The 70998-nt window shown below is 40.5% G+C and overlaps 3 protein-coding genes across 10 annotated transcripts; 1 reads left to right on the forward strand and 2 right to left on the reverse strand.

The window, feature by feature from the left end:
• Positions 1-1832: 1832 nt before the first annotated feature.
• Positions 1833-32733, forward strand: bcl9 (BCL9 transcription coactivator). Of its 2 annotated transcripts, none has more exons than XM_067603729.1 (10): positions 1833-2000; positions 3971-4136; positions 21906-22416; positions 24917-25230; positions 25712-25819; positions 25971-26157; positions 26896-26992; positions 27101-29288; positions 29903-30175; positions 30300-32733. In XM_067603729.1, the coding sequence occupies exons 3-10, from the start codon at positions 22130-22132 to the stop codon at positions 31337-31339; spliced, it is 4494 nt and encodes a 1497-aa protein (XP_067459830.1). In that variant the 5' UTR covers positions 1833-2000; positions 3971-4136; positions 21906-22129; the 3' UTR covers positions 31340-32733. The 2 variants fall into 2 exon arrangements, with proteins under 2 accessions (XP_067459830.1, XP_067459831.1); XM_067603730.1 differs by lacking the exon at positions 1833-2000 and adding an exon at positions 2013-2383.
• A 336-nt stretch (positions 32734-33069) lies between these two features.
• acp6 (acid phosphatase 6, lysophosphatidic) lies at positions 33070-39327 on the reverse strand. 6 transcript variants are annotated; one of them, XM_067603735.1, is made up of 12 exons: positions 39184-39309; positions 38237-38264; positions 38039-38150; positions 37802-37930; positions 36806-36936; positions 36567-36646; positions 36388-36475; positions 36077-36209; positions 35204-35304; positions 34936-35028; positions 34675-34840; positions 33070-34587 (listed from the first exon to the last, which is right to left on the reverse strand). In XM_067603735.1, exons 3-12 carry the CDS (start codon positions 38042-38044, stop codon positions 34453-34455), a joined length of 1062 nt encoding a protein of 353 aa, XP_067459836.1. In that variant the 5' UTR covers positions 38045-38150; positions 38237-38264; positions 39184-39309; the 3' UTR covers positions 33070-34452. The 6 variants fall into 6 exon arrangements, with proteins under 6 accessions (XP_067459836.1, XP_067459838.1, XP_067459834.1 ...); XM_067603737.1 differs by having other exon boundaries at positions 38039-38094; positions 39184-39306; XM_067603733.1 differs by lacking the exon at positions 39184-39309 and adding an exon at positions 39015-39162 and having other exon boundaries at positions 38039-38094.
• Positions 39328-42836: 3509 nt separating this feature from the next.
• On the reverse strand, positions 42837-52923 carry gja5a (gap junction protein, alpha 5a). 2 transcript variants are annotated; one of them, XM_067603738.1, is made up of 2 exons: positions 52642-52923; positions 42837-45488 (listed from the first exon to the last, which is right to left on the reverse strand). In XM_067603738.1, exon 2 carries the CDS (start codon positions 45404-45406, stop codon positions 44261-44263), a length of 1146 nt encoding a protein of 381 aa, XP_067459839.1. In that variant the 5' UTR covers positions 45407-45488; positions 52642-52923; the 3' UTR covers positions 42837-44260. The 2 variants fall into 2 exon arrangements, with proteins under 2 accessions (XP_067459839.1, XP_067459840.1); XM_067603739.1 differs by lacking the exon at positions 52642-52923 and adding an exon at positions 46596-46755.
• Between the last annotated feature and the right edge of the window lie 18075 nt (positions 52924-70998).

The raw sequence follows: 70998 nt of genomic DNA on the forward strand, positions 1-70998 counted from the left end.
ATGTATCTTGATTAAATATTGAGAAGGACCACTCTTGCATTGCATGTCCTTAATGTTTCACTCTTCCTCTGAGGCTTGTGATGAGTATGTATGCGTGTGTGTGCATGTGCTGTGGCAGAAATAATTTTGTTTGTCAAGTGGCATCGGTCTATTTTTCACAGTCATTCACTACTTTGCTCATCGGGAACACTATTGAAACTACATTGCACTAAATAACCCTCCCTCAAAGAAAAGGAATGAAGGGCGGTGTGGTGATAAGCCAGAATTTTTCGAAGAGTAGATGTCGTTTTACTCTCTTTTTCTTCATGTAATGTTAAACAATGCGAATCATGAATGATGACCACCTCTTATTGATATAAATGGAGTGGACCCATTATTATAAATACCCCTCATTATAATGCATAACCTCCTCTTTTGTTTTATTATGTTCTTTTAATGATTGGAGTTTGCATTATTACACCCACAACTGTAAAAATATGATGATTCTGGGGTTATGAGCACAGCAATGATGCGACTAATTAAGTAAATTGTTGACAATAAAGTTCAAAAACTGATGTGTATGGGTTCATGTTGAAGGGGAACACCATCAGTTTGACACATACAGTAAGGGTTAGTCATGAGTACTACTCAGCCTCTACATTGATAACAGTTGCATGATGTCTTCTGAAGGACTTTGTCAAGTCTGACACAATTACCCCTGATGATGCAATCATGGTTATCTCATCTTACACCTGGAGATTCCAAATTTCCAAGAGAAAGTATGTGCCAGAAACTGGAGGTGTGAAGTTTGAAAGACATGGAAACGCTGAGATGATCTAATGAAAAGATGCTTATTGGTTGAATTATGAGAAACGTAGGATCTAGGTTTGTTTGAACTTGACCGATACTATGGGCCAATAAAAATCTGGCATATCAGAGCCTCTACTGCTTTGATTTTGACCATTAAAAAAAATCTATCTCTTGTAATTCCTCCAGTTTTATGGAAGAACAACACTAAAACACTGCAGTACCTCTTTGATACAAAATGTTGGTGCAGATAATTAAGTGCTTAAAAAAAGAACAAGCATCAGGATAAAAAATACCAAAAATGTTAGTTCTGTATCAGCAGTGACAGTAATGTTTGACCAATACCATAGGAGGGCTTTTACTAACCATTATTTTTTTTTATCATCAATTAATTTGCTGACTATTTCCCAATCAATACTCATTTGATTTATATCAGAAGACACAGAAAAGTGCCAATCACAAATTCCTAAAGTCAAAGGTGATATTTTCAAATCTGGACAAACAGTCCAGACCTTATTAAGTATTCACTTTCTCATAGAGCAGCTGGAACTACAGATGTTTAGCATTTTTTAATTAAAAAAAAATACTTCTAACGATAAATCAACTATCAAAATAGTATGCTCAATACATAATTTCAGCTCTAAACGCCAATACTGCTTGTTTTAAAAACTGATTGCACAGATGCTGGTGATTTTGTGCAAAAAAAAAGAAAAAAAGAAAAAAAACTTCCACAAGTTTGATACGCAACGATTACGTTATTTCATATGAAGTTCGAAGTCACCACAAAGACGAGGGCACAACTCCGAAAAACAATAAGAAAGGTGACTTTAAAAAAAACAAAACAGCACAGTTTAGGTGTTGTTGTCCTCTTCTTCTCTGTGTTTATATTTTTACAGTGTTTGTTACATGGAGGTGGACACTAGTGTCTCTCTGCTGTCCGACAGTAACATCCTCACTGGCACACAGACCTGACCTAGAATTGCTACTTAGAATTCGGGCTAAACCATCGCGCTGCAGCGGAGGGGGGGTGGGGGGGAGAGCAACGACAGGAAATCTTGACTGGGATGCAATGGAGTAGGACCACTGGAAAGCTCGGGCGAAAGGGGGGAGACATATTTCTATTTTATAATGGTGCCGTGATAATGTTGTGATTTGATAAGTGTGCGCTATTTATCCGTCGTTCGAGGAAAACGGAGATTAAGCTAACATTCCAGGTGAGCGTTCATTTGTCCAAATCCAGGTGAAAAGTGTCGGTGGCACAGCTCGCCTCCTGGCAACGGGCACACGCGGGTCCTCCTCCCGGGGACATCTCACTCCGGTATCCGTTCTTCTCTGCCTCTGTCCCCGAAGGCTGGCTAGCAAACCCACCGTCGCGTCTGGCCTGGCAGACAGTGAGCACCCTTTCAACCGGCAATGCCGATTTTTCCAGCGCAACAAAAGCGGATTATTCACGATGTTTTCGGCATGGTGTAAAACCCGCGGAGAAATATTGGTTTTTACCCCATTATACTGGAGGACCGCCCGTGCTTCGTGAAAATGAAAAAAGGATACAATGCAGCATGCATGTTCTGCATTCTTCAGGAGTACCACACCGTTGGTATTGTATTTTCTTTATTAAAAATGTGTTTGATATGAATTATAAGCGCGCAGCGAGATTATAGGCCTCGGCTGCTGATTGTGTCGGCCAGCCCTATCATCTGCCGAGCGATTTAATTGTTACATTGTTAACGGAGCTAGCAGAACTTGAAAATGAACGTTTTCCTAAGGAGGGTCGAAATTGTTTTATTAGCAGACTAAGCCCTGAAATGTAGCTCATTTTGTACGTGTTTTTTTGTGTGTGCTCGTGGCCCGACGTCGTTGTTCTCGCTCTCGCCGCCGTCCAGTGCCTCCCTCTTCGGGGAAGACTTTGTTTGCGCTGGCCGAGGCTCCATGAATGCAAGTGCTGAAAGTCCTCCCTTCCCCCCCAGTTCTCTGGCGAAACAGGAACAACTTCTTTTAGGAAAAAGAAAAAAAAAGTTCCTGGAGTTTCAAGCGCCATGGAATTACTTTGTCCGCCAAGAGTTGTCCAGTGAGGCGCTGAGATTTCAGGGGGGAGTCTAGTCTCTGTAGATGTTGTGTGCTTTAAGTTTATTTGTGGAGTTTTAGGTTTGTAGATGTCTGTGTGTATTTTAGGACGACTTCCTCGAGTAGGCCCGTTTGTGAATAACTTGTGTGGCATTGTGCTGTGTTACCTTGGCAAGACCAGAGAGCTAAACATGGCAAAGAATGTATTCAGTCGTCTATTTTTACCAATTTTTGTTTAACTTGTGAGGGGAAAAATATCCACAGGTCCTATAGTGAAACAGTGTTTGAGCAAATGACATCTTATACCTGCAGTTGTTTGGGATTTTGGGAATCTCCTCCCCTGATAAAGTCATCCTAGTGTCCTTTCGAGTTAATTAAGCATTTATTTTCCTTTTTATAACATTTTGCTAGGACTTCATTCAATTTTCCCAATAAATGTGTATCTGCTAAAAAAAAAAAATGGCTTGACGCTATGTTTTTTCTCTCTTATAACTGTAAAGAGAAAATCTCAGCAGCTTTTTTGCTTTGTTGCAGTTTAAATTTGAGTCCTTTTAGCTGATGCTGTGATTCAGAGCGACTCCTGAGTTCGCAGGTAGGGGGTCAGTGTCTTGTCCAAGGACAGTTTCAAAGCATACATGCCAGTCGCTTCTTGTTACAGGACTCTGGTCTCCTCAATTGCTAGGCAACACTGCTGCCCGCCATTAACATGTATCTGTTGCATCTGTTCATATTTATCCTTTCTATACTCACTACTTCTGCTCTATTTTCTTCGCATTGTTGAGATCAAAAAAAAAAAAGTCATACGTTTGCTCCCACAAGTGTATGTTCGGAGGAAGGAGGAAGTCCTCTAGGATGCATAGAAGCAAGGACACTCTTGATAGAGTATCATGCACCGTCTTGTAGTCCCTTATGTGCACACAGGTCGATAACTGAACTATAAATGAGTGTCTGGGTTAAAAACGTGAGTATACGCTGCTAGTGTAGCCCCTAATGACCTGAGCTTTGCACTGGTTATGTGTTTGTTACATGTTGGGCTTGTGAACATGAGTGACTGAGTGCTTTTCCTTGCCGTTTGCTTGTTTGCGTGTCACCCGATGAGCAAAGTTCTCCTCTGTTCCAGGTGTGAATGACTTGTGGCTGTAGGGTGTCGTGAGTGGGCCAGGTTCCTGCACAGCCTCCGTGGCTGACTGGGAGGAGTCGAGTGGAGAGCAGACATCAGTGCACAGGGGACCCGAGGCCTGGTTCTCCATATGAGGCCCGGCTGAAAGGGCAGGGGGGCTTCTGAGGTAACCCAGCTCATCTCTGGCTTTCTTTCTCTCTCTCTTTTTTTTTTTTTTTTTGTTTTGTTTCACACTCTTATCGCACAGTTTCTTACATACACATCTCCCTCAACTTCTTAAAAACATACATCCAAAACGGACTGCACATGAATACTGTTCTCTTATCCTCATTTCTTTCTTTGCTTCATCTCTTCATAAGAATACCTCTAGAAATGCACACAAGTAACACATGGGCTGTGTCTGAAATCACTTCCTATTTACTATATAATGCACAATATGTACTGCCCACCATTTTATTCTGTGAGTGTGAAATCTATACACTCCATAGTGCCCTCAAAAAATGGTTAAGCTGACAATCCCGCAATGCAATGCGTCACATTTAATATATGCAAAAATCATCAGTCATCTGAGTGTATTCCTGTAAGCAATGACGCAAAATGATGATTGAAGTGTCTGAAATCACGATATACTGCTCATACAGTAGAGTACTGAGTTTCTGATATATTGGGAATAGTAAATGTGTGAACAAGGGAGCGATTTTGGACACAGCCGTGGTGTTGAAGTAATGTATGTAAGTGTGGTTTTCACCATATTTAGGACTAAGTAAAGCAGTATGAAAAAGAATGCTTCATGCTCGTTTTCCAGCTTTTCCTCACTACAATGTTGTCTGCTTTTAAACCTCATAACTTGTTGCATTATCAAGCATGGCAGCAAGCAATTCTTTCTTTCCCTCGAAGACTAACTGGTGCCATAACTTCACTGCTACAAGTTAGGCACAGGTTCATCCCATTATCTTTCACTGTCTCTGTGACATTTATCTATGAAGGTGCCCACACTGATAGCTGCATTCTGATTTAGAGAGGCCTTGAGGTGTAGAGCAGTTACCACGTACAACCATTCTTAATGCTCAGGGAAGCGGCTTGAGGAAAAGGACCTCAGAGCTGCGCTGCTTTGGACTATCAGTGCGATGTTTGGTCTTAATTCTCTGATCTGCACATGAGTGGGGACACAACAAGGTCAGGCTGCTCTTCTTGAGAAAGCTGTCCACACAGTTTATTTATCTGCTATCTAATCCAACGTGTGTTAACCAAAAACCACAGTGAGGTGAAGGACACAGGGAAATGGATATTGATGGAAAGCAGCTAAGGGTTTATTTTCTCTTCTGTGTATTGGCTTCTCATGTTTCCATGCATTTGTTTGCTTCATGGGTTTTCTAATTAAAACTCACAAGGTTTTGTGTTGTGTATGACATGGAAGGATGTGTTGGAGGGGCGATCTGTCTTGCTGCCTGTGTAGTGGGTGGCAGGGGGCTCCCCTTCCTTCATACAGTAGATTAGACCCAAGTATGTCTGTTTTTCTACTGCCTAAAAATGTTATTTTCATTCTGTAGGCTCAGTCTGATCTTTTTTTTTTGTAATCGTTAGCTACTCGAAGTAGTATTTACCTTAAGTGAAACATGCATCAGTTTCCCATTTACCTGCTGTTTTAAGGCATTCAGTCACAATTAATTAAGGGATTTAGTTAATCTGCTGAACTGACTATGGTCAGGCCACCACAGTATTGTAATTATTCCCAAGGGAGCAGGAAAAAAACGATTTGGTATTTAACATGTATTTGTACGGATTTTTTGCCTTGATTTACCATCAAAGGTCTGAAAAAGACGTTTAGAGTGCTTGATGCCACACTGGGACCTTCAGGGAAATTAAAACATTTAAAATTGTGATGTACAATTATGTACAGTCTAGGTGGATATTTTTCAGAGCATGAACATATAATGGTGAAAAAAACCTAAAAAAACATTAATAAATTGTATTCATAAAGAATATTTTGCCCCTTTTTGCAAAAATGCGGATTTGTTTCCAAATTCTGGCTTGATCGAAGAAGCTTTTTATTTTGCAGTTCGTAGAAGTTCTAAACCAGTAGATTTAACTCATCATTTATGGAAACATAAGCTTAGAAGTTCATGTTAGATGAGGGTTAAAATAAACATTCGATTTCTGTGTCTATTGATTTTATTGATTGCTGAAAATATTGCCCATTTTCTCCTCTAGCTTTCATGATCAGCCGTTGTCATGTCTTCCTCATCAGTACAAATGAGTACTGATCCGATACGTTTGATCAGTACCAGCGCCGGTATCAACCTTATCAAACGAATCAGCCAGAAGCAACTGATCCACATTAAATACTGTGTCTGTCACTGTCGGTATGAATTGCGACAACTCAGTTTTATTAACCCTCCAAACACACTATTTTTAAATTTGCACAAGCCTGAAAAGAAAGCTGTTGTATGAATGTCTGTCAGTATCTACAGTTTTGAGGTGATGTGTGGTTACATCCTCATGATACTTTACCTAGACAATCAGTTACACTCATACTGTATTTAAAGCTGAAAAAGAAAAAAAAATAGTATTTGATTATTATTATTATTCTGTATTGGCCAATAACCAGAGTTTAGGTATGTGAATCAGTACAGACAGAGAAAAACTGGAATTGATGTGTCCCTAAAAATAATAATCTTTGATACGTATAGCAATGTAAAAGGCCAAGGTACAAAGTAACAGAAGAAAGGTAACACTAGCAAAATTATAGATTAAAAAAAAAACATAAAATGTGTATGTGTTCAATAAATAAGGCCTTGTTGTTTTAGGAGCACCAAACCCATTCAAAAATAAAACTAGTGTTAAGTACTTTAAGCCGATTAGTTGACAGAACTATCAATTATTTAGTCATTCATGCCACATGGTACAAAAACAAGAGCATCAGTTGCATTTTATTTATTCATTCATTTGATTAAATTCAACGCCGACCATTACAGAGCAGTCATCACTTAAAAACATAATAAAGATAAATTTTTTATAATAAAGGAAATTCGAAATTTCAAAACAAATCATTTGGGTCTCTAATGACTGGTTTCTAGTAGTCAAGTCTTAACAGCTTAGTGTGCCTTTCCAAACAGTTTTGGTTATAAATATGAATGTGTTTCTCTAATAGCTGCACTTCATATCTTTTTTAGCGTAGGAGGTCTCAGTCTCATATTTGTAGATGGGTAGGTGGGACTGTTGGCCATACAGGATCCTCAGGGATGTGTCTGGCTGAGTCAGAATGTACCCTTCAATCTGCTTTCATGTTTCTCTACTGTGATTGACAGTTATGGCACAGACGGGCTTGTCCACTTGCCCCAAGGGGAGGGGTCCTCTCAAACAGAGCGGCTTTCAGGTGGAACCTGGGGGTTGCGTTGGCCTGCATTCACCTCAGCCTATCTATACTAAAAGCTGCCAGCCAGGCTTAGGTCTTCTCTAGCTATCAGATTGACTGTTGTCACTTGTAAACGTGTCACCATGACACTAAGGGTGTTTTCACACCTGCACACTTTAGTTCGGTTAAATCGAACTCTGGTTCGTTTTCCCCCCTTGGTGTGATTCGTTTGGGCAGGTGTGAACACAGTAATCGCACTCGGGTGTGGACCAAAACAACCACACTGAGACCCTTTTAGAGGAAGTGGTCTTGGTCTAGTTCCAGACAAACTCTCGAGCGGTTAGTTTGTGCTGTGAACATGATCCGACCCGACTAGTAGGTGTACTCCACAGGTTTGAGCTAAATGGCTCCTGTAGCCAGATGTGTTTGCATACTGGGATGTGGATGAGCCTATTTAACGGTTGCTAACAATTAGCCGGAGAATGAATCAAGGTCGGACCTGGACTAGCGCAATGTAGTACGTTATTTTGGCCAGTGGACCTCCTTCAGGACCTTCTTCCTGTGTTTACGTTCTTGCTCCTGCCCCAGACACAGCTGACCAATGAGCGAAGTGAACGTTCTCATGTGGCCTGTAGTGATGCATTTTGGGTTGGTTGGATTTTTCTCCGTGTGAAAAGAAACCGAACCCAGGGGAAAACGCATCGAATCTACTCATTAACTGATTTGGACCAGAGCAAACAAAAAATTGGTAAAAAAAAAAAAATAGGTATGAAAACACCCTAAGCTAACCATGCATGTACTGTAAAAGGGAACCACGTTTTAAAATCTGGTTTTCACATGCCTCTAAACTAGACTCAAGCACTGGAGGCACTCTGGAGTAATCCTTATCTATCCAAGTGTTAAAGGTGAGATTTTACCCACTACACGTCCTTCTTTTAGTCTATTTGTTCCATGTGGTGGTTAAACAGGAAGTGGATCAGATTTCTGATGTTCTTCACTTTGCCAATTTGCCACACAACTTGGTACATGTGACAAAGAGCTTGGTTTTCATTTGAAATGAGTTTGCTAGGCAGTGATAAGCATCCATCAACTGTATCAAATCTTCATTATCAAGTGTTTGTAGACTAAACTGTCAGCCTTAATGAGAGGAAGCTATTGGTATGTTAAATCCTTTATGTGCTTTGGTTGAGCTCCTGATTATTGAGGGTGTGTATGTGTCAGCTTTGTAGAAACTTTGGTAATCCTTGACATAATTCTGAGACAAAAAAAATTGCAAAGCTTTACAGAGGTGAATATTGTCTGCATTCATCACACTGTCTGTTTAATGTGGATTTTTTTTAAACTGGAGCTCACCAAGATCTTTGGTGGAATTTTCAAATGTGAATGTGGTAACAATTAGTTCAAGAGAGGTTCAGTTTCAAACTTTGGAGGCAGATCTTTGGGTTCTTGCTGTAATCGCCAAATGTCGGCAAATTGAAAGAATGGAAGAACCTCTCATTATGCTTTATTCCAAGATGATTACCTCATTGCTAGTCTTGGTGTTGTATATTAAAAGCCAAAATGAGCTATTTTTTGTTGTGTTACAAATTTGTAGTGGTTCGTTAACAAGGGGAACCCCAGCTACAAACTGTGTATACAAACCTTTTTAATTGGCTGAATTGAAAGAAATAGAGTAAATATTGGATTTTATTTAGCTGTAAATACCAGTGATGGCGGCTTTGCAGCCATTTTGTTGATAATTCTGTAGTTCTTTTCACCAAGTATTTTCCAATTCTGCTGCTCATAATTATGGTCTGAATGATATGACTTGAACACAGCACAAATTACACATAGTCTATTTCATGATATCAGTCCATCAATATGGGAGGGATTGACAGGGACAGTACAAGGAGTACTGGTACACTGGAATCACAGCTCCCTTTAATTTTATTAGCAATGTTTCAACCAACTACAGGTCTTCTACTTCTACTCTAATTCAATCAGCTGGTACTTCCCAGTCAAATATGATATTGATTCCTAAAGTGCTAATGTGACATTTCCTGGAATTCTCTGAGTACTACAATTCTGTAATGTTGATATTTTATTTTTGTATTTTCTGGTTGCATTCATCCTGGATTTTAATGTCCCATTGACTTTTTCAGTGGTATTCTATATCATTAAATAGATGTGAATGGATAGATAAATATAGGTTTATATATAGGTCAAAGGTTTATCAGAACAGAACTGGCATGTGTCTGTAGTCAGGCAAATCAACAGGTTCCCTCCTTTCTGCTTCTACTGTACTTGTGGATGGTGTTCAGGTGGATGCACCCACATGTTTGTTGTTTTAACTCCTCTACTATAATCAAGAATCACTTAATTGTAGCATCTAAAATAGTGCCACACCTCAGATTTAAATAGTTCATATCTCCTTGAGCGTGTTTTTATCCTGTGAATGTGTTTTTGCCCTCTGTCTAGTAATTTGAGCTATATGCTCATAAACAGAAGTTTTTTTTTAACCACTTTAAACACAATGGAAAAAACATTATATGCCTCAAATATACAGTAAAAAATTGTTATATAAAAATTGTGAATATTAGCTAAATCTTGTTTTGTTTTGTTTTGTTTTGTTTTTTTCTGCCTTTTTTTTTTACCTGAGCCACCACTGGAAGTTTTGAGAGTAGTTACTAGCGCTATACAACCATGCTGGAAGAATGATAATGAAAAGAGTGTGTGTAAATTGGTATCAGGATTAATTGGCAGATTGAGTATAGGATGTTACTTTATAAAATGCATAAGCAGGTCACTTTACCCGGGTTACACAGGACATATGCTGTATGCTTTCAACATATTAGCATGTGGGTAGTTGCAGAGGAACGCCAAAGGAGACTCTGAGAGAGGAACATACAAGTAAGCAAACTCTGACTCACAACAGTTCATGCCATAAACTTGTAATGCAGTTTTCAGTACGTCTCAGACATTTGCGTCTCAGTACAAATAAGTACTGCCGCATGTGGGTGTTTCTATCTGCAATGGTATGTGAGTATGCACGTGAATATTGCTCTGTGCCTGTATTTAATTGGGCAGGTCTTACCCAGTGTGTTTAAAATTCCATGGGAATGACACACTAGTGCTGACTGGGGTAACTGTAATTCAGGGACATGGTTTGGCTCATAGGCCCTGTTCACACCTGGCATTAAAATACATGTTGGGTGATCCGATCACAAGTGGACAGCTTTAAGTACAGGTGTGAACGCACCCAAGTCTCATTGAGAACGCATTGAGATCCAATCACTCAGACCACATTTAGAGCTGGTCTGGGCTGCATATGGCCACATTCTTTTAGCGGTGTGTACGAGAATGTGTCCTGGGCCACAATGAAGGGCCGCCTACTCAACTGACGTGAAGGGTGTCATACTAAAGTGTGAAACAGCAAGAAGAAGCTACAACAATGGGCAAAATGGATTCTCGTGGGTGAAGTACACACAAAACACGCTGTCTGACATCCATTTGGGCCAAAGAGTTTTGATTTTGCCAAGGTCTTTGCAAATTTCTTCCTCTTCTTTTAATTTCTGGCAAACTAGGCACGGGAATTGATTTGCTGCCTTCCGCCAGTTAAAAACAACACATTTGGTCTTTGCAAATGGAAATGATGTACATATTGACTTGCATATAAAGCGGGGAAGTGAGATCCAATCACAAGTGGTCACTCTAGACATGTGGAGACGTATACTAATGCCAGGTGTGAACTGGCGTACCTAGAGCTATCTACTTGTGATCGGATCACCCAAGATGCAAGTTAATGCCAGGTGTGAACAGAGCCATATTCTCTCTAAAGTGCTAATTTTGTTGTATGATAGTGTAGAAGAAGACAGCACATGTATTGTATTAGTGAGTCAGTCTTGTTTATTACCCGTTTGGAAATTTCTTTGGTGTCTAAGGCAATTGTCAGACAAATAAAACAACAACAAAGGACATCACAGTGAAAGACAGACATCAAACAGCATAGAACTACTTAGTGTCAGGCAGCATAGTGCCCCACCAGCATATCACCAACAATCAAAAATCAAGAACAACAAAATGCTAATAACACAACTATCACCATCATCACAATGATTTGTTTAATGGAGGGATTCTGGAAGATATGAAGGATCTGAGCACAGGTAGTCTGCAAAGGCATCATTCAGGGTATCGCTATATATGTTTAGAGTAAAATATGGTTTTGCTTGTTTGTTGTCATGCCAGTTCAGTACAGATGCATTTTTAATATACAAAAAGAAGCTATGGAAAACATGTTGTGGGCAAACCATCTTAGCACAGACGAAATTTAATTCCCTTTCTACCCAATGCTCATAGTGCTACAGATTTCGGTCTTGCATAGCGTGGGTTGTACTGACTGCTGCTTCAAGTGCTGATATTTGATGTTTCTCTGCTGTTTGTTGTAAGGTTCAGTATCGAAACATTGGTGACACTCTTGTTAGTTTTTTTACTTGCGGGTTAAAAAAAAAGAGCCTTTTGAACAGCAAGTGAGGAATGTGAGTCTCTGTTACACTTTACCTCAATGGTCTGCACGGTTTCTGAAGGGCCTGGCTGTTGGGATTTCCCACAATGTTTTTAGCCACAGGGAGACGTCCTCTCAGCATGAGCAAGGGAGGAATGTGGCCAGAGTGTGGGAGCGACTGTCGGGATGGAGGGGAGGGAGTCACGGACCAGAGAGCATGGTCAAGGGAAGAGAGGAAAAAGGGGTCTGCACAGAGAGCAACAGTTTCTCTTAAGCAAATGGAGTTTCTGTTTGACTCGTCATTTGAGCTTCAGATGTCCTCCGTGAGAGAAACTTACTGTAGGGAAAAACATGGATTTGTGAATTTGCATATTTGCTTTGTGACCATGGCTAGTTGATCTACTGGGGTGTGAGTAGGTTGTGGGTGCAGATGTGTGACATTAAGCAGGAGAGAACATGATTTTTATGACTAACAAAGAAGAAATCTTGCTATCTCAAAATTGCGCAAATTGTGTAGGTGTTCTTTCTCACGGAAGGAGAATATTTTTAATATTCTGTTTACTATCACCACCCAAAAGAGATATGAACATGTTAAAGCATGAACTGATGTGCAATATGTAAGGAACACAGACACCATGCTGCATTTAAAGTAATTCCCAGTCAACTGTCTAAAACGTTTTACAACCCACCTTTTTGTATACACTGTATGCTGTTTTCAAGTGTATTTTTTAAGTGTCCAACAAAATTAGCAATATTTTTCAGTTTTGTGTCCAATAAAATCTGAGGTAAAATGTGGTGTGAAATAATTGTACTGTATTGGGATAAACTGATTATAGATTTTGATGGTACAATTATAGTCTGAGGAAAAATCACGGTTTCACAATTATTATGCATTAATTTACTTCACATCACTACGGATGGATAAAATCACATGAGCAGTTGCTTATTATTAATATAAGATTAGGATGAACTTTATTGACCCCCTAGGGTAAAATATTACTAATCTAGGTAATAATATGGATATATGGATGATTTTTTTTTTTTTTTGCAGTTTTAGTAAAAATGAAAGAAAGAAATTGAGAACAACTCTTATGCAGGTGTTGTTTTACTGAATTCAATAAATTAGATCTCATGGTATAGTGCTGGAAGTCTACAGGATCCTAATGTTAAGTTAGTCTTTTACACCTGGTGCATTTACCGAGCATACATAGCCCTTGAAGGAATTACATGCTGTTTTGTTGAATGTTAATTTATAAACGGTGCTATGCTCCTTTTCCTGCGTTGTTGCTGTTGATTTATGTTGCACTGAAAGCCCAACTCTTAACTCACTGCTACTTTGTTGATTGTAAGTGACAGTTTTATATTTAATTCCCTACCAACTCAATGTTTCATTATGTAACTTGCCACTGAAGTAATGTTTTTTTTCTATTTTTTTAACTTGGTTATTACTTGGTGTATTATCTTCACTTGAGCAGTATAACTGGATGGTGATCTCGAATTTGTTGCATTAAGTTCAAGTTGTTGGACCCTTTAGCAGTGACTTTTCTTTGGCAAGTTTTAAAATTACTCCCACACTGATGATTTAAGACGTTATGGTGAATACAAGGCTTCAGTGTTGGGTCCCTCAACCATTGCCAGAACACTTCTTGTCTCCTTTAGCTAATGAAGCCCCCCTCCATACATAAGTAAGGGAAGTCAGCATGTGTAACTTTGTGTACCTGAACTTGTTGTAGCACAGCATTTTAAGTTTGTGCACATGGTTCCGCCTGCAGTCTGCTTGTTGAGCCTATGGACATTTTTTTTCAACACAATTGTCTAGTTGGGTCATTCTGTGTCAAATCAGTTAAGGTTGTTGTATCACTGTCACAGATTTTGTTTAAACCTTGTCCCAAAACCGAGGCCTGTAAAATATTTCTGTTCAAATCCTATGTTTTCATATTTTTTTCAGCCCTTGATATTATTTCATTTTTACAGCCTAAAAAAATGCCCTATCTGGGAAGCCATGCTTAGGCGTTAATATCTTGACAAGTATTGTTCCTAGCTTCATCAAACTTTGTAGGATGGAAGACGAACATTTTTCCTATATGCCAAAACCATTAAAAGCCTGTACTGCTTGCCATTTTAATTTTATAAGGCCCTAGATTTTGAAAAAAGTGCAAAATTCTGAATTGAGTGTGATATTGACCTACATTTTTGTGCTAATATATCAATCATTATTTTTTCTGCAAACACAATCTTTTATTAAATTTCTGCCAATATTTGAGGTCTCTACCACCAACGGGCATGAAGATATTATGAATAAAACAAGGCGTGGTAGCATATTTTCATTTTCATAGGACCAAAATGGTATGTGGGGAAGCTAGTAGGAACATAAAAATGTACACGGACCATTACTTGATGTATGGTTATGAAGGGTTCAAAGTGCTAATGTTCTTCTGTTTTTACTTCATACAAAAATAGACAAAGATTTAAGAGATATTTTACATGTGGCAGGAAAAATTCAGGATTACATTTTTTTTGCCTCAGTATCTCCATGATTATTGAATTCCTGTGTCATGTAAGAAATAAAGAATAAACATGTATGTCTGGTAAGGTCCTGGATATTGAAAATAAGTGAAATATTTGGATAAAACCTCTGGTATAAGGGGGAATAAGTGTTATCCTAAATGGCCCTCTCATGCTCCAGTGGGAGTATCTAAATGTGTTTCCACGTAAAAGGTTGGATGTGTTTATTAATTATTTGTTAATGACCTATAGTAAAATGATCCTACGGAAAACATGTATGTCTTTACTCCAATCAATATTTCAGAGTCTGGGACACACATAAGTACAGACAAGGGAAGATCCTGCTTCTTCATTGTAGATGTTTTTTTTTCCTAGAGTGAAAACAATGCTTACTATGTGTATTTATCTATGAAGGGAACATGGAAGGACGCTGGCTCTTTTTACACTATATGACCAAACATTAAGCTATTTCCATGTACATTTTCATGTTCTTGCCCCACATACCATTTTGGTCCCATGAAAATGACTGAAAAATGCTACCACACCTTGTTTTACTCTTAATATCTTCATGTCCATTAGTGGTAAATACCCCAAATATTGGCACACAATTAATAAAAGATGTATTTGAAGAAAAAATGATTGACACTATATGGGTGCAAAAAAGGGTTTATAATAACCTCAGTATCATTGTGGTTTAGAAATTTTGCACTTTTTTCCAAATCTAGGGCCTTATAGAAAATCAATATGATGCAGTGCAAACTTTTCATGGTTCAGTCATACTCAGAACATGTTTATCTTCCATCCTACAGAGTTTGGTGAGGCTACTATAGGCTACTAATAATACTTTTCAAGATTAATGCCCAAACATGGCTTCCCAGATGAGGCATTTTTGAGAGTGTAAAAATTAAAAAATATCAATCAATATCATTAGAACTGAAGAAAAATATTTTACAGGCCTTAGTTTTGGGACCCAAACATTATATAGACAAACTCTGAACAAAATCTAAGACAGTGCTGCAACCACTTTCCTGGATTCTGTGTGATTTGACACGGAATGACCCAGTTTTGTTTAATTTTCCTCACAGTACAACCGTTGTTCATAGAAAAATAACGTACCATAATGTCCCTTTTTTTTGAGAGTGAGAACAGAAACACTCAGTGTAGCTGAGACTTTACGGTTACAAAACCATGACGTGTTAAAGCGCAGTTAATAGTGAAATCGGTTATTCGCTGTATCTCTAGTACTGAGCTAAAAATAGTGTTTCAGGGAAGTGTGATAAATATCCTTATAATACTGTTTACCTTATAACCCCTGACTTTCACTCATGCTTGGTGTGTCAGTGCCAGTTAACCAGTTCTTTGTCTCGTATTGAGTAGAAAGGTGAACGTGTGTAAACAAGACACACCAACTCAGCCAGAGATGCAGAGACAGAGGGCAGATGGACAGAGATGGAAGTGCAGGGTGAAGTGTGTGAGACAGATCAGAGCAGGCCGTAGTGCCGAGTGCCAGTGCTGCTGCTGGAGCTGGCCGCCACACATGGCACTGTGCCCAGGCTACACCAGCAGATGTGTCACTAGTGAGTCAGCTGTGTCTCTGTGTGTGTGTGTGTGTGTGCGCGCGCGTCTGAGATCCAGACACCCACCCGGGCTCGCTGTGAAGAGAGTGACTTGTGTAATAACCCCTCTTCTCCTAAGGGTATATCTGTATCACACCCCTTTCCCATCCTCCCGTTTTCATTGCAGCTTCCATCATTGTGATGGACACGCCAAGGCTTCTGTCACCACGATATGATATGACAAAATGTGACATTACACACATGTTGCCTCCCTGGGGATGGAAGGGCATCGGCTGGCAACCAGAGGAAGGGAAGAATGGAGGACGGGGGCTTTGGTTGTTGTAGAAATGCTGGACAGACCAACCAAAGCAGAGACAGCTGAGACTGGGACTAACATAATGAGTGGCAGGGAAAGAAAACACATGAAGGTGAGGAGAAGAGAGATCCTGGGTGGAAAAGGTTGGGTATATGTAGCCATTCTGCTCAGGGAGCAGCTCAGAGTTCGGAGAATGTGTAAAAGTTTTGAAGTTCATTGTAAATATGTTGGTGGCTCGGTTTCAAGAGAAACAGGAGCGCAGTCAGACTTGCGTGAGCGCTGCTCATGTATGAGCGTCCTTGTTCCTGTCACGGCAGATGTATTATGTCAGATGTTACATCTCTGGCGTCACAGCTCTATCTTTAGTGACAGTCCGCATTCCTGACATTCTGTGTGTGCCATGCGTGAGTCATGAGTCCTTTCTACAGGGTGTGGCATGCTGGGATAGTGGTCTTAGGAAGTTCACCTCAACAGGTGAACATGCAGGTGTTTTCTCAGCCAAGGATGTCCAAGAGATATCTTTGCTTTAAAATCTTGCTTTTGATACTTGATTTAAGTAGAGTTAATTTGTTTTGTCTGCAGTTAATCGGTGCTTCACTAGCAGCCAGGCAGGTACTGTATGTGTTGGAAAGAAACTGGTTGTGTACAAGGATGTTTTTTACTTCACTTTAAGATTGCAGAATTAATACCTAATTGATATCTTCATATTAGCCTTTACCTGATCATTTTTTGTCAAATATAACTGAAGAAATTGTTACACATAGTAAGGTTTCACTAATGGTTTAGGTTTAATGGTTATTCATTTAATGCTAGCCTTTGTAACTTCTGAATAAAGTAGTGCTTCACTTTTTCATAGAAATAAAGTTTAATTTGTAATCATTAAAACACACCCAATTCAAACTCTTGTTTTTGTGCTTTGGTCTTTGTGTTCTTTGTGTTTTGGTAAAAGTTTGCTAACTTCAGCTCGATGTTGCTGTGTAACTGATATTATTGAGTTACCTTACTGACTTTATAACTTTGCTTTCTGCCTGTCTGTACCACAGATGAATATTTCAATGGTTTACAATAAGAGTAACAAATTCTACAAAGGTCTGGCACACCAGAAAGTTTTATAGACAGGTGCCTCAGATCAAAAATGAACTAAAGCATCCAGCGTAGTGTTGATCACTTGTACTCACATTATTCACAATGTTTTGGTCCTCGGACCTTCACTGGGCCGGCTAAAAGGAGAAGCTGCTTCCTGTTTGTTTTCGATGACTCTTCCTCATTGAAAAAGAGTGTAGAAAGATAAAAGGTTTAATAAAAGATTCATTGTCTGAGCTTAATCAATCTAAGTATTTTGCAGAACGGGATAGAACCGGTTACCAGAACCCACCCCTAGCTGCTTTTCAATAAAAGTTACTCAGCTCGCTTTAAGATTTGTATTTAGTAGCCTGTGAGATACTAAGATCCTCTTTTAGGCTTTTATTTGAGACTTCATACATGGTAATTTGATTTGAATTAATATTGGTTACATGCAAATTTTGTGCCCTTGTGTCAAGAGATGGAAAGGCTTTTCTGTTTCATACAGCTGGCTGCTGCTTTAGACTACACGGTAACTCACTGATGGCTTTGAGTCATCGTATATTCTTGCAGAAAACTGTGAGGAGAGGTGGAAATAATGTTTCTGATATTGCCCTAAACAAATAATGGGCTAAAGAAATTCTTGAGATGGAGGCCGAGCAGACGGAGAGCGGGTTGGGGAGCTAGAGAGCGAGAAAGAGAGAGCAATACTCCATTGTGACTGAACTGCAAAATGGGATTTGCATAAATAAGGCTGAAACATCAGCAGGCCCTTTTACAGCCAACAGCAGGACTGAGATGAGGGAAGAGAATTTGTGTGTGTGTGTGTGTGTGTGTTTGCACTTACATATTCTTTCACCTTTTTAAAATAAAGCATTTTTCTAGCAGTGTAGGTGTTTATAAATTTAAGGCATTCTAGGTTTGCAGCAAGATCAAGTCTCTTCCTGTTGATCCCAAACCTTTAAACCCCCACTCTGCTATGGATACTCCACCGGTATAAAGCCTCCCATCTCCCCTTCAGAGGAATTTGGGTGACGTAGCCGGGAAGGGTCTACTCTCTACACCGCGCTCAGCCAGCGTACGATGACTGTTACATAAGCGTGAAATGAAATGCCCCCTTTTAGTGCCACCTGCATAGGAAAACCCAAATCTAATTGAATTGAACTATTTTCTGCCCTCTTTTCATGTGGATCCTCATATTTATATCAGAGGCAAAAAGCTCATTTTTAGAGCCTCATTATACTGTTTTCCCATTAACTTGCACGCACTGCAGCTCCTCGTGTGTGCTATGATAGACAGTTCAGCGTCTTTACTGGAGATAGAGGAAGAGAAATGTCTGTGATTACCTCTCTGCTGCTTTGTTGTGTATGCGTGAGGCTGGCTGGCTGTAGCGTGCACGCTAGCGTGTGTGCCAGCGCGTTCCTTATGACAGTCATGTCAGTAAGCTCCCCAATTAGTGTCTCGTTAGTGTGGGATTGGAGGGAATGGGTGATTGACAGGTCCTGCTGTTTGTGTCTGTGTGCATGTGCGTACTAACATTACACGCATTTGTGTATGATTGGGGTTTAGGTGTAGATAACACCCCTTGAGGACATATGTGCTAGTTAGGGTTGAATGAGGTAGGAAGCCGGTTCTTTTGATAGAAAAAATTTCCTTCATCAAACTGAAATTGCAAGGGATTCTGTCCAGATGATTGGCTGCCCCGTCACTCTGAGTCGGCTGCGGTCACTCATCTCAGTCCAGCTTCCTCTCTCTTCTCGCCCCACAGTGAAGGAATGAACTCCTTACTGAAGTCAGGGTTGCATACACATTACCCACCTTCTGTTACAGCCAGGAACCTTCCTTTTCAGACAAAGCGTTTGCTCGCTTCAAACAAATTACTTGTCAGAAAGTCAAACAAGTGTCATAAACTCCCTCCACCCTTTCGTCCGCCAATTTTTGTAACTTTACAAAATGGTCAATCTGACAATCACGCCCACTTCATTCAGTGATTGGCCAGGTGCACAGAGATGAGAAAGTGGACAGGCCTTCAATGAATGACTGAAAGTGTGCGCTGTTATCCCAACATTTGAAAGATTGTGTCTCAACCTTCTCTTTAGCGGCAAGCTTTTCACCCCACCTTTGAGCATGGCAGTTAGGAACAGCTATACACACTTTCACCCTCACACTTAAGTTTGTGTGACATGTTCGTTTAAAGCCTTAACATACACTTAGCACTAGATCTGCAACGATTAGTCAATTAATTGATTAGTTGCCAACTGTTGTGACAATTGATTATTCATTTGTAGTCATTCTTTAAGGGAAAAATGTCCAAATTCTCTGGTTCTCAAATGTGAATATTTTCTGGTTTCTGTGACAGTAAAGTGAATATTTTGTGAGTTGTGGACTGTTGGTCAGAACAAGAAGACATTTTAGGACGTTGCCTTGGGCTTTGGGAAACAGTGATTGACATTTTTTGCCATTTTCTGACATCTTATAGACCCAACAACTAATCAATTAATCGAGAAAATAATTGGTAATTAGTTGCAGCCCTACTTAACATCTGCACTTACTGTTGTCTCATTCTTAAAAGACAACAAAACTAAAAGCACTTTGTTGTTCGGGAAAGAAGTACTCGTGTAACATCTTTTTGTACAGAAGTTAAATTATTGAAAATGATGTTAGACACAGTGTCTACAGAATGCATGTTATGTGAATGAAGTCTATGTTTATGATGTCTGAGTCCCACTTAATCCTCACTACTTTTATATTTTTCCTCCTTTTCCAAGGAGTTTTGTCCACTTTTTTCCATTTTTGCTTCCTTATCCTGCTTTGCCTATCAGCTATGATTGACATTGTTTTGGTTCAGAGTGACTATCTGGCAGGTCTTTTCCCACTGTGTCTTGTGCAAACCAGCACTTCACTTTGATGAGCAAACAACAGTCAACAGCAAAATAAAACTGTTTGTTCATCTCGTATTGTCCTCCCTCACACATTGTCTTCCCTCCATTAATCCAAACTCTGCACTAACAAACCCCAACTCTAGAAACAACACAATGGCTGTATCTAGGAGAGAATTTTCTCTGAATGTCTGTTCTGCTGAGGGTGTGTAATTATTTAGAGGCAAAATTTAAACTGTGAACGTTTCAACCAGGTCCACAGTTTGAGCAAAAGCTCTTGTGTGAAATTTCAGTTTATTTCTGTGTGCTGCACATCAGGGCTGCAGTATCACTCGTAAATAATTGTGTGTTGAAGTCCTTGTTTCCACATTTCTGTATCAAAGCATGTTGTGTCGCAGAATAGAAACATGTAATTTCATTTAGAATGGATTTCTTTCACACACTTCTGTTGATCACTAGTTGAGTAATCAATAATGAGCCCACTACTTCTCTGAAGAGCCTCTGCTCCTGTGTCACATGGTGTATTTTTATATTGAAAGGTCAGTCCAATCAGTCTAATTTGGATACACAAGGCTCCTCTGTCCCTGTGGAGAATCCAGCCTCTGCTCACGTGTAGTTGTGATCTGCGGCCCTGATAGTAGTAAATCACTTCTCCTGTAGACCAGGGAGAGATGACTGCTGCTGCTGTAGCAGGAGTTTGTATTTTTCTGCTTCCCAGTGACACCCCCCCCCCCCCCACCCGCCTGCCAAACCCCACAAACACCCCACCTCCTTCTCCCCAGGGGAACTCTGGAGCCAGTTACAATGTTGAGTGTTTTGGAAGAGCTCCTAAATATTTTCACGATGACAATGTAATCTGCCTGACTGACTGGACCGCTCTCTCGAACGGGATTCTCATGCAATTCTCTTGCTCACACACACACACACACACACACAAAGGTTGGTTCAGACCGCAATACAACCTCTCCCCCTCCACCAACACACGTCACTGTGTGCTACAGTTACAATGTGGCGCTGGTACTTATACAGTTCAAGTGAAACTTCACCCAAAATCTTTTGAAGTATCAAAAACTCCCCTGACTGATTTTATTAGTTTTAGGCTGATACCAATATTGATATTCGAGAGGTTAAAAATCAGATATATAGCCAAATGGTGTTTAACACGACTTAACATATTTTTAATTAGGATCCCTCCATTTTATTTTACTTTTTTTTTTTTTTTTAAAGAATTGTAATGAAGTAGGGCATTTCTGGTTGAAAAATAAACATGTGAGTTCTCTCTGCTGGAAAAAAACTATACTATGTCGACACTGTTTCTAGTGGACCTCAAACATATCTTTTGCAACAAGCTGTAATATCAACAACTTTATCAGTAGAGCTCCATCAAAGATGCACTGTTGAGTTGAAACGTTTCTGTTGGAAGTCGTGTGTGTTTAGTATGTTACATTCGTATTTTTGCCAGAATATGATTCAATACACTGCTTCAATTTGTAGCTTCTGCTTTTTAGCTGTTGATGTCGGTCACTTGTTGCATACTGAGCACACAGATGAAAAGAGTAGACGGGGATTATGCTACTGTGTCCTCTGCGGAAAAAGATGTGACCACAGCCACCGTGAAAGAGAAAATGACCGACTTTAAACAACCACCTTTCAAACCCACAGGGGGAGATTGATTGATTGAAAAAGATTTGGGTAGAGTTATAGTATCACTTTAATTCAGTCAGACTGTGGACCTTTCCCACTTTTGTTAACAGTCCTTTTTCCTCTCTCTTCTCTCAACAGTGTGCCCAAGGGCCGTTGAAAGCCCCCTTGGGGGAGTTTCATAAATACACACGGAACAAGAAAAGGCTCCTGGACTATTGTTATTGTTTTTACACACTTTCTCTCACACACACACACACACACACACACACACACACCCACACACACACACACACACACACACACACACACACACACACACGCACACACACACACACAACCACACAGACAAGGACATAGAGAGAATGTTGGAGGTCCAAGAGGAGAGGCCAGCGGCGGCAGGTACAGCAGCAACACATTTCAACAAGAAGGAGCGAGGGAAGAAAGAGCGAGAGGAGGCCAAGGACGGTCGGGGAAACCTCTCAAACATCGGGAATCCCGTTCCAGGCTCCAGGAACGTGCGTGCAAAAGCGCCACTCACGCACACAGGAAGTCCACACCAGCTCATCACTCCACCCTGTTCTGTAGTCCTGGGAGCTCCATCAATGCACTCCAATAGGCTGAAGAACTCCCCGTCCACCAACACACAGAGGTGAGTGGACTCACATGCAGAGTGTGCTTTTTAGTGTTTCTTTTCTTATATACATATTATTCCAGACATGTTGTCTGAGACTGAGAGGGATAACATTTCATTTTTACATATGCAAGTGCACAAAAATGACAAATTAAACTTAATAATGTGTATGTGACGAATAAAACTTGAACTTAAACTTGATAACAAATAAAGGAGTCTTGAATCTTGAAAGCCCATCAGTCTAGTGCTTTGATACACTTTTACAACATGGTAGGGGTGATAATAAGCAAACGCCAGTGTTCGTGTGTATGTGTACATGTGTGTGTGTGAGGTCCTCGTGATTTTAACAGTGGTTTTATCAGCCAACACTGATCTCACAGTTGATTAAAATTATGCATTTCAGTCAGACTTTTTATGAACAATAGCACAGCAAGTTAAACTGCACAGTATGCTGAGGAAGTAAAATTTCAATTGCCTCATATTAAAGAGATTGTTCTTATGGCTGCACACCATTGTTGTCCTCGATATGCGACACTAAATCAAGTTTTTATTCTGACAGCTGATTACTGAAGTACTTAGTCACGTCTTACCACATCAGTAACATATATTTAGGCTTTACTGGGAAGCATAGCTTTCTGTCCAGTACAATAACCTGTTTCAAGTAAATTAAAAATCATCACGTTATCAAAAATGAATAAACATGAGCTGTCAGTGTTTATTAACAGATGGCAAGAGAGAACAAATACAAACACTCAGAGCCCTCTGTTCAGAACAGAACCAGCTCTTTCACTGAAATCACAAGGAACGAGGCTGCTTGCAGTAAAGCGTTATTTTCTGTTAAAAGAAAAAATCATATACAAGTCAACTAAGTACATATGCCAGTTTAAGCAGTCGGTTGGCTGATATGATTGTTTGCTGAGTGATCAGTGCCTCCCTCTTACCAGTGCTTGGTATGTTGAAATTCCCATATTTTAGCATTTGCTACGTGCATAATGTGCTGAGTTTTGAAAGTTTTTGAAAAAACGGATCTTATTTTAGTCTATGGAGAACTTCAGCCTTATTTGGCAGTTTTTTCTGTCATATTTTATTAATCCCCGTGTGGAAATTTGACCCATCCCAACTATTTAAGTTTAGTGAGCAACTATTTCTAAGAGCAGAGGCTTAGTCAGTGGCAGAAAGCTTTATAATACCTAACATATACGTCTTTTTAATGTGGGAGGAAATCAGATGACCCGGAGGACAACGTGCAGTTTCCACAGAAAAAGGGCGCAGGCTGAGACCTCCGTGTTTTAAGAAGCTTGTATTTACCATCGAGCCATCATGCTGCCATGGCAATTTATTATGAAGAGTGTGTACGTTGCTCATGATCAGTAGTGGAATTGAATCCAGGCTGTGGGCACAAACCTGAGCATGGTGCAGAAAGGAAGTGAAGGTTAAGTGTAAAAGCAGATCTAAGATCAGCCTCACTGCTCCAATCTTTTAGCTGAAAGGTCTCCATGTGTGATCCGGAGCTGTCCTGAGGTCAGGGAGTACACTTTGCTTGGAAGTTTTCCCTGCTGACTCATGGTTGTGGAGCCTCTGGAAACGGCTGTCTGGACTGCCAAAATTCTGGCTTTGCCCTCTTTTTCTACTAGCTGTTAGTCTATGTGTACATACAGTGTGCAAGGCTGCGGCTGTGCTTTTTGGACATGTTGGCATTTGTTTCATGCTACTTGTACAAGTGTGTCTGTGTGTGTGAGAGAGGGAGAGAGAGACAGGGAGAAAGAGATTAGGGTGTGGTAAGGGAGTTCTCTGCCAGTTGGATGTATCCTGCTTGCCTGTACTGAGCTGCTCTCATAACTAGTAAGCAGCAGTTATTTCTAGATGGCCAATGTCTCTGCTGTATGTTCTTTGAGGTTTAACCGTGTGCATTGGATTGCCAGCACCAGTAACCTCATCTTGTGTTCATACCATACTTTGATGTCATAATGACATTGTGTTAAGCATCTGCAAAGGGGAAAAAAGAGGGCAAAAAGAACGAACACATTTTCCTTTCTGTGTTTTCTTCCACTTTTCCTCACAGTGAGGATAAAGGTTACATGAGACATAGAAAAGTTGGTATCATGGCACAATATCATGGCGAGTTCTGGGATGTCAGACCTTGCGGATAGCCAGCTGCCTGAGTATGTAGCCCTCCCCTTGTCTGGTTTGTGCCCAATTCCAGAGCATGATTACTAGGTAACTTGAAGCCCCAGGCCTTTTGTCTTTTTGGGTGATATGCCCCATTTCCTCCTAGGAGTGTGTGTGTTTCGTAAGGGAAAAACAAGGACACAAATATATGTAGGAAGACAAAACATAACATTTTGGAAGCCCTCAGTACGTCATTGTTGGATCTGAGGAAGGTTTAAATGGTTAATCTTCATTAGAATTTGTAATATATCAGTCATTTGGCACTGTTTTGTTAAAACTGTACTAAAAAGTACTCAAAGTATAAATGTATTAATGTGTGGGATACGTCTGTCTTTTCTTTGTCTATCAGCCCTAAACCTAAGACGGAGGTCATGGTACGCTCACCTCCCGTCATGTCCCCCTCCACTGCCGCCCAGATGGACTCTAAAATGCCCAATCAGGGTAAACCAGGGAGCACTGGCAGCCAATCACAGCCCTCACCCTGCGACCCCAAGACCCTGGGTGCCAAAGGGGCTCAGAGTGTGGCAGGGGGCATGGGGCTGAAGAATGGCCAGGGCCTGACCTCTGGCTCAAGCTCCAAGGTTAAAGTCAAAAGGGAGAGAAGCACCTCAGTGGAGTCATTTGAACAGCCAGAGAGTGGCACACCCACCAGTGAAGAAAAAGGTAAGGCACTATAGCCAGTACTAATACCCAGCAGGTAGCTGTGGTCACAACTTGTTAATTAGTCCTTGTGATGTGCTTTAAATTTCTGAGACTGTTTTAAATGCTTTTTATCCTGGCCAGAATGGTAAAATAGTTGAACTGAGGTAGGTTGGGAAGGTGCATGAGTTTCTTTGATGTTTTTGGAGAGTAATTAGTAACTGTGCTTTTGTACTTTGTTACCCAAGTTATATCCTTTTGTAATGAAGTTTCTCAAATGTTGTCAGCACTAATTAGAGCGCATGGTTGGTTTGTTGTGCTGTACTACTTCATAACTTTATCCAGAAATGTGCCATATATATAGTTATTTATTTTCTCTTGGGTATACAACACAATCTGCCTACAACAGTTGGACATCTTGAAAAAACACTTTGCTGTCCCTCACTGTCGCACAGTGATAAACCTAAGCCCATTAATGGTTGTGTGGGTTTGTGTGTCTGTACAGACAGTAGTAGGGTGAAGAGGATGTGTGTGGCAGAGAGGAGGCAGCCGTACAGTGGAGCTGACTGGTGCTCTGGGGGAGAAAGTGACGAAGATGACAAAGGATTCTACAGTAAGTGTGTTAACGTGTGCATCCAAGCATGCGTAGCAGTCCCTCTGCTGATCAACTTGACTTATGACAGCTCCACAGTAGAATTACAGTACGTTTCCCATAAGCCTGTGCTGGTCCTAAAGCCATGGTCTTCCCTGTTGTCTCCCTGTAGACTGTAACTCCAGTGACGTGAAGCCCCAGGACTCTGTCACCCATTCTACCTCCAATGCTGGACTCAGTCGTTCCTCCACACCCTCCCACAATATATTGGGAGGCCAGGGCTCCACAACAGAACCTGCTAGTGGCCAGAAACCAGGCTCAAAACTCGTTTATGTCTTCACCACAGAGATGGCCAACAAGTAAGGAACCTGCGTTAGCATTTGTAACTGTTGTGGCTAGTATCTTCCATACTCTTTTAGCCATAATTTGACATCCAAATCTTACATTTCTGTCTGTCTTTCCCTTTTTTCATCATGATTTCTTATATTTGATTAGTGATGTATATACAGTTTGAGCTTATCTCTACATGTTTAAAATATGAATGTTTTTAGGCAGCTAATTAAATAATCATCTCATTTTTTTTGTGGAAGCAAAACACAGACCCAGAGAGAAACCTCTTGTCAAATTGCAGTTCAAAATAAAATGGAATTACTAACAATGTCAATTGCCTAAGGTATATCTCTGCGCCCCTGTCATCAGTGATTGTTGTTGTCTTTGATGTTTGTTGCAGCTGTTTTTGTGTATGATGCTAAGATGCTTGCTTCCCGCCCCTACTCCTCCTCCAATCTTTCCCCGTTATAGCCCAAATCCATTGTGTGTATCTGCACAAGCATGTGTGTTTCGCAGTGGGAGCATACAGTTAGCTTAGATAAACACTCACTCTCTCTCTCTCTGTTGGGAATTAGAGATCAAAGATGTGGATGCTGAGTGGAAGGTGTGTGTGTGTATAATATTTTGCTTAGTCTGTTAACCTTGGCATTACCTTCATGGTCCCATATAGTACTCATTCATCTGGCTCACTGTCTCAAATCCACACACACATATATACTTATTGTGTCTGATGACTGATATCTGGCTGTCTGCGTTCTTGTCCTCAGGGCAGCTGATGCAGTTCTAACTGGCCATACAGAAAACATCATTGCCTTCCACATGAAAAACATCTCCAACAGCAAGGACAAAGCTCACCTCCTCTTGGTAAACACACACGCACACACATGCATGCACACAGATTCGCTTACATACACCAACATCTTGCATTAGAGTGTCATAATGTAATCCTATTTCTGTCCCTCTCTGTTAAAGAACAATGCAGCAAGCGCCCTCCGAAATGACTCCAAGCCTCCCCAGCAACCCCCATCCCATGCCCCAGATCAGAGCCACCAGCCTGGATCCAAGCCGTCCTTAACGGGCATGGCAGAGCCAGCCCCACCCCAGCCATCAAACCAAGGGAGCCAATCTGGTGTTCTTCCACAGGAAGGGTCATCCTCTGCAGGCATGGAATCCAAAAATCTTCCTGGCAGTAGCCCCAGTAACACCACAGCCCCAGTTGACCAGGCCCCTATCACCCAACCTGAGGCAGGCCTCAACGCTCCAACAGCAGGTGAAGGAGGGCAGGGTGGAGGCTCTGGTGGGTCAGGTCTGACACCCCAGCAGCAGCAACAACAGCAACAGCTGGCTCAGGAGCTGTTGAACATGGAAGCCAACACAGAGGGTCTGTCCCAAGAGCAGTTGGAGCATCGCCAGCGCTCTCTGCAGACATTGCGAGATATCCAGCGTATGCTTTTCCCTGATGACCGTGATGCCCCGCCAACTGGGCCCCCACAATCCCATGGTGGACCCCATGATGGAGGCCCTGATGGTGCACCCCGGAGGTCTGAACAGGGCCCCCTACAGGCTATGATGGCACAGTCTCAGAGCCTTGGACCACCAGGTGGGCCGGGAGGACCTCGCCCACAAGGTCCACCCTTTGGCCCACCCCATGGACCCAGGGACATGCCCCCATTTCCACAAGATGAAATGGGTCCCCACATGGGGGGTCCAGGGGGCTGTGGAGAAGGAGATCAGATGACTCCAGAACAGGTGGCTTGGTTAAAGCTGCAGCAGGAGTTTTACGAAGAGAAGAGGAAGAAACAAGAAATGCAACACCGACCTCTTCCTCCTGACATGATGATGCACCCCCACGGTCCACGTGGCATGATACGAGGGCCTCCGCCTCCTTACCAGATGGGCCCAGGAGAGATGTGGGGAGGACCAGGTGGTCCACCAGAGCACTACCAGGAGCGCATGGCCATGGGCCCTGGCCCTGTCCCCGGACCCAGAGGTATGCCCCCACACATGCAGAGGATGCCTGGCTTCTCTGGTATGATGAATCCCGAGATGGAGGGACCCCCAAGGCCTGGAATGGGCTGGCCTGACGACATGCCTCCACGGATGGGAGATGCACGAGGCTTCCCTGGAGGACCTGGAGCGATGTTTGCTGGTCCAGGGGGTCGAGGTGAGCGTTTCCCAAACCCTCAGTCGGTCCAAGAAGCAATGTTCCACCAGGGTATGGGTGGAGAGAAGGGCCTCCCCCCTGGGATGATGATGGACATGCAAAGGATGATGGGGCACCAAAGAGGTGGAATGGAACCTGGTAATGGCATGGGTATGTTTCCCAGAATGCCCGGTGATGGTCCTATGAGCCCATCTTCTAGGCTCCAGGGAATGGGGGGCCGAGAAATGGGACCTGAATTTGGCATGGGGCCTGGCCCTGGACCTCATATGCACCCATCCAAGCTACGAGATCCTCCAATGAATATGAGTCCAGATGAGATGATGAGAATGAGAGGAGGTGGAGGACCTCCAATGGAGAGCATGGGTCCACAAGGCAGGCCCATGCAGGGGCCACCCTTCCCTGAGCAGCCACAGCCAGGAGACTATCCCATGGGGCCTGGGCGACCCTTCCCAGGGGGTCCTGGAGGAATGAGGGGTCCACATGGAGACCCAGCATTTGGTCCAGATCCAAGATCTACACCAACAGGAGGCAATGGCCGTATTAACCACCTCCCCTCTGCTGCTGGCCCTTCACAGGGTCAGAGGGGCCGCAAGCCGGCAGATCTGAATGTACAGGCAGGAGGGGGGAACTCTCCCAGTGTCAACCCACTTAAGTCCCCTCCTCTGAGGCAGGTTCAGTCTCCCATGATGGGTTCACCTTCTGGAAACCTCAAATCCCCTCAGACACCGTCCCAGCTGGCTGGCATGCTCACTGGCCCCACAGGCCCGAATGCCCCTCCAGCTCCTCCAGCGTCAGCACCAATGAAGTCCCCCCACTCCATGATGGGATCAGCAGGCGCTTCTCCTGTTCATATGAGGTCTCCTTCTCTTCCTAACCCCTCTCCAGGATGGGCCTCTTCACCAAAACCACCCATGCAGAGTCCTGGAGTACCACCTCAGGGTGGCAAGCCCCCCCTCAGTATCACCTCACCAAACATGATGGGGAACATGGAGCCAGGTACAACAATCTCTCTCTTCCCTTTTTATGTGTTCAACAGCACCTGTGTATGTTCTTCATTCAGTATTTAATAACATAATTATCTTTTTTTTCAGTGCATTTTTTAAAAACTCCATTTAGTTAATATTGTGATATCTTTTGTAAATGGTTTGGTGTTGACTTTTTAGCTATTGGTTACAAGTTTAGTATTGCATTTTTAATCACTGGCCTCAAGGACTGTAAATATCACATGTAATATTATCTGACTTAGACTATCTGACATTGGCCTGTTTTAGTGCTTTGAAATCAGAATTGATCTACAAAACTGAAAATAAAATGGATAAGGGGGCTATCTATCTATCTATCTATCTATCTATCTATCTATCTATCTATCTATCTATCTATCTGTCAGGTACATCACTTAAGTTAACACATCTGTATGAGGGGTGGGGTAGGTTAAGGTCCAGTGTCTCCCTCTTGTGGCCATACAACTTGTATCTGACTTTGCCTAAAGTACCACATACTGAGAGGGGTATAATTATTGCTAATATCATCACATATAAAAACAATCTGCCAGAGAATGAAAATTTATCATCTCTGTCATCTAATCTCTTTCTCATCACGTCGTCCTGTAGGTGGTAATGGCCCTCCTTCTGCCCCGCCTTCATCAGGGGCTCCATCTGGCTCCATGTCCCTCCCAGGCAACGTGCCGTCTGGCAGTCCATACACCATCCCCCCTGAGCCAACACTATCCCAGAACCCTCTTTCCATCATGATGTCACGGATGTCCAAGTTTGCAATGCCCAGCTCCACCCCACTCTACCATGATGCCATAAAGACTGTTGCCAGTTCTGATGACGATTCACCCCCGGCTCGCTCCCCTAACCTGCCTTCAGTGAACAACAATGGTAATGGCTGAAATATCTTAGTTTGTAGTTTCAATTCCACCCACCTTGAGCCATAACTGTACTAATCTGTTTTATAAGTGCTTGTACTGAATTGTCTTCACTTCTTTTTGTCTTGGACATACAGGTATGCCGATGAATCACCAAGGAAATCCACGTATGATGGGACCTGGAAACTCTGGGCCCATGCCTGCCCTCAGCCCTCTTGGTATGAATCCAATGGGATCTCAGCCTCTCTCCCATGGAATGCCTCCACAGATGCCCTCTCCCAATGCCCCTAATATGGGCCCAGGTATGATGCCTCATGGCATGATGATACCACCAAATCCACAAGACCCTGGTATGGCAAACCCTCAAATGATGCCCCAGGGACGACTAGGTTACCCTCACCGAGGCCAGGCCTACCCCCTTACACAGTCGCCTTCTCAGCAGGGCCCTTTCTCCCCGCACAATGGTCCTGGTCCCCAGGGTTTCCCTGGCCATCCCATGGGCTTCCAGGGAGAGGGAGGACCTATGGGAGGACGGATGGGGAGCATGCCTCATGGGGGAGGGGCTGATGGGGTCATGTGCAAACCCAATACTCCTGGAGGACCGGAGTTCAACAACATGCAAGGTGGATTCAGTGATGCTGACCTTCATGAGGTGATGCGGCCGGGAGCGTCCGGCATTCCTGAGTTCGACCTATCCAGGATAATCCCATCAGAGAAGCCCAGCCAGACTCTGTCTTACTTCCCCCGTGGTGGAGGAGACAATCCTGGGGGCAAACCACCACACCCCTCTGGTTTCCCCATGCAGGGCATGATGGGTGATGGTCCACCAAGGATGGCGATGTCCATGCAGGGGATGGGGGGGATGCCAGGGGGGCCTGGTGGGGGAATGGGCCCCCAAGACATGCCAATGGGGAACCCTGGCCACAACTCAATGCGGCCACCAGGATTCATGGGCCAAGGCATGATGGGCCCCCAGCACCGGATGATGTCCCCTGGGGGTCCGGGAGGGATGATGCAGGGGAGACAAATGGCCCACCCAGGCCCTGGCGGCTCACCTAACATGATGATGTCACTGCAGGGCATGGGCGGCCCCCCACAGCAGACAATGATGATGGGGGGTCAGATGAGGCCACGTGACATGGACATGGGGTTCAGTCCGGGCCCTGGAATGTTCTAATCCATCAGAAACTTTGTATCTAGAATGTTCTTGGACAATACACAAGGATGGAGTAAAGGTCACGGTGTGTGGAGGGTGTTGAGAAAAATTTGATGGACTCAAATAAAGGAAGTATAATACAAGCGAGGATGTACCCCAAAATGAACAGAATGGAGCAAACCAGTCACCTAATAATGTCCTGTGGGAACTATTCCAATGGAGACTTGGACAGGCCCAGATTGGAGTACTTTTGCCACAAGAACATTTAATTTTGACTCATGAACTTCAGAATGTATGGGATTGTTGTGCATCAATTTCGCAAAACTGTTCTTGTGTTTTTTTGATTATCTGACTATAAAGATGACTTCAACATCAAAGAGGAATCAACCTAACTAAAAGTCAGCGTGGAGATGCTACAGTATATGTCTACTTTTTCAAATTTAAAAAAACAAATTTGTCATGAAAGTGGTATGGAACAAGAGAAAGGATTAAGAAGAATTTGTGCTTTGTGAAGACTTTAGTGGAACTCCATCTTGTCTCTGGCTCCATTGTTTTGACTGTTTCTGTACAGTATATACGTGTGAGAGTGCGTGTGCGTGCTTGACAGACTGTATGTTTGTGTGGTATGTATGTATGTGTCTGTATGTATAGGCATTCTATCAGTGACCTCTCAACTCCTCTTACCCAACTTTCATTGGGGGAGGAATGCCCCCTAAAAATACTGTACTGTTTACCATTGGTGGGCTATTCGAATTTTAGTCTATTTTAATTTCCTTTGTAACTCCAGTGTATAACAAACCAAACTATGACCTCATTAAGATAATAGTATTATTAAAAAAGCACAAACATGGACCGTCTGCAGAAAGCGTCTTCTTTCTCTATTTTTACCATTGAGAGCAACACACGAAGTGTGAGGATCCTGGCAGCTTTGCAGCACATTGTGTGACACAACAATTTGTGGATGACATTTGACTTGGTGCTCCAAAACTTTCAGGACTCAACTTTCGCCAGCGTGAATAATATCGCTAATACCCAGATGTGCTATGTGTGTTCTTCTTGTTCCTGTTGTGTTCCTGTTTTGTTTTGACTCTCTTGTTGACTCTGGGTAATAATCATTCCCACAGCAATAATCCCCCAATGTTCAGAAGAATGGAGTGTGGCTGAATGCCACAGCAGGTATGCCAGGTATTATAGAACTAGAGCTAGGTAGATCTGGTAAAATTTAGTCAGGCAGGTGTGGCGTCCGGAGTGAGACACACAGAAATGTAAACACGCACTGCTTACCATCCAGTTGACTTCCTCTCTTTTCTCTATTGTATAAGCTTGTCATGTGTTTCTCCGTTGGCTTTGGTGCAGAATAGCCTACCAGGGCTGTGGTGATGGACTACAAATAAAAGATATTGTTTTGGTATATACATGTTGTCTATGGAGTGTGTGTGTGTGCGTGCATGTATCCACATGGCTCTCAACTATTCACATCTAATCAGTTATGTGGATCAGGTGGTGTCTTTGTCGTTCTACATGTCAAACCAGCTTTACCAACATTCAGCTAGAACTAGGAGAGCAAGCCATTCATTGCCAAGTTGACATTTTACCAGGAAGTATTTCCAGAGGACACTACACTTCCAAAATAGTTGCATGTTGATGGATTTGAACCCTGCCTAAACTAGTTGTGCTCACTCACCTGCGTTTTGAAGCGTTTTACTTACTTTACATGAAATAAGCCAAAAAAAAAAAAGACACACAAAATATTGATGAAAATCATTATTTATGCCTCACCAATCCAAACCAAACCTTTTTATATTCTAAGCAGCAGGTCAAGGGAAACTCCCACTGATGAGGTACAGTGTGTGTTATTGTAACACAGTAAAACTCGTGTCTATATCATGGGCAAGTACTCATGCATACATTATACTGTGGTCTATACTACAAACTTATCCACGCAAGAAAGCAACCTAATGTTTCACTCTTAAAACATAATATAGCAGGTTCTACATGGTTATGAAGACATTCACACAACTGTGCAATTTACCACAATTTTGTGCACCCTTTGTTAAACAGATACGGTACATATGTTTAGTATTCCCCTGAGGAACAAAATGATTGAATATGAAATATTTGGTTGTAAACACAACCAAACTGACAGAATAATTGCATCAGCAATTAGGTACAAGCATTAACAGTTCTACTTTGTCCAACATGAAATATTTAAATGGTTTGAATTTATAAGGCTGACGGTATTCTATATTTTTCGTGTCAATAATTCTCATGAAAACACCAAAACCAACAATAATTTTTTATCCTATTAAAAGGATAATAGCATAGTCCTCGATGCCATACACCTTGTTCATCAAACTACTACTAGGTCAAAAAACTACTAAAAACACACCAATGAGCCACACTGTTACACTGGGTGACATGTTCCTTAATATGATGAACACAGGCATGTGTTTTTTTTTTTTATTTAAAAAGTCAATCTCACATACCATATACAGTCCTGGTGCCATAAATACTCACTAGCTCATGAAATGTGTACTAATCCACAGCTGAAGGAAGATCTAAAAAATGCACAATTTACTCCTGTTGTTTTTTCGATTCATTTTATTTTTTAAAGGTTTATGTTTTCAGTAGGAATGAACGGACTTAGGACTGAGTATCATAGACATGATAAGTAACTAACACATTGTTGGTTTTGGTCCTCTTATGGAATTTATAGACAGTATGAAAAATAAAAAAGTGACAACAGCTTTGTTTATCAAGCCAAACAGATTAAGTGCATGCAGACAGACAATACTCACTTAGCAACTGGTATCAGGTATACTGTGCATAGCAAAACCATTCTGCACATGCACTTGTCAATATACCATTAAATTAATTCATTTATTTAAATAGAACATCCGTCTGCCATGGTTACATGAATGATGAATAGTGAAATTAAAAGTCTGATGTAACTAAAAGATCTCCAAAAAACGGTTGTAATCCAGGACTTGTGTTAAAAAAAGAAATTCCATCTGGTGCAGTCAGATGTTGGATGGATGGAGTGAGTACTGGAGGTGTTAAAACACATGATGCATGGTGACTGAGTTTATGCCTTGGGTAGCACTGTGTTCACATGTGAAGATTTGTTGGAAGGTTCAGGGTTTGGTCATGCCCTCTGTGTTGTTACAAAGCGACTGGTAGAGTTCAGAGCTCAGTGAGTACGCTGACAGGGCCTGTTTGAACTCCTGCAGGGGGCAGTAGACTCCACTACAGCCTGGAAGAAGATGATCCTACAGAAAGACAGTAACCTTCAGTAAAACACAAGGGAGACATGCAACAGTTGATCATATTAACAGAGCCACATTCTCACCCCCTACCTGGCCTAAGTATGACACTTTAATGAAGGCCTCGTTGGTCTGCCGGTGTTGGTGCAGCTCCAGAGTGACATCAGCTGCATACGGTGGCCATCTCATGTCAAAAATCCCCAGAGCCATCAGACAGGGAATCAGAGTGGTGTCATGTGCAGAATACAAAAACAACTTCCTGTTTGAGAGAGGATTTCAATATTGGACCCTTTAAAGAGCAAACACAATCCAATTTGTGTAAGAAATGGGTGTTTCCTTCTTGGGGTGTCTAACCTGTTTGGCTCTGATGAAGTGCCCTGTAGTTTCTCCTCAATATTGAATAACAACATGTGCAGGAGGGGTCCCACACACAGCTGCAAGTTTTCACTGCCACAGACAAAGCAAAAAGTGGCCTGTTGAACTCAATACAGAACAGTTAGGTAAATGTTCCTTATTGACATTGATAAGAGGATTATTGTTAAAACTCAAATCTGACCTTTTTTTTTTTTTTAAAAAAAAAAAAAAAAAAGGCCCTTCCTCTGCTGACTTTGTTTAATCTAACCTCTTGCTGGGTTCATAGATGTGGCACATCATGTCCACGGCTCTCTGTTCCACTATGTCTCTCCAGGTGTCCAGCACTGGTGGGCAGGGGAGGCCGTGTGTCTGGGCATGTGCAGAAACTTGTCACAGTCAGTGTCAGCTATGCTGTTGTGCAACACAAACCTCACAAGGAAATGTCAAGCTTTTGCTGTTTTCCAGCACTTTCATCACATTATGAGATATTTGCAGTTTTCCCCGTAACTCCAAATTTTAAGCTGTGAATGTAAAATCTATCAGTAGATTTATAAAGTTAAAAAGTTAAAGTTGACTACGGCTGTATTAACTTACACATGTGTTGCTTTATTTTGTCTGTTAGTTTCAATGGGTTGTAAATGATGAATCAGAGAGAATGCGAGCGAGGACAAACAGTCAATCAGGAAAAAACAAGGCTGAATAAATGCTCCTCCTGTTGTGTTCGTGATCTTGTAGAGTTTCCCAGTGTGTACAACATCTATTGAAACCCTCTATAGTCTGATATCACCCTAATGATTCAACTTTGCAAAAAACTATTTCAGTCTCTCATCTAGTGATAAATCACTTTTGAAGACTGATTTAAAAATCTTAAAAAGTTGCCATCTATGCAATTATTGATTGATTTTTAAATTATATTAAATTGTGGCTTTTAAGTGTAAATATTTTAAGCGTTAAAGCTCAAATCTCATTGGAACATTGTTTTTTTTTTTTACTTACTTAAATCTCCCACAACTTGCTGAACTCTGTTATGGAGTTTCATCTTATATAACTAGCAGCTTGCCTTAATAATAATTGTGTGTATTATGATAGCTTGTGGTGAGATCTAATGAATGTCATATGAATCATGATGCGGCGGTGTCACCTCTCTGGCAACCATGTCGTCTCTAATGAGGATGAAGTCGACGTGCTGGTGAGCAGCGATGCCCAGCGCGTTCTGGATGCTCTGCAGGTCTGCTGCAATGTCTGGCAGAGTGGACGACTCTGCCCAACGGTGGCTGCACAGAACACACACCGTGTCAGCCAGGAAACATAGATACACTATGACAACCTGTCACAGGGATCTCAGCTCTGCTTATAATTTTGCACAACACATTCAAAATTCCAGTTTTGGATGGCGAGACCACAGGATGTTTGAAGCTCGGTGTGACTGGTATTAAAATATATTCTACATACCTGCCAAGGATTTTGAGCAGCTTGCATCCATGGTAGTTAGGATACAGGATTTCAGACTCTGCCTCCGTTGTTAATATGGGTACAATTTCTTCATGTAAAGAAGAACAGAAAAATTACAAAAACAGATGAGATCCAGAAGAGAATCAATGACATCATGCACATATGGATTCCTACCCCACCTTTTTGTTTTTGCTGGAAGAGCCCTGCTACCAGGCACTTGGCAGATTCGATGGTCCTCACAATGTTAGTGGAGCGCACACTAAAAATGGAAAAAATAGGTCATGGAAGGCAGCCAACATGAAAATAGTAATGAATTTAGGCTGATATCCTCTGACCTGCACTCACCATCCTAATGTATCAAAACTGTATAGTACAGAGAAGTGTGCTCTTGCTCCCCATCATGATGTGCAACACTTACTAGACCTCAGCTGGGCTAAAGGTGGGGGCGAGGAAGGCAGCCTCTTCGATGTATCTCTTCCTCAGCCTCTTGCCCAGCTCATACAGCTGCTGCATGCCCACTGTGGTCAGCTGACCGGGGAACGTGCCACCCTGCCAAGTTTGACAAACAGGATCAAGGTATATTCGCAGATTTGGCCCAACAGACATACACACACCTGCGTGCAGGATTCCAAACTGAATGTGGTGCGAGGATGGCAGGAACCCATATTGTGGGATTTAGTCTTCTAAGCTAAATCCAGTGCAGTAAACCTCTTTAGTGAAGCAGCTAACTAAGCACAGGAAACTAACATTTCCATGGACACAGTAGTTGGCAGACTGGACACAGTATCCCACTGGGAAGCTCTACACACAGTTCAACAGTATTATACAGGGGAGGTGAATGAATGAATCCAGTTCAGTGTTGTATGTAGGCTTTGTTATACCCCTTAATGGCCACTAGAGGGAGAGAGGCTTACTGAAAGAATATGAGAATGAGGTACTTTATGAGTACATAAGGTGCTTCACACCTGTACAAAGGCAAGAACACCAAAATATACACTCTATAAAAAGTACTTCATCCAAAATAACCTCATCTGTGCTATATTTGGATCAGTTTGGAGAGATCTACAAATTGAGATCTCCTGGTTGTCTGATTTTCAGGGTGCATTTCTAAATACGTTAACCTCAAGTTTTGGAACTTTGACCATGTTTAACATAGATATCTGACATCATAACAGTATATAAATAACAGAAAATCAGAAAAAGCATAATATGTCCCCATTAAAGATTCCTTTGTAACATAATAAAGCTTTTTTTAAAAAAAACAAAAAAACACATATATTTATCATGTGTTTCATTATCTTCCCACAGCATCTCTTACCAGAAACCAGCTGCACATGCTGGAGCACCCGCCTATGTTCCCTTTAGCTCTTTTCTTGTCTGAATGAATTCAACAACACAAAACACACCTACTCACGGTCAGTGTGTTACTCCGGTAGCTGTCTTCGACAGGAGCTGGGGGCCTGGGGCCACCATGAAGATCTGTCACTACATAGTTGATGTGGGTGTGTGCTGGAGGCTCCAACAGGGTTGGCACCCATTGGACCTTTGATGAAGCAAATGTGCCGAGACAAAGAAGTTATTGTGTGACAAAGCGCCTCTTTACAGACAAGTATTAAAGAGTTGATGAGAGGCAGAAAAAAATTTGTTTTACCTCCATCACGCCAGGTATTGATTTAAGCGGTGTTCGAGCACCATGTCGGAACAGGACTTGGACCAGTTTCAGTTCATAGGGAGAGGTGAGATTTGTGTCAGCAGAGGAGCAACTGGAAAAAACCTGGTCTGACTCAGTCTTCTTCTGTGACCACAGCAATGAGCCAAAAGCCATGGACATCGAACCAAAAACACCTACCTTGGTCCAAAGATTCCTCATGGCTGTGCTGTGAATAAAGCAGACAAATAGTTTTAGGCATTAGCATTGCTATCAAGGGGAAGATGAAGAAGGTCTTTTATCATAATGACAACATTAACAGAAATAATTTTGCTTGTTGCATTAAGAAAGGCTGCAACTACAATTAGTTAGTTAATCTGAAAATTAGTCGCTCAATTAGTTTCTTCATCATTTAGGCCTAGTCTATACAATGTAAGTCCAAACATATTCCATTTAACATTACAGAAGAACAAGAAAACCAGCAAGTATTCAAATTCGAACCAGTGAAACCTCCTAAACAATAACTAAAATGGTTAATTTTCTGTCATTCCTTGACATCTATTTAACTATTTATCTTTAACGTTACTGTGTAATGCGGAACTATATACTAACCTGCTTAAACTGACAATTAAGTTCCTGGCAAGTCCAATGATGACAATGATGTTGATGGTGTAAGTTAGTGGCAGTGATGCATAGTTAGCACCCACACAAAACTGATCAATAAAATCCTTAGTCTGAGTGTAGATATGGATCATTAGATAAAGGCTAAAAAAAACGAGAAGCACAGCTGTATTACTTAACGTTAATCGTTGCAACACTGACTGGTGCAATGAGCTCCTCAGGGGGCGTAACGACTTTTCTACTCAATGTTTCCCTTATACCTCTTAGATAAATTAAGTTCAAGTAACCTTGTTTGCGACATAACCCTTCCAAATACTGTGAGAAAAGGTCTATTCAGACTACGGATAACACGACATACCCAGCCAACATTGCTTAACCCCTTCCAACCGAAGCACGTTAAGAAAACACAACTCGGCTCACAGCTAACGTTAGCGTTAACCCTTTCAAAACTAGCGGCCGTTAGTTGCAACAACAACGAGGTTTCTAAATTTACTGTACTCATGACAACGAAAGCAGCATCTACTTACTTTCTTAATCCACAGGAGGTGAAGTGAAGTTATTCTGCTGCTCTCGATAGAAAACACAGCGTTCAGTAAATTCACTTGTCATTCGGCAACTCTTTCTACCGGTTCACGCCAGAGGGCATGTCGGGAACTGTAGAGCAGCGAACGGTGATGTACTGTAGAAGCAAAGCTGAGAGCCACTTACAAAAAACTACATTTCCCGACATCCTACTACAGCGTTATGCCAGGTTCGCGTCACACCGGAGTTATCAGAACTATGAGGTTCCAACTTGTAAAAACGTCAACATCGACCATACAGCCAAAGACATGGACTGGTAAACTTTGATTTTTTTTTATATTCGACTCGATACTTACCTGAAAGAACCCGAAAACTAACCAAACCACACAATGATGGAGGCCTCACCTCAGCCAAAGTTCAGTGTAATTAAACCCAAATTGAATAGATATGGTGCTATATTGTTAGTGTACAGTATTTTAATCTTCACACGACCAACTCTATAATCGTGCAACCATTAAGAAAATCCACATATTTTTTCTGGTTATCTTCTTTTTCTTTATTGAAATAAAAACCAATTACAATTCCCTCTTTCACAAAGTGATCATATTATCATATCATCATAGACATATTAATCTTTGCAGGAGAAAAGTAAAAAGAAAAACAAAAAACAGACAAAAACAAAGTCTGAGCTAGGGATAGTTACAAAAACAGACATTTATATTTTTTTACAGCCTTTGGATTAAAAGGTAAAATCGACTTGTGAATATGTAGCCAAGCAGTGACTCGCAGTGATATTCAAATACCATTTTAGATTCAATGTCTCCATGCTGATACACAGATATCAAAGACTGTTGCCTTCATGACAAAGTTTTTGAGTTTTGGCCCCCGTTTTTTTGGGTAAATGCAATTCCCTTTAAAATATATCTTAGCTGGGTAAAATCTGTAAATAAGTCTGAAAGAAACTTAATTTATTTTGTTACTTATCAGACACTTATAAGAGCTAATCTCTTGTTTTGTTTATTCATTTAAAACAGCTTTATTGAAACGTGTATACAAGTTTACAACTTGTTTATACAACTTGATTCCACAATCACAAACACTCCAGGGGGACTAAAGGTTGTAATAAATAAATAAATAAATAAATAAATAAATAAATAAATAAATAAATAGTAAAGCTTACAGTGGTTATACGTTTAACAGCTTTTTTGTTTCTACATTCAGATGTTGAAGAAATGTATTGTTTGATATTGACAGTCAGCTCTGAAAAGTTTGGCTTTTTGCTTAATTTGGATTTGGATTTGTGAATACAGGTAGGAGTTAATCGTGCAACCATGTCTTGATGACGCCAACGCTCAGAAGTCGTCAACAGGAATCTTTCCCATCTCTACCGTATACCGTGAACGCACCTTTTTCTTCTTCTTCTAATAGATTTACGGTAGAAGAACTGCATTAAGGTGTGTTGCTGCTCTCCACCTGTAATGTTCTAGCACCACAACTCCACAGTCATGAATTATTCTCTTGACTTCTCATTAAAAGGCAGAACCTGCCAAAGCAGAGGGTCTTTCAAAAATAAGCCTACCTGCTTCTTCATCCACTGATGTTAACTCACAGACACATTCTCTTCTATTTTTATGAAAAAACAAAACACATTATATGTAAGAAACAACACAAAATTAAAATTATGGATTCATGGAGGATAACATTTTGGGGATTTTGATAAATTGTAAGTTTAAGATTAAATGGATGAAGAACTTCTTTTTAAAAAAATTCCTTGATTCTGTTCCAAAATCCTGATTTTGGAATGAATTTCATTCCAGATGATATCTTTTCCCAACTAGGTGGTGTCAAATTCCTTTTCATTTGTCACTACAGTATTGTCTGTTGACTTGGTCTTTGACATATAAACACAACTTCTCTCCACATGAGTGCATAGTATGGAACAACAAGGATATTTGATATAAAAACAGAACTTTATTTTGTGATAGATGGTTTAATAGCAATTCAGTTTTGCTATTTCAGTTATTTAATAGAGGACTTTAATTATGAGGAGTTTATTTCTCATTACAACATACCTGTGAGTCCAAAAGTCACGGTCTTCGATGCAGTTCCTTCTGGTCTTATACCTTACCTTCTCCAGACACACCTGTTGACAATGCTTGTTTTTTCCATTTCCTGTATTGTTAAAAGAGAGACCCGCTCACTCTTTCAGAGAAAAGTTATTTCTGTACCTAATGTAACTTGCTATTGGAATAGATTTGTGAACGCTATTGGGATTTATTTGTTTTTCTTTTTTTGCCAACAAAGTTAAAGAAGTGTCATACAAAATAATTCATAAATGTTACGCCTGACCCTACCCCTAACCATGTGGAAAATGTTACTCATTTGTTTTGACATTGTGAAATTAGTGATAAATTCTGGGAAGATGTATGGAATTTTATCAATGCGTACTTACTGCTATACTTTAGCAGTAACTCTCAGTTACTCTCAAATTAAAAAAAAAAAAAAAAAAAAAAAAAAAAAAATATATATATATATATATATATATATATATATATTTGGTATCACATACTACAGTAGCTTAAATGCTGATGCTTCCAGTCGAAATTCAAACCATGTTTAAAAATTATATGAATATTTACACATATTATATTTCTCTTTCTCATAATAAGAAAGCTATTAGCATAATTTATATGTTAAACATGTAAATATGTATCTCTCCCCTCCTTACATGTGTTCACTCATGTTGTTATCATGTTCAATAAAGAACATGGAGGAAAAAAAACAGTCATGAACTGTTAGAACTAGTACTGAAACAGTTTGTCAATAGAGATTGATTAACTGATATAAACTTGATAATTGATTTATAATTAAGTCATTTACAATGTAAAAACACCAAATATTTGAAGGTTCCAGCTGCTTAAATGTGAGGATTTGCTGTTTTTCTCTGTTTAACATCATTCTAAATTAAATACACAAATCACTATCTTGGCTACAGCTGTAACTCAAAATATATGACCTACTCAACATAATCTAATGAAGAAATGAGGGTAAATTTGCAGTTGTGAATCTGATCTGCAATAAACAAACAAAATGGCTTCATTTACTGCAGCTTCCATCCCATTTCAGCTTGTGACAGATAAAACTGGATACTTGCACTCAGCTTCCTGGCAGACATGGCGAGCCAGTCTTTGTTTATGTAAATACTGTCCATCTCCCCCAGTCTGTTTCCTGCAGGGCCTTTCTGGCGACAGCATGCTGTCAGATACAAGTGTTGATGGGATACTGATTAAAAAATGCAAGAAAACCTTCATCTATGTATATCTTTTCCTCTGGATCACTAAAAGTACTTTGACTAATGTCAGAGCTTAGTTGGTACTATTGTGCTTCATCAGTGTGCAGCTGATAGTAGCATCTCATTGTCACGAATCTTACCTATTTAGTTTGATTTTGGTATTAATGAGACAGTTTTGATATGGTGCAAGTTGGTCTAAATGTAAATTCTCTCTGATTTCAATATCTCAGTATTAGATCAATTATTAATCAGTGTTTGCACATCTACATCTTTAGTAACATACATACATCTTTATATGTTGCCATAGAAAAATGAGAAATGCTATAAAGTACTAGAAATAATAACAGGCCATAAGAACAACAGAGGGAATTGTGCAGTTGATCGTTTATTAATTTGTGATGGGTTAGTGATGACATTTATTGCATAAAGGTATGTGTGACAGAACCAAAGTTGCAGTGAATGAATTGCTGTATTAGATATGTAGGATAACACCTCAAACCCCCGGTTACAAAGAATGTTCATTCACAAACTGTGGTTATAAACAACCTGTATGATTATTCTGCATATAGTAAGAACAAGAAATGAAATCAAATACATTCAAAGACATCAACTGAAACACACATTGCATAGGGACAAATTCACTATTTACACAATGGCTCCAGGAGAGAAACTGAATAACATAAGTGCAATGTCGCCACCCAGTGGCCGGATCTCCTCATGACTAGCATTGAACCAGGACTACTTCTTTTTCTTTTTCTTTGAACCCCCTTTTGATAGGAAAATCCTCAAAAACAGGCTACATTAACCTATCACCTGATATGACAAATGAATACAGTTTTACTCACACTTTTTAGATTGCAAATTGCTTTATTTTGCAGGTCTGGAGCTCCTAGTTGCTGAAGAAGAAGTTTAATTGTATGTCTATTGACCTGCAGGTGTAGTGCAATCAAGTTTGTTAGTCAGGAGATGGCTTCATTTTAAGTTACAATCTTTACCGTGGCTTTTGGAAATATATATATATATTTAAATGTATATAAAAACAGGTCATATGGAAATAGATATTTTATAACACAATTCTTGTTAAGGCACCTTGATTCATTGCAAAAGTGCTGAATATAAACATCCAATTTATATCATGGCAAGCTTCACAGTTTATTGCATATCAAGTTCATGTTTTTTCTTAATGCACGTCTCATTGTTTTGCATTGGGAAAAAAAAAAACTGTTGTGCTATATAAAGCCACAATATACTCTATAACGGATTGAAGATTTATTTGAGATGTGTGTCATTTTTTTGCTTTACAATGAAATGATTCCCTAAGTCATCTCATGCCAAGCACAAAGCATCAGGTCATTCTCACTTCATAGTCTCTCTCTCTCTCTCTCGTGCGTGCTTCGTTTTTGGCTTTTACTGTTTTAACTAAAACATAAAATGTGCAATTGTCAGGCATCACACCTGTTACCCTGCTCTGATTTCGAAATTATTTTTCTTTTGCAGTTCAGTTGTCAGTTTTTCAAGCTTTGGAACAGGTTTCTGGTCACAGAGCTCTCATATATCAAGTTTGCATGGTCCACTCACAGATCTTAGTCTCTTTCTAATCTGGACGTTTAGTCTGTCCTTTGCAGTCCAATGTCAGGCGTCATTGGCAGAGTTTGCGTAGCCAGCCTATTGTCACTTTCTGACTCCTTCATTCAGAAAAAACACTCACTCTTTTTGTCCCTTTTGTTTGGTTTTGAAGGTTCAGCGCTCCATCCTCTCCCCCCTGTCAGCCACTCTCTCTGGTTGTGAGTCTATACTGCCAGGTCATCTTGGCGAACCCGGCTGCTGCATCCACTAGTCTTGCTCAGGCGGCGTTTGTCCTTCATGAAGCCAGAGTGCATCAGAGGCGATGGGGAGCAGCTGTTGGGCAGCTCTGCGGGTGCCTGCTCATATGTCATCCTCAGGAAGTCTTCCCCATCCTCCATGTTGTCACCGCTGTGATGGCGCTCGGTGGCAAAGTTGACTGAGTTCTGCTGCAGCGCCATCCTGTTGTTGAAGGGGTGAGAGGTCACAGTGGTCATGGGGTTCATGGAGCCTGGGACTGCCAGGCATTGGCTGAAGTCTGGAGGGGGAGTGCAGGAGGCAGAGGGCAACGGAGGGCTGTTGGGCTCCAAGGCTGCAGACATGGCCACCGCTTTGTGGTTGTTCTTCTCTATTTCCTTGCTGTGCATGCACCTCCTGGCGCTCTTCCAGCCCAGGTGGTAGAGCTCCAACATGGAGAGAAACAGAGACACGCCAGCCACCACCAGCATGAAGACGATAAAGACATTCTTCTCTGTGGGGCGGGACATGTAGCAGTTGACGGGGTTGGGGCAGGGCCACGCCTTGCAAAGGTATAACGCCCTGAGGAACACCCCATAAATCAGGTACTGCACCACGATGAACGTCACCTCCATCACTGTTCGAATAAAGATGCTCAGAACATAAGTCCGCAGGAGTGCACCTTTCAGGTGAACACGGCCACTCCCATCAGATTTCATCACCCCGCCGCTCTCCTTATGCTCCAGGTACTCCTTCTCCCCCTCCAGGTCTCCCCTGCCTTCCCCTCTCGCCTCCCTCTCCTCCTGCTCTTTCTTCCGGAGCTTCTCCTCCCTGCGCACCGTGTGCATAGCATGGCCCATGTAGATCAGGGACGGCGTGGAGACAAAGACGATCTGCAGCACCCAGTAGCGGATGTGGGCGATGGGGAAGGCGCTGTCATAACACACGTTGGTGCAACCGGGCTGTTGTGTGTCGCACAGGAAATCGCTCTGCTCGTCACCCCAGGAGGACTCAGCCGCTGTGCCCAGCACCAGTATGCGAAAGATGAAGAGAACGGTGAGCCACACTTTTCCGACCGAGGTGGAGTGTTCCTGGACTTCCTCTAGGAAATTCCCCAGGAGACTCCAGTCCCCCATCACTGCTTACAGTCCGAACACACACACACCTGAGACACAAAGACGAAAGGGAAGGTGCAGTAGAGGTGAAAGGGTGATGACACTGAGGTGGAGAAGAGGAGAACGGATAAAGCAGGAGAGAAGGGTGAAAAGGGAAAAAGAGAAATACAGATGATCAGTCATAATGAAACAGTAGATCTTGTGGTGAAATGACCTGGGTGTATGTCAGTGTGGCATCATATGCATAAAAATAGCCTCTCTTCCTGTGAATTGCTTGAGGACTGGACGCCGTGGCATGAGAACAACCATTTTCCCATGAGAGAAAGACACACATACAGAGAACTCTATCAGTGAGGAAGTTCGGGAGTCATGCAAAAGAAAATAGAGAACTTGTTTTTAAGAAAAATGATTCAATAATATGAGTGTTTACATTCCCCGATACAATATCAAATAATGCTTGACAGACAGACTGAGAGAGGGTAAAAAGCCACCGTGGGGCAAGTCAAAGCTAGGAGACTCTGTCCTTTTAATGCTGTGACCTGGCTGGAGCTGCACATTCTCTCAACTTGCCCATGGCACATCACCAGCAGACTTCACTCACAGCCACAGAACAGCAGCTTTAATGTCCAGCGTCCTCTCTGTGGTGATGAAAACCTCCAACACTCTGTGATCTGGATCTATGTGGGAGCGTCAATCAGATTACATATCCACTGTGTGTGTGTGTGTGTGTGTGTGTGTGTGTGTGTGTGTGTGTGCATGCTTTCGCCCCTTGACTCTAGCAATAATGAAAGTTTGGGTGACAGCCAAACATGGCAGTGATAGGCTGGCATATCTCAGCTGAGAATGACCCTATAAGGCGGTCCGTCAGACAGCTTTTTGAATGCCACGAAATGACCCCCCATCATTGAGAGGTTAAGAAAACCCCATCAAACTCCATCCAGGGGTGACCTCTGACATGCTCTGTGTGTGTATATGTCTCCTTCCAGCTTTTACTATGCAATTAGAGATCAAAGACAGATGAGTTACAACTTGAGGAAGGAGGACTGAAAGTAACAGTTTGGCAGGTTTTTCCAGCACGTCACACATCTTAAGTTATTGCCCTACTTGGCAAAGTTTTAGAAAACATATACATTGCTAAAAAGGATATACAATATTATCACTACAATAACAGAGTGAAAAAGCCAAAAAGGGAGTTAATATTCCTTCTTACCACCCGTCATCTTTCTCCATGAGCGCTTACTTCCATTTCCTCACAGAGTCACTTCTACTGAGTCACTTCTACAGTACAGTCCACCGTACAAGGCTTTGAATTGCCTGGCTGACGCTAGTTATGTGTGTGAGAGAGATGGTTGAAATGATCATGACCATCTGTCCCACTGTCTGTCTCTCCCCCCTCCCTCTGTCTCTCTATGAGGTATATATATGGCAATAAAATGGAAAATAAGAGTGTTGTGCTCTTTATCTGTGATGTGTGTCAGGCGTGGAGAGGCGGTGGAACAACACACCCCCACGAGAGCATGTGGGAGAGGAAATTGTTCAACCTCTATCCATGCCCAAGGCTTGATTTGCCAATTCGTAGCACAGGAGAGTTTGTGGCCTAACACTTGTTTTCCAGAAACTGGCTAATATCCACTAATGTCAGACTGAAGACCAGGTTGGATCATCAGGTAGTGAAGCGGGTCAGGGAACGGGCTCAAAGCCCTGTTCAGATATAACTTATGATCTTTACTGGAAGTAAATCACAAACAGGCTGAGAGTTGGAGGAAGGGAGTGAGAGTCCAGCCAGCACAATAGCAGAAGGTTGCACATTAAGATGTTCTTAGCTAATACTGTTCTTCAGCTAATACTGGCCGAAGGCTTTCCTCACCTGTGCAGAGCCTGGTAACATACATCTCCCCCTGGACTAAGTTAAAGTTAGTCTCTAATTATTTCATATTATAGATATTTTGCATATATAATATTAACCTGCAAAGTAGTAACTTTAGTTAAATAAATGAAGTGATGTAAAAATGTCCTATAAAGTACAAGTCACTTAAACAATGGACAATGGAGATGGATGCCTGTACTTTATTGTTAATGTACTTTAGTTGCTGTCCAATAAACATGCACACAAGCCGTGCACTACACACACACACACACACACACGTTTTCCTGCTCTGAGAAAGGCCACAGTCTCTGTCTCCTTCCCTCAACTACCTCTTCCTGTTCTCAGAGGAAGCAATCTCAAACAATATGATTTCCGAAGGACAAAAGGAGCAAGGTATTAAATGGGAGTGGGAGGGAAGTAACAACAGAGCAGAGTCATTCCGGTGGACTTGCCTAAAAGCACCATGTGCTGTTGGTTGTCAATCATACGTGCAGCTCTCTGGAAGCCTGGCAATAACCAGGGATTTAATGTGATACATTGTGCCCTTTGCTGAGCTGCCTGGTTCGCCTGTGGATCATCATGGCTGTCATATTTGTTTATAATCTCTGTGGCAGAGTAATGGAGAAGTAATGGACAATCTTGTTATGAGGTATTCAGAACAGTGAACTGCGCAAACAAGGTATGCGCACCCCTGAGTTATTTCTCTTTGACGATGACCAAAGCGTTGAGGATGACCAAATCTCTGAAGTCTCTGAAGTGTCTCTCCGTGCATGTGTGTGTGCAGCACAGAGGAAGAGTGTTTGTTATATGGAAACAAAGCCTAGGATAAGTGTTGGAGAGTTATTATGATAAACTAAGAGAGAAAATGGACTCTGTATGATCTGTAGCCAGGAACTACAGTCATTTAACCACTTCAGTGTCAAACTCAAACTAGAACTGGACTAACTGCACGTGGCTGTATTTGGATCCAATCTGAGCAGGATTTGATAGCAGCCAGGCAGCTCAGAGAGGTGAAGAGAGAAAGAGCAGCTATTAAACTGCATTGCTTTGAGAAGTGGTGGCTGCTACAGTGACTTGCTGCAGAGCAGAGCAGAACTAACAGACTATCAGGAATAAATGCAATAAATCATCTGATGTATTGGATCAGGCCCAGTGTTGCCTTAGAGGGCAGTGACTCAGTGGTAGAGACTCAGGATGAAGAAATCCCCCTTGTAATGTTTTATAGGACCATCAAGCCATATTTTTATTGCATGTAATTTCTGGTTGTGTATAACACAACTTTGCAGATTAGATACTGTGGAAGCCTTTTGTTTTTAACCCTCAGAAACATGTTCAAAACAGGTAAAAACCTGCTGATAATTAAACTTAAGTTTCTATTTTTTCTGTTGAGCTTCTGAACTCTTTCCCAGCTCTCTGCCAACCTTTTTCCATTGTCTCCCAAAATTAGTCTGCAGTGTATCCACTGGCCAGGAACAACAGGGGGCAGGGTTGATTTAAACATTCCTCCAATGTTCTGCACCTTTCAGCGCTAAGCCATGTTTGACAGACTCCGGATCCTCATAGAGTACCAGGATACACTGCTTGATCTGCACTGTCCTCATAAACATGCCGGCAATTAGATCATGGGTATACATTTTCTTGGCCTGATTCCTTTTAGCAAGGCATGTTTAAATTAACATCAGCGGAAGGAAAAGTATTTACACGGTGTTGTGCATTAAGTACATTGTGTTATTACGTGTGTCTGAGAGGATTTTCCGGAAGTAAAGCAAAAGTTTTCAACAGTCATTACATAGGATCTCAACACGCATGCTTAAAACCAAATTACATGATAAACTAATGTATCATTTTCATTGGAAAGTAAAACACAGTTAGAAAAAGTCATTTATTTCATGGAAAAACTCTACATTATTTGACATGTTCTAGAGGGACAAATCTGGCTGCCCAGACTTACACTGGAGTTAGATTCTAAAAATACTGTGGAGAGACAAAGTTGGTTTGCGAGCCTCAGGAGATACTAGTGTAGGGTACCTTTATATATACATGGCCCTGTTATTGGTTCTAGATCGGAAAAATCTCATATTTGGGCTGAATTGCTGTATTTTAGATAACTACATTGCTGTTTGTTGATACGTTTCTACATCACTAGTGTTGAGGAATGTTTTTTTTTTAATCATTGCCATTGTGACAAAAGTGTGATACCTGCTGATGTTATTAAGGCTTACTACATCCCTGCTGAATTTTCCTTTCAAAAGAAGGACTCAATGCTTATACAACTGTACTAAAAAGACTAAAAAAAGGAATCTATTGATGTTTTGCCAACCCAATAGTAAGTAGTGACAATGATTATACATTACTGGTATATTTTTTGATTCATCTTATTGCTTTTAACCTGAACCTAAAGGTCTTTTAGTGAGTGGTTAAATCTCTGGAAAAACACAAAGGTCCAGTCTATCACAGTGCATCATGCTTAATGTCATATTTATAAAGCTCTACTCTTTAAGCCTTTAAACTGCCTTGCATCTCTTCTCTCATTTAAATGTTGTACAGTACACAATCCAATAACTACTTACAGTAACTTCACATATCCCATATGTACACACTAATCCTGGCAGAACTAGTTTCAGGTGCTAAACTCTTTTATTCTCTCTCTCTCTCTCTTTTTTTCTGATGTTTTAATTCATTCTATTTGTCACTTGATTATTAGTTTTCTGACTTTGTACATGTTGTTTCTTGTATGCTGGTTGTATGGTTGTCTGACTTTTATGCTCCCCAGTGACTGAGGTAGACCGGCTTTATATTGCAACTGATATGAAATAACCCCTAAGCAAAAAGCTGCGGCCGGGAGCGCTATAACCAAAATATCTTTGCCAGTAACAGTTCACTTTGCAGGCGCGGTGTTGTGACAGCTCAGCAATGTTTCAGAGGAACAGCCGCAGCGGAGCACGAGGAAAATGTCAGACCAACTGCCCCGTGCTGATACATTTAAACACAAGTTTCATAGGTCTCAACTGGAATTAACAGACCTGCATACAGCATGCCACACATACGCAGTTATCCAGCTCATTGATGGTTATTTTAATAACTGGGTGATTTAAGCTGTTTTACGTATGAGTTTACTGAGGTATTACGGAGCAATTAATGGAATGACATGAGGTTAGTTGTTTTATTAGAATATCTTCTCGCACATGTGTCAAAGTTCAAGCTTCAAAGACATACGTTATATATGAAGTGTGGCTTTTGAACTTGAACTTTAACACGTGCTGAGAGTCAATCCCAGTATGCACTGCAGCAGCTGTTTAGGTGCAGGGCCGCAGGGGTGGTGTGTGTGTATCTCTCCCACGAGTGCCGGGATTATGATCAAGGATGAGCATGTTTAAGTTTAGCTGTATTTGCTTGGAAGAAGGGGTGAGTTAGGGATAGTGTAACCTACTAAGAGGATCTGATGCGGGAGGAGTGGGAGAGTATTTCCCACTCAAATGAGTCACCTGTTGCCACCAGTTACAGGCCAGCATAGATCTAGGCTGCCATATATCAGTCACACCAGCAAAAGCCAGAGGGCCGATGTGCTGCCTGCTACCTTACATGGCTGTCTGGCTCTTCATCTGCCCACTACTGTACACAGACCCACAGCCCTGTTATGATCTATTGTTTGGCTGCATATGGCAGTACACTGGAACCCTCAAGCCAAACAGCTGCAAGGTGTTTCATGGAGGAAAATACTGACAAACAGACTCCTGATTGAAATTCCTGGTTAGCTGCTGTTTTGAGGCGATGTCAGATAAAATATTTGGCTTGTTTTCATGTTTTTCGTTTCTTTTGTTGTTACTTTGAAGTCTACCTTCAAAGTCAGTGACTTAAATCCATCCCAGTATCATTGGATTAGTGAGCCTGTCTGTCTACCGTTTGCTGTGATTTCTTATTTTATGCCAATGAAATATAAAGTAATTTCTATAACTTTGCTGTATGTTGGGATTCACTCTAAGGTGACAATGGTGGTTATTTTTCAGTTTAGATGTGTCTTCAGTGTCAAACACCGATAACTTGATTGAACTTGATAACTTAAATAACTTGATCCTGCTTTGTATTAGGATGTGTGTAAACAGATTTGCTGCTGTTAATTGACTCATTTGAGTGATAGCAATTTCTTCTTAGATATATCTAACATCAACATTATCTAACATCTTGCTTTATATGCGTATATATATGCACAGCTTTCCCCTTCTTTGTCTGAGCTATGAACCAGCACCTCATTAGAATGAGTGTTCATTTTCATTTAGCTTGTTAAAAAAAATCATCTGTCTTCTGGCTTTCATATGCAATTTGGTTGATATGTTGATAGATTTTTGTTAATGCCCATTAGAAGATCTCTTCACAACACACTTACAATGAAAGTGATGGGGAGCAAAATCCACAGGTCTACTTCTGTGTATAAATGTATTTAAAAGTTTATCTGAAGCTAAAATGATGTTTCAGCTGTCCAAATGAATCAAATCAAGTAGATATCTTTCATTGCTACAATCTTTTTAGTGCCAAAGTCCCTCTTTTTATTACTGTACTTCCACCGCAGATCACTAGGGAAACACTGTTTGAGGAAACACAAAGAAGGAATTTGATTACTAAAAGCTTAAAAAGACTGTAAATGTGGGCGATATCCACTTGATATAACTCACTCAGACTGCTGAAGCCTCATATAAGCTTCAGATAATTTTGGCCCCATCATTTACATTGAAAGCACATTTGAAGGGGATCTTTTAATAGCCAGTATGAACAGGAGGAATGATTACAGTGAGAAAAACCTCTTTCACTGTTCATATGGGCACCTGTTGTTTTAAGACAGACTTGAGGAATTGTGAACCTGTCCTTTAATATTTAAAACACCTCATCAAAGCAAAAACAGTAGTTGTGTCTTGCGTGTGAAATTTGGAGCACTGCTTTCTCTTAAGAGGAAAATAGCACCTGCTCTAACTCATGTATTTTCAGTATTTATTTGTGTGGAGAAAAGAAACTGTGGACGAAAATGTGTGATTAAGATTGACCTTATGCCCCTTGGACACCACAATATAACAATTCCTCAAAGTCTTCATACAGCGTACATTGCTGGTGGCTCTGTGTTGTATGGTGCACTGACTGCACTGTCTTTTATGAGCAGAGAGAAAGGAAACAATTGTACCTGCCCGGGACGACAGAAACACTAACACACACCAGGCCTCTCACGTCATTGTCCATGCTCTTCAAGTTTTCATCTCTTCCTCATAGACTATCTGCTCTGACTGTGGGCCTGAGGCCACTACTTGATGCTCACACGATTTACCAGAATGTCTACATCCTTTTAGTCTTTCACCTGAATAAGAATTGATAACAACCTGTTACAGTTCATTTGGTGGCTTACCTACTGTTCTGCTGTCAGATTGTTTGTCTGGAAGGCTGTTTCTGATGAAGTAGAGGCTCCTTATCTGTGCCCCGATGAGACAAGTCTTCCTTTCACGTCAAATGACAGGTGATGATGCAGAGATGAGCGGCTACCACAGGCTCAGTGCGATGGTGGGACAACCCTTTTCTTCTTCTTTGAACATGAACATGAGCCAGCTCTTGAGGACAGAGTCTGAGCTTAGTGTCGTCCCAACACCAAACTGTTAGTCCGCACATAGGGCATGAGAAGAAAAACAGGGGCATCACGAGAGCGTGTCCCCCCCCCCTCATAACCCTCCCTTTTTTCTCTCCTCCTCCTCTTCCATCTCCTCCTCTTCCTCCCCCTCTCCCCCGCTCCCCCCTTTCTTCTTACATCCCTGGTGCTCTATTTTTTGCTGGGAAGCATTCTTCGGCAAGAGGAGGGGAAGTGGAATTGTTTTCTGGGATCAATGGCAATTCCGCTCAGAGTAAACTTCCAGAGTGCTCTTATTTATTGTGTGTTCCTTTAAGTTTACAGCTCTGTTGTCTGCAGTGTGTGCAGTGCCAGGCATGGTGAAATTTATACAGTGTGAGAATAAAAAGAAAGTTTGTAATCTATTTAATTCAACCTGACAGTAATTTCATTCTCTTTCTTTCTGTATTCTTTTTTTGTTTTTTTTAAAAGAGTTGATTATATGCTTATATTAGTTCAAGCAAAGAGAAGCTGAATATGATGAATGGAATAAATCTCTGAAAATCAGATTGTAGCAGTCAGGTTCTACCTTCAAGACTTTGATGGAAATACTGTACCTAATTCATTCATGTTTTCTTCCCTCTGGTCTCACTCCTCCTCTGAAAGCTCGTGCTGAACTAAAACTACTTGTTGAAGTTTGGGATGCTATCAAAAAGTCACTCATCCTCCTCCTCTCTTCGTCTGTCCGTCCTCTTCTTTTCCTGTTCTGCCATATGCGGTGTTTCAGCCCTGGATGTTCTCTCTGCTCTGCAGGCTGCCTGCAGATTCAGGCCACATTATATAATGAGAATCTTTTAGGTTTGATTCCTCCTTGCTGAAGGGCCCACGTGCATTCAAAGGCATTCATATGGTTGTAATTATGTAGTGAGGGCACACACATACTGGCACGCATATACAGACTATTCTTATGTGCTTTTACAGATGTGACTTTATTCCTATTTCCGTTCTCATAATTCTTTGACTTGACGCATGTCACGTCTCTCTTTTCCTTAAGGTGTGTGAAATTCGCTCTCTGGATTTCCTTCAAATACACTTATTTGCTTTCTTGCTGAGAGTTAGATTAGGAGAACGTATGTCAGCCAACAGCCGATTAGCTTAGCTTAGCACAAAGACTGGAAACAGGAAGTTACTGTGTACGGCCAAGAAATAGCCTGGCACATAACCCGCTGCAAAACCGCAAAGTGTTGTTTTTACACTTTGCTTTTTGTACAGATTAAACAAACAAGATTTAACTTGTTAATTAATGAGTTTTAGAGGTTCTGGTCTGGTCAGATTTTGTTACCTTTGGACAGTGTCAGGATAGCTGTATCCCTCTGTTTCCAGTCTTTTTGCTGAGCTAACCAGCTGCTGGCTATAGCTGTATATTTTAGCAGACAGATATGAGAGTGGTATCAATCTTCTTAAAGAGTCATTTCCGTCGGTCATTTCTGTGAATTGTTACTCTAATGCAATCAAAGAAACCTACCATTCTTGCTTTTCTTCATACACTCAATTTTCTTCATCCTGCCAGTGTCATGGCCTAATCAGTGATCTGAATGCCTAAATTCACCCCTTCAACAACTGTGCCTTTGACCATGGAGCAGAAAAAATGTTTTTGCATGTATAAATAGCAGTGATAAAGATCTCATGACAAACTCTAGACCTCTGGCCAGGAGCTGTGACCCTGCAATCTCATCTGCACTGTATCCCTCCCCAAACATTATATCTATTTATCTGTTGTGCTTGTATTAATTTTGTCCTCTCATGCTCTCATAAGATAAGACACAACTTTTTTTTCCCCATGTAAAGCCTCTTTGTGAGGAGTGCTTCAGGTTAACACATGCTATACTTATACTAAGACTAAAACACCTTTTCTCTTTTATGCATTTTGAAAAGGTTGCCGCCCGTCAGTAAGAATTGCCTGTGATTCCTTTAACAGCGAGATTCCTTAAACAGAAGCCCATGGAGCACCTAACATCCCCTCAGGCCTCAGTCAGTCCAGTGACACCGCTAAATGGAGTGTTTGAAGGGATGGAAAAACTGTTGCTAATTCCTAATTACGAAGCCTTCCTCAGTTTAAAGGCTACTCTGACGTTTCCATTGTGCTGCTCATCAGGATGGATTAAGAAGTGGAACAACATTCACGCAGTGTAACAGTACGAAATGATTTGCAACAAAGAAGGGATGTATGTTCCACGACCTCACTTAATCTCATCACTTACAGCTTTTCGGTAGTGCCAGGATGAGGTCTGACTGTGTGTGAGACAGGGAGATCAAGAGCAAGAGACAACAACTGCATGCGTTTGTGTGTGTCCCTGTGTGTAAATATAGTATATGTGTGTACTTGAGTGTTTGATGGAAAAAGCCCACACTGCCAGGATGCATTAGTGTAAACCCTCTCCACTCGCCCACCAGCCTGACCCCTGCCTGCTATACAGCTTGTGACACAAACCCATTTCAGCCCTGCCTCACTCGCGTCCGAGGGAAGCCAGGCTTGATGGACACATGTTCCTGAATGGCCAGCACAACCTTGTATACATGCTAACTCATCCCTGAATCCACTGGTGGCTGCCTGGGCTAAGGCCAGAGTATACAACAATAAAATGTAGCATCAAACTCCAGAGAAAAAAGGTTGAAAAGAGAAAGTTGTTTTAGTTCAGGCTAACATATACAGTACATTCATGCATTGACTGTTACTCTCTGCAACACATCAGCACAAACCTTTCTAACAGGAGTGATCCAGAGCACTGGTATGTTGTTGTGGCAGACATTCTGTCATTCAAACCCATTTACTGTACTTTGCATCAACAGGCGACTACTGGTAATCGGTGAAAAACATCCTGTTTTCTTCATCAGTTTTCTGTAGAGGCTTCAGTCCCAGTTTTCCTCTGTTTTTGTCTTTGGTTTGATGGAAAGAAATTATATGCCAAGGCATACTTTATACAGGCATTATAAGTAGTAACTATAATGGCTTTATGAATGGTTAATTAATAAGTAATTATTGCTTTAGTATTAAACCATCAATAAAACATTTCCAACAGACAATTTGACCACTAAAAAGCATCCAGAACAAAATCAATTTAGTACCAAATACAACTATACACTTAATAGACATAGCTATTCATTGGAGACATCTTCTTGATGAGTAAGGCAGATGTTATTCTATATTTCACTTATTGTAAATAAAAGCCAACAATGCATACATCTCATAATATATTCTGAATTCCCCATCCTGTGTGTGGCACCCGTGTAGTTTATTTTTTTTTAAAAAGGTAGGCAATCCCCAAAAACAGATGGGCACTGTAGTTTTTAGCAAATGATACTCAAACATGAGTGAATAGTGCAACTGTTGGGGACTATTTTTAGCTGTGGATTACTACATATTTGCTGTGTTAGTAAGTATTTATGGCACACAGACAGAGTTCTTTGGATTGACTCAAAATAAACTACAGTGCTCATGTTTATTGTAATGAACTGATGGACAATTTTCTACTGAGACAATTTTTCAAGTGCATGTCCATGTAACGCAAACTATACGAGTGTGTTCATCTCTCTTTGGTCTCACTGTAAAAGGATGTACAAGAACATCATCAATCCTCACTCTTATCTCATCAACATCTTCACTACTGAGAGCCAGGTTATTATTAAACCAGCGTTGCTTTGTTGACAAGTCAGCCCAGAGACGAAAACACATGGTCACGGGCAGTAAATGATTAGTCGCCCTGTTTGCTCATTTTAGGGTGACAAAGCTTTGTGTAAACAGCTGAGGGATTGCGAGAAGCTGACATGGCAGACGTGGGGTGTATTTTAAACTCCTGTCATTCAAGACTCCAACACTTTTTGAGTCTACAGATTTGGACTGATGCTATTCTTACCAGCTGATTGCTGACCTCGCTGCTGACTGAAAAGCTGTCCCAGACAGGAGGAATTGATTATGAATAGGTTATTGATGTTTATATGGGTCACACATGCATTAATATGTGTATCAAGGATGATAGTTTCCATGTTTGCTCCTTGTTTATTCCTGCTTTCCATCAGCACTGTGTGTGTGTCTGCTTGAGAATGTTTTGGATATTTAAAAGAAAGGTAACAAGTTCTTTAAAGAGAGACTTTGCTGAAATAGCTGCCACTGTGGCTACGGGAGTCAGTTGTAGGATAATGGCACATTCAATTTCACCTCACTTAACAAAACTCTCTTGAGTAGCTCAATTTAAATACCTCATTATACGACCTGACGGAGAGCCAGTGGACCACAAGCAGGAAACAACAAACATGTCTCCTGGTGAGGTAGTGTCTTTATTTCTTGTTTTATCTTTGTGATGAAAACATTGAAAAGTTTATCTGTGACCTGATAAACCAGAAGAGAGTTATAAAGTCAGTTACACATAAATATCTATCTACATTAGCCACCATAAGCTATTGGTCATACTAGGAAGAGTGTAGCAGCAAAATCCCTGAATGTATTGAACTGATCAAGAATGTTTTACTGCTTATGGATTTGGATTTTTATTTGTAATAAGAAGATTATGTTATTTCTTAAATCAAATGTAACATTGTCTTGTTTAAGGCAGTGAATTGAAACATGAAATAAAGCACACTCATGCTAAAATTAGAGAGTGATTGATACATTGGAATGGCCAGTATTATAGGTTCATTGCAGCTGATATAGGCCTATATAGATATATGTAGGCTGATAATTAACAATGTACAGTACAGACTGGCCATTACATAGTTTGCCCAGCATTGACAAGTTTATTTTTAGCCATGGCTCGATGGATGTCAATATCTCAACATCTACTAAATGGATTGCCATGAACTTTGGTAGACATTCATGTTTCCCATAGACTGAATTGTAATAACTTTGGTGATTGTCTGATTTTTGATCTAGTACGGAAGCCAAGAATGTTCTTGCCTGCAATTACTTTTTTAACTCCCTTATCTCGAGATCACAAGTTAATTATTTCGTTATCTCGGGAAAACAAGCTTTGTTGTCTCGAGATAACAAGATAATCAACCTGTTATCATGTGAAATCAGAAAGTAATTTCCTCTTATTACTTATACTGTTATCAGAGATCTGGAGTGCTGTGCCAACATTAGTGATAGGAGAAACTGAGTTTTCTGAAGCAGTGAATCAAATGAAGCAATTGTGTTGAAAATGGTTCACTGTTTCAAAGCATTTGATACAGTCAAAATGGCGACATCTGCTGGGCAACTTTGACATTACTTTTATATGTAATGATTCTGGACAAAAAATCATGAAATAGGCAAAATATATGTAAAATCTGTTTGATGATTTCTGTCATATTTTATTCGATCGGTTATTTACCAAAAACTGTCTCAGTGCGTGGATGTACAAATATATGTGGAGATAATTAGTCATTTGTTGTTTTAGTAAGCCCTTACTACTTTTATAAACTCTTTAATGAATTAGGGATGAATCTTCCCCGACAGTCATGATCTTTAAGGCTGAAGTCAGGTGTGATCAAAGGAACCAGACACTCATTTTTGAGTTCCCAAGAAAACAAGCTTTGTTATCTCGATATCACCAGATAATTAACTTGTGATCTCGAGATAATGGAATTAAAAAAATAATTTCAAGCATGGCTGTTAATGCTGCTAATCTAGCACATCATCAGGTCAAAATTTCTGGTTGTCCACTTTGATTTATGACTATAAACAAACTCATGACATTCCCAACAGCTGCCGCTGTACTTTGGTGTTTAGTGCTAATTAGCAAATGTAAGCAAGCTGACACACTAAACTAAGATGGTGAATATGGTTAACATTATACCTACTAAAGCACCTCTTTGAGGTGCACGTATGAATATATTTGAGAAGTTGACAGTTTGAGTAAAAACCAGAGCAGCTGGAAGTCTGCCGAGGGGCAGCGTCAAAGAGCTGGCCAATCAGAACAGAGTGGGCTCATCAGGAGGGGGGTCTTAAAGAGATAGGAGCTAAAACAGCCTGTTTCAGACTGAACTGAGGGCCTGTACAAAGAGCCAATATAAGATGAATAAGGAGTTTTTTGAAATGCAAATCATGCAAAGATATTCATGTAGAGCCCCAGAATAAAAATAAAGACCTGGAAATGCGCATAATATGTCCCCTTTAATGTTATTAGTAAAACCTGTGCTTTTTCTATACTATGACAAGTTAAAATCTTAAAGTCTACTGTGAAAAAGGCCAATTGGCCTCAACGATCCAGTATTAGTCATGCATCAGTTAAAATCCAATGTCAATGTTTTTATTCCAAAAGTTTTCATATCATAAGACGTTTGTTTGTACAGAATCAGTAACTGATGGTTTAACAAAATGAAAACAAACAAAGCGCATGCAGTGGACCTGTCGGTTCCTCCTCCACCCTACGAACAAGTTTATCAAGATGTGGAGAGAGAGGGAGGAAATATGAACTCTTAATGCCGTATTTTCACCCTTGTCACCACTGTGGAGTTACAGCATCCCTGTGTGCTGCCGTGGAGAAAGAGCAGCCTAACAAACGCAGGAAGAGGGATATCTGCGAGACCCTTCACCCAAGACAACCAACTAACTCTGACATGAGGACAGATTGACTTTGTCTCACGTATATGTTTTATGTGTGTATGATGATTGAAGACAGACAAGGGGTGTATGTGTGCTTATGTGCCCACCATACATCCCTGAAAACAAACAATGAATGAAAGGACGACATTGTTCATCAGTCACAAGCCATGCAGTCACAAGCCAAGGGCAACGAAAAGTCTATTCAGGCTTTCAATACAGCCTCTTCCTCTCTGCTGAACCTTTGGCTGGAATTATTTTAAATCAAATAAATAAAACTCAAGAGCCTTTTTAACAGCTGAATTAACAAATTTTCATAAAATCCTGAGTGGTTATTCTGTATTTTTTTGTTTGTTTTCTGTCCAATACTCTTTACTATGGCAATGCTTTATGACTTCCTGTTGGTCCGGGTCATTGTTCAAGTAACTGAGCTTCATTTGAGGAAACAACATTAAAATATAAATCATTTCTCTTACCCACTCTGAGCGTGTGTGAGAAACTTTAGTGTGTGTGTGGTGGTGGGTGGTTGACCGTGTGTGCCGGCACTCCTATCCGTAGATAACATTGTGTTGAGCAGCCGACAGACTGAAGGGACCTGGAGGCATGAAATCATCCTGTGGCGGGACGTGTGCTCCCCTGACACAGTGGGTGTTACCCTCTTCTGAAATCTACCTCCAGACCTTCAAGCAGCTCTTCCTGCCCTGAGCAATATGCACACCCACAGGGTTCTCTTACACTGCATATCTCAGGAACCTTAGTCACCCTTGCACTTTTATCAAAAACCTTCCAGACCCTTTCATCCTTCTTTTGTTTTGTTTCCACACAAATTTTGAAGCGCATTAACAACGCCTATGTAATTCCCATGGCTAGTATATTGTACTGAGCACCACTGAGTAATGTTTATCATATGAAAGCACTTGAAAACTTCCTTTCGGATCTTAAACCTGCAGTGCGTAACTTTTACATATAAATCAATGTCCGTTACATTCAAGCCCTTGCCAAATGAGTTCACACAATGCTGATTAAGCCTATCGCTGCCTGATAAATCGCTTTGTATTTCACAGTACACCGGGGTTTTAAATTTGGTGTCGGGTTTGACAGAGACTTCCACCTCCAGTTAGCCCTCTGCTAAACTTGAATGGGGATAAAATAATTTAATCAGGCGGCTCTTTTGGACTTTCCAAATGTTATTGGACTGATTAAATTCTGATAGTGATACGATTAATTTGGCGGGGGTTGTGTGATGCTTGAAACAATGTATCCACCGTTTTAGTAGTAGACCATGGCAGAGCTTACGATGTAAGCGCGTGTTGACAGTGTTTTTGTAATTATTCTCACAACCAGAAGGGGAAGACAAAAGTCCCCCACTCCAGCTTTAAAACTGCTATAATCAAATATTAACAATGAACTAACTACATCTAATATGAAAGGTGTCATTCATAGTTATGAACCCAAAGAGAATTATCACCCAACTCTGCAGCTCCCCTCAGCTTTAAGAAGCCTTATAATGTCTTTAAGTTAATTGTTTTGGTTCAGAACTGTTTTCCACTCACTCTCACCGCTCTCTACAGCGGATTGGTGGAGATGAAAACAGAGCTAAAAAGTGAGTGAATATTAGACTTACATTCGCCAAGTGCCCAGAAACATGACTAAAATAAAATCAAATAAATGCTACTGTTGCTTTTTATATTGTCTGGATGTGTAACTAGGCAACTGTTTGCTGACAAGTTTGCCCTATCAACTTAAAAGGTGATAATATGTGAGTGTGGTGTTTCCAGCTTGTTTCTGCTGCCCCTAAGTGGTCAAATAAAGTTCGTGCAGGTCTAACATAATAGGTAAAGATCATTGTACTGTTGCTGGGAAGGAAATGGAAGCACATTTGATATTACCCTCCTTTTGTGAAGTTTCCATCAATCAACCAATCACAGACTCCTTCAACCTCATAAGCTTCGTATTATTTAGTACTCTCAAAAATGCTGCTATTCAGGAGTGTGTGGATGTGGTTTGATCAGATTTATTGACGGTGGCACCCCCTGTAAAAAAAAACAACAAAGAAATAACATCATAAAGTGTTAAATACACTTGCATGCACTGGGTTAATTTTTACACAGGATGTGTGGAAGTGAAACATATTTGAACACATTTGAAACATAACAGCAATTGTTCTAAATTTGGCAGAAAATAGTGTTTTCATAAAGTACCCCGTCACTGTAAGAGGATGATTAGTAAAACAGGATTTCAGAGGCTTTAACACAGAATCAAATGACTTGTATAATGAATGTAAGCAGCAGTACCGACCCACTGAGAATTAACACTCAAATCTCCCAGAAGGCTAATTGTCATATGGTCCAGCATCCAAAATCAAGGATTTCTTCTTGAATCACAATTTTGTATTGATTTTCTTGTAATTCTTTGCATCACTGATTTTTTTGCTAAATGACAATTAAAGGAATTTTGAATTTTGAATCTTGAAATCTGTTAAATCCATCATTAACGAGGCTTCACCAACACCTAAACTCACAAGAATGTAGGGAAGCCACAGGCGGTGTTGTGTTTAGGGCATTATCAGAAACATATAAGAAATCATCAAGTTGATGGTGGGAAAGTGGATTCTCCAAACAATACAAAAAACACAATGCAATTCTTAACGTCTTGCCTCCAACATCATCTGAACTGCACAACTCTCATCCTAAACTTCAGTCACTCTCATCCAGCCACTTACATCCTCCCTCCATTAATGCCTCCTGTCTGCCCTCCACCCACCCTGTCTCCATTGTGTACGCCTTGCTTCTCCTCTCCCTCCCATGGTGCCCGGCGTTACACAGAGAGGAAGCTGCCCTTCCACTTCCTTTTTCACTGGTGAGAACAATTCATGCCTCGTCTCTCACCCTCGTCTCTCTCTCTCTCTTTCCTTCTCTCTGTCTCGCTTGGTCCAGACTACATGAAGCTGCCAGGTTAGCTGATTTCCTGAGGGAGAGCCTGGTCCTGTGTATCGGTAGACAAATCTATGACTTACACATCCAATCTGACTCCAGAGGAGAGAAAATAGTTCTAGGAAAGTATGTGCAATGTGTCAGCTGTTAAGAACGACATGGATGACCCTGATGTAGGCCACACAATAAAGTTGTTCCTCATATTTCAACGTTGTTGGGGTTTTGACCCTTTAAAACTATTTCACCCCTTGGATGTAGGTGAATTCGTGCCAGAAATCCTGACATAATATATGAACCATAGCAGCTTTATAACGAAACATGTACAGTATAATAACTGTATCAAATGTGTGAGACTAATATGGTGTGGAGTACAGCTGCGGTCACTTCTGTTTTGTTTTACAGCGCTGCTCAGAGCACAAGAAAATTAAATGGAAGCTTAGAGCCTTTCAGCCACCAAGGGACCCCCCTCACAGACACTTTGTGGGTTCCTCTGTCAGCACCTCTAAATCCCAGTTGTGTCCCAGACATAAATTTGGGATGACAAATGAAAATATGTGAGAAAAAAATGCTTTTCCTTTTCTTTTATGACTGTAATGCAATGCACAGGTGCCTCAAACTAATACATAAGGCAAGTGAAAAGCCCGCACACCTTGACTTGTGTGGAAAATATTAATGTGCATGGAAATTTTAGACTGAGCCCCCAGGAAAAAATAATTCCAATGGGAGTACAAATAAATAAACAACAAATAATACATGCCACTGGTTTCCAACTGTTATAGGCCTCTTTTTTACCACTCTTTGTAGATTACATATGTTCATGATTTGTGACAAAAAAGGGATATGGGTAAAACTCTCCATTATGCATTATATTATATATTTATTATTACAAGAAAAAGACAAAGATTTGAGAAAAGTCAGAAAAAATAAACACATTTTCTTATTCCCTAACTTCTTAATCATTACCTGAGCCCTCAGATTTATCTTGAGACCTGTTTGGACGTCCTTACCCAAAGGCTGGGAGCCACCATGAATTCTAAGATATTGGATCTTTTTAAAATATATGTCAATGAAAAATGTTGATGCTACCCATTTAGTGTGAGAGTATTAAAATAATTAATCCAGAAGGCCTGTCTTTAATTTGTCTCTGTACCCGCTACATGTGGGCATGTTGAGGAATAGTCATGTTGATTAAAATCATGAACTATGTCAGTGTCTTTGCTGCAAATGGAGCACTTATATTCAGACGTCCATGTCTTTAAAGCTCTCTTAGTTTAAACAACATACATTAAATTGCATTTTATTATAAGAAATTAGAACTTTAAGTCAATATACCACATTAACAAAACTGGGGGATGCTATTCTACATTTTGACATTTGGGGGTGCTCTCACAAAATCAGGTCCTTTTCCCACAAGAATGACACTGTATCAAACACATACTGGTTAAGTTCTACCAGGTCTGTTGTCATAACTTGAAGCTTATGTTTGCTGATTACATTTTGGAGGGATATCAAGTCTTACAAACACATGCTGAAGACAATAGCGGCCCCTTGAACATTGAGTCCCCTCGCAGACACAGGAGGGTGGTGTGTGCTGTTGTTGTAACAGGACATGGAAGGGGAAACCTTAAGCACAAATGCAGGTAGTGAGTCCAAACAGTCCAATCTTCTCACCATTTAAACACACCGCTCTCTTTTGTAATCTTACCAACGATCAATCTGTATTTAAATCTCCAACAAACTATCATACAATAGCCGGTGAAAAATATTTATGGAGGAAAAAAACTTTTAATTTTTGAGCACCACTTTTCCTTGGCAGTGACGCATTTTACTTTATTAGCTCTTAAAATGTTATGTATGTGAGTGTTTTTGGGTGTTTTTGGGTGCCTGTTCCTGTAGTAAACTTTAACGGGCCTGGTTATGTACTTAAAATCTCTAAATGACCCGGGCCCTCGAGACTGTCATCTGTGTGAGTGGTTGAGCACAGGAGGGCCGATCCAAATTCAACAAATATGACCTCCTAAAACACAATGGCAGAACCCAAGTCCAGCTGGGCGACAAGAACTCAGCCTTCAAAAACACAATGCTATGGCCCAGGACCAGATATGACACATGCTTTACGGCCTGTGTGTGTGTGCATTCTTGTAGCCTATGTGAGTGCGTCTGTGTATGTGTGTACATATAAGGATATGTTTCATTCTGACTGACTCACGTACATTTTTGTCCCAATTAAGAATCATTAGACCAGGTTCTTAGACTGCAGCTTTTATCAATCTTCTCACCAGTTTCCGTTGGCTAATGATGAAGCGAGCAGCCACAGTGTCACAGCTGTTTACCCAGTGAATTTTGGTTGCTTTTGTAAATGACTTCAATCTTTCGCACCATCGCAGGAAAGAAACTATCGTCTGGTTCTCAGAGGAAATGAGAAATTGCTGCAGAAGAATGTTCACACTTGAAAGTGAGAAAGGTCTGAGAATAAGTGGCCACATGACAAAGGAGAAAGCTGCCAGCAAATTGCTGGTATCTTGACGTTGAATACCCACATTCAAAAACAAAAAGTGTCTCCAAACAGATGACTCATGAGAAACAAAAGAAAAGAGGAAAAGAGAAGGCTTTGTCACTGAGGCAGTAGGTCATGAAAACACAAAGAGAAATGATGAGGACTCACACGTATGGGCACAAATATGTATGGACTAATGTTTGCAGGCTAAACAAACAAGTGTTTAGAAACAAGCGTATCTCTATCTTTAAGCATAAGCCTTATACCATTGAGGTCTTAGTGTTGTGCTATGTCATGGGACTCACTCAGCACTGCCCCCAGGTCATGTTGTATCTGTGAAGGGCATCGTTGATACCATCTCTTTAAGCCCGCTGTGAATGCCTCCTTTCTGTGTATGTGAAGCTATGTATGACACCGACAATTCATGTGGAGCTCATGTGATTAAATAAATGAGACAAATGACACAGAAAACATCATGAGTTTGTAAATATTTGTTTTCTATCAGGGGGGGCAGAAGCGCCGTAGAAATGTGCGTTTTGTTGTCGAGGGATGCTTCTGAGTGTATGTTTTTCACATCAGTTTTGCATGTGAAATAAATACGCAAAAGTAACTCATTAAACAGCAACATGGCCTCTGTGAGAGTGTTATATAGGATTATTATGAGTGATGCTTTACTGTGCAAGCATCTTGAATGATTAAGATAATTTTAACGTCATCTACTGTTGGGTGGTTTAATCTATAGTCAGACATCATATTTTACAAGCTGTAAAATCAGTTTTTTAGATTATTTTTTGTAAAATCCTGATCTTGAAAGAACTACAGAGCATTAAGTATATGGTAGCATAAAATAGAAATACCCAAGTTATGGACAAGTACAAAATTGTATTTAGCCCTTGAGTAAGTGTACTTTGATCATTTTCACCACTGATGTTATTATAACTGAGTATATATATTAATATAATCTGTAACATCAATACTATCAATAGAAAATAACTAAAATACCAGAGCAAAAGTAAAATAATATATATATATATATATATATATAAAATAGAAGTATGCCAGTCAAACACATTCCCCCATAAAATACCTGTAGAATTTTATAATATGTTGTTGCATAAAATACAAAACCTTTATGTTGCAAAGTTACAAGGAAAAGCAATAAAAAATGAAAAAGTAAAAAGTGATGATGATATTTGTTGAGTCGCTTCTGCTGTGGCAGCATTTATGCAGCTGCTAGATTTGACGTTATAGGCTCTGTCCTTCAGCTCTGCTCTTTGCTCAGAGGATGAGAGTGCATACGAGCTTCAATGAAGGAGCGAGGAATCATTCTGACTTAAATAGTCTCTGTGTTTTCATGATGATGTTTGCAACAAATATTAACTTTCATTTTGAGAGGGATCAAAATAAATGAACCTCTTATGCATTTGACAAGCTCAAATCTGGTGGTTGGAAGTCTTCCTTTGATTCAAGGATGCCCCCTATCAGCTTCAATAGACAATTCAAATCCAGTTAAAGTGTGTAATGCATGAAGACTGTTGTGTCTTATGACTGAGGCATTTTTAGCTGACTGTAAAATTTTTAGGCCTACAACATTTCACCCACACATTATTAAAACATAAGGCTGAAACCCATTTTGTTCCTACAGAAGACATACATCTTCTTTCTTCTGTCTTTCTTTCTTTCTTTCTTTTTTTAAGGCTTTTTAAAAGGTATTCCTAAAATGGCAACATTTGATATTAGTATAAATTCGTTGGTTTTGGTCTTTTGGTCGATTTGTTGACAATAAGAAAAATGTAGAACATCACCAGATTTATAATTTACGATCCCCTTTATGGCATTTTTGTAATGCTTTTATTTATACCTTTAAGTTACATATAGTTTCCAAATGTACATACAGTACATTTAAACAATATTGAGGCAATATTAAGAAAATCTACTTTCTTTCTGTCTTTTCTACTTTTTATCCTTTTGCTAAAAGTGATTGTGTTTTTGTTCTGAAACTCTGGAACAGTCTTAGAGAAGCCAAATAACTGTGAATCATTAAAAATCATCTTCAAACCCATCTGTTTTGCTTTCCGTTGATTTTATATCTTGTATTTTGTGGGTTGTACACAAGTGGAAAATACTATGACTTGAGGCTCAAGCCAATGCAGAAGTACCTTAAAGTGTAATGCCACCAACGGCCGCTAGATGCTGCCTCCAAAAAATCCCTGGCTCCAACTGACTCCCATTCAAAAAGCATCAATTTCTTTCTAGAAATACTAAGTCAAAAATGATTTTCAATCAGATGTTATAGTCTCAATCGCAAATTCTGGCCCTGTAATAAGTGTGCTGGTGGTCATTTTGTAAAAATTACTGCTCCTGTCTGCTGTGTGGGCATTGACTGACAGCTGTGATTTACATTTGACAGTCTCCCTGGCTCTGGGACTCACACTGAGTTGGACTACTGTCACAATATTTTGATAAGGTTAATGTTACTTGATTACAATACCTGCCCTGTTAGCACAATTTAAAGTAGCTGACGTTAAGTGTGCACCTTTCAGTGTTTCCATGGATGTATTATTAGAACTTCAAGAGGCGCAAACTGGCTCAAATGCAAATGCAATGGTTGTGCACTTAATGTCTGTCTTCTCTCTCTCTCCTTTTTTCTTCTTTCTGTGAAGTACTTGTTTCAGGAAGTGATATATAAATAAAGTTTGCTTGCTTGCAGTTTGGAATGACCCATTCCTCCTGCACTGCAGTCCTTCATACTGATAAATCCCACAGGAGAGGAGTGTAGATGGAAGGAGACAGACCCACCATGTGCTGCAACAAGGACATAATCCCTGTAACCAAATCAGGCACAACACTGCTGAAGATTAAACCAAGGGCCCCCAAACCATCAGAAACGACTTTGTACCTTCATTGTGGATCAAAGGTTACACATCTGTTAATTTCAGGGCCAGTTACAGTATCTACAATGTTCTTCAATACAAGAATGTTCTCCTGAAAGTGTTTTTCCTCAGGGAGTGGTGGAGATGTTCATTGTGTGAGAGTGAACCAGGAGGCCAAATCAAACCAACCCCCTGCCAACATGTGTGAGAATCATATAATGCATATTGTTAGATGAAAGCAGACATGTATAACATGTCTTATCACATCGATAAGGTCATTACAAAAGTAAGATACCAGTTACTTCCTGTCTTTCAAAGGCTCTGCGAGCAGGAAGCGTGTGGCACCATCGCGCCGTAGGCAGATCGCCGTACGATATGTTTGTTAGCGTGTTAGCATTCTGATTAACGGCCAGTTGGTGCCCTGCTTCAGAGGTCTAATCTGGCCTCACGCCTCACTGCACATGCTCAATAGGGTCCGCACCCTACATCATGACATCATGTCTTTGTGTGAAATCCCGGTGCCATTCACGGGCCCACCGTAGGGCTTAGCATGCAAGCGTCCACTATAGCAACACACAGCTCTTTAAAGGGAGTCCCCTGGTCCCCCAGCTCGGTGGATACACCCTGATGCCTCCACAGAGCTCTGAACATGGCTTCTATTCATCGACACAACAGGGCACGTGTGCCATCCAGGGTCCAGAGGAGAGGGAGTATTTGGGCTTTTTGTTGGGGACATTTTTTTTTAAGAATATGAGAAGATATCACTGGTCCTGGATATATGGAGACAAGTTATAGCAACTCAATCAGCTAACATAACACAGTGATGTTTTTGGATGGCATATGATTCAGAGAGAAACAGTAGAAATGATTTGGGGATATTTAACACATTAAGATAGTGCCTCAAAGTGCTCTAAGATAATATGATCCATTTGTGTGGGATCAGTGAAGCTCAGTGTGGAGGCCAAATCTGCCTCTAACCAACAGATCAGAGAGCAGACATCAGGAGGTGGACTTTCTAGTTCATGAAACCAGTGATGTCACTTAGGACAGTGAATGCTATTGGTTGAGAGACAATGAGGGCCGGACATAACGAGATGGGCAGAGTGGAGACATATCCATAAAAGGAGTCATGACTTCAATTGATAATTGACTGTTAATTTTGACCACTGATTTATCTATAATAGTATGAATTCACCTTCAATACAATAGAGATTTTTTAAATATATTTTATAAATTTTTTATATCTCCATATTTTCCCTTTTCATTTATGAATTAAATTGTTATATTATCTTTTCTGTAAATTAACTGTTCATTTAAGGGCAGTAATTTATCAAATAGTTTCCCTTCTAATGAATAGACACAGCTGGTTACTCTACCTTGGAAAGTAGTTAACATTTATAGACATTAGAAAGTTTTTGGATCCCATGATGGTCTAAATGCTGCTTCACATGTTTTCCATGCTTAAAAAACTAAAATTCTTCTCCTATTTTCTAATAAAAAAGGCTAAACTTAAATATGTTGAATTTAAGCATAATGTGTCAGCAAGTCAACCCTCAAAAAAAACATTGCTCAAACTATTTTTCACTACATGACAAAATCTGGGTTCATGGGAATATAAAACAATTGTGGAACTTGTGGAAATTAGATTGTGCAAAGGGAAACAAGTTATGTAACTTTAAATAAACCGTCTATTTCTGATTGCTATGTAATGGTTTTGTTCCTTCCTTTAATTCGGTGCATCAATAGTTCACCGGGAGAACACGTTTTCAACAGTTTAGATGACAGACAAACAACAAAGTCTTTCTTCAAACAAACTTCTCCAAAGTCCAAGTATGGTTTATGATTAAAGTATTAAATGCTGGCACAAAGATTTCCCACTGTTGATTTTACTTGACTTGACTTTTTCATAATGGTGAGGTTGTGCATTTTAACACAATGTGTTATATTCTCATGTAAGTGACATTCTGTTCCCTGTTTGCTGATGGGTTAACTGCTACCATGGAAAAATATTGGTATGGGACAACTTTTGTTAATGATTAATAAAATCAAATTTTTATTTTAATGAAAACACACAATTACTTGCTATATACTGGAAGCATTCATTGTGACCATTATACTGTATCGTTATTCTGTTTAAGGTGTGATAAAAACACAGCACCAGAGAAATGTTTTTTAAAATTTGTACTATATATTATAAATAATTAATTTGTCTCATCCTCTAAGTTTAGAACAATTAATAGTTTACATGTGTATGTATTTATTTAAGTTCAGTCCTTTAGTCAGTCTTGTTGATTTTCTTTAAAGATAGACATGAAAACCTAAATTAACTTACAGAAAACTAAATATAATCAATCCAAACATTATGAAACAATAACATTTAGTTATCACAGCCTAATGGATGCTTATTAACATCAGTTCATTAAGTTTATTAAACTATGTTATAATAAATATCTTATTGAAAATGTGGATTTTTACTATCAATTAAATAGGTAATTATTTCAGATTGTTATTATTGATTATATTATGATAATTATAATTATCCAAATGAATTTTAAGCCCCTACAAACTGACATAACAATAAAATGGGTGTGTTCATATAGTTACACACACAAAACTATATTTGTCAAATCAAACATGCTGCGGGGTCTCATGAAGCTGTGGATTTTCATTTCCTGTTAGGGTCATGAATCAAGAATCAAGCACAAAGTCAGGTTTGTCATCATTTATTGTTATTATTTCCAGTAATACAGGGCTTATAATAAAGCTGTTGATTTTATCTGCACAACCCTGGAGGCTATTTCATAATGAGATATAAAGATATTTAGACAGTAGAAACAAGCTTCTATGTACACTGCGGTAGCTTTTCCTCTGTCAAACAGCTGTGGAATGATTCAGAGATCAAAGATTAAAACCCAAATGTTTTTATTCCATGAGCCGCCAAAGTTTGACTAACCTCCCTAACAGAGACATTTCACTGTGTCCTTTCACTCAACAGTTGACATTCTTCACATTCCAGCTGTGTGGCACAGATATGATGATACACACACTCACAAGCGCACACACAGACGCTGACTGTTATCTACTACATGAAAACTCACATTTTGTTAACAGTATGGATTTTCTAGAAAAGCTTTACTGAAAATGAAGAATCGAGATCCAAAATTTGCACCGTTTACAAAGCAAATAAAATACATGTATTTTTATCTCAGGGATAGAGCACAATAAATAACAAAATGCAAAAGAAACTCACACAAACAGAAAGTGAAACATCTGATTTACATACAA

The sequence above is a fragment of the Thunnus thynnus genome, chromosome 11, assembly GCF_963924715.1.
Source record: "Thunnus thynnus chromosome 11, fThuThy2.1, whole genome shotgun sequence".
In the NCBI taxonomy this organism is placed as follows: domain Eukaryota; kingdom Metazoa; phylum Chordata; class Actinopteri; order Scombriformes; family Scombridae; genus Thunnus; species Thunnus thynnus.

Coding starts and splice junctions, on each gene's coding strand:
- bcl9 (XM_067603729.1), top strand. CDS start 22,130: ATGTTGGAGGTCCAAGAGGAGAGGCCAGCGGCGGCAGGTACAGCAGCA. Junction 22,417..24,916: donor CCGTCCACCAACACACAGAG/GTGAGTGGACTC, acceptor TTTGTCTATCAG/CCCTAAACCTAAGACGGAGG. Junction 26,158..26,895: donor ACCACAGAGATGGCCAACAA/GTAAGGAACCTG, acceptor TCTTGTCCTCAG/GGCAGCTGATGCAGTTCTAA.
- acp6 (XM_067603731.1), bottom strand. CDS start 38,790: ATGATCCATATCTACACTCAGACTAAGGATTTTATTGATCAGTTTTGT. Junction 35,305..36,076: donor ACGACATGGTTGCCAGAGAG/GTGACACCGCCG, acceptor GCACATGCCCAG/ACACACGGCCTCCCCTGCCC. Junction 34,841..34,935: donor ACTTCATCAGAGCCAAACAG/GTTAGACACCCC, acceptor TCTCTCAAACAG/GAAGTTGTTTTTGTATTCTG.
- gja5a (XM_067603738.1), bottom strand. CDS start 45,406: ATGGGGGACTGGAGTCTCCTGGGGAATTTCCTAGAGGAAGTCCAGGAA.